General features: G+C 42.7%; 2 protein-coding genes across 2 annotated transcripts; one reads left to right on the plus strand and one right to left on the minus strand.

Annotated features, from left to right (window-relative positions):
* The first annotated feature begins 33424 nt into the window (after positions 1-33424).
* Positions 33425-55086, plus strand: SMAD5 (SMAD family member 5). The gene is made up of 7 exons (XM_066329060.1): positions 33425-33577; positions 43016-43636; positions 44830-45081; positions 45852-45971; positions 46579-46800; positions 49093-49349; positions 50243-55086. Exons 2-7 carry the CDS (start codon positions 43234-43236, stop codon positions 50384-50386), a joined length of 1398 nt encoding a protein of 465 aa, XP_066185157.1. The 5' UTR covers positions 33425-33577; positions 43016-43233; the 3' UTR covers positions 50387-55086.
* A 3494-nt stretch (positions 55087-58580) lies between these two features.
* Positions 58581-59436, minus strand: SMIM32 (small integral membrane protein 32). The gene is given in 3 exon segments (XM_066329061.1): positions 58581-59114; positions 59116-59137; positions 59311-59436. Coding segments are annotated over 3 exon segments (438 nt in total). The 5' UTR covers positions 59370-59436; the 3' UTR covers positions 58581-58757.
* Between the last annotated feature and the right edge of the window lie 1512 nt (positions 59437-60948).

Raw genomic sequence — 60948 nt, forward strand, 5'->3', positions numbered from 1 at the left:
ATCTCACTATTAAACAGTACAAAGTTTATTATTAAACAGGTGGAGTCATGCATATGGGTGATTAGAACTTTTTAAAAGTACCATTTAGAACTACCATTCCTATCACCACTGAAAATTGTTCCACAGCAAAATTATCTTTATATTTAAAAATCTAGATCTGATTCGTGGTACATTCAGACCATGTCTGAACTGTGGTGCCATCAGATGTGAGGAAAAACTCCTGACAACTGGTGGATGTTTTTACAGCAGAAATGAAACTTGAAACTGCCAGCCATCTCTTGCATGATGATGTGATGCAGAAGAGGCTTTTTAAGCCAAATTCTGTAAAATTAGTGATGTGATTGGGAGATGCAGCTTGGATGGAGGCACCAGGTGGTGCTGGGAATGCGAGTCTGGAAGGAAACCTCTGTGCTTTGAGCATTTCCAGAGAAAGATTTTGAAGTGGTATTCCTGATAGCACCACACTGCTGTGACAGAGGAGCAATCCCAGAGCCTTTCCAAGGAAGCCATCTGGAAACCGGGCCTAATCCCAGACTTCTGCTCATAAATGTTTGTGTGTGTTTACTCACTCCTGGACCTCTTCAGCAAATACCATTAGCAATTAAACCCCATCCCAGCCTTCCTGCTCTGAGGGTGCCTTTGCTAACCCAGGCTCTGGGGAGAGGGGAGGCAGTGGCTGCTGTGGGTGCTGCTGTTATTCCCTGTTATGTGACCTGCTGGGTGCTGTTTGTGAGGCTGCCTGGGGTTTGCTGCAGGTGTGTGCTGGCACAAACTGCAGCTCCATATCTTGTCCTTGTTCTTGTGGCTCTCCTGGGGATTTGGGGAGGCAATCTAACCTCTAATCTAATTGTTGTGGGAGCTTAATTACACTCAGATTCATGCTAGAGAGAAAAAAAACCTCTCCCACCAGAGCAGCTGGGATTCAGGACTGCTTCCATGGGAGGAGGCTCCTGCTGCCCCTGGGTGCCCTGCCAGCTGAGGGTCCTGTTGGGACAGGGGGGAGGAAATTGTGCAGCCTTAAACAGACACTCTGATAATGTCCCCTTGGTCCATTCAGCCTCCAGTCTACCCATGGAGGGGTTAATTGTATCTGGCTTCTTTTGGTTTTGGTTTTGGGCATTACTGGGTGTTCCATCTGTCCTCCAAGGTGCGGATGGGAAGATCCCACAAGAAAGGGAGATGAGGAATTTATGGGAGATGACGAATCCATTTCCTTAAACCCTTGTATGAAAATGTACTGATTCAATTCCATTCTGCTTGGAAAATCTGAGAATCAGAATTAAATCCCTACACAAATATTATGGTGAGGGATGAAATGTTCTCTCTGTCGTTGGATTTAAACTGCAAATACGAGGTCCTGCTCTAAATGAGGTAGAAAAGGAATGTGATTCCTAGTGATCAGTTTTTGGATCTTGGTCTGTCTCATGGACACGTGAAAGAGAACTTTCCCTTGTTCCCCAAGGTTTGATTTGGAATGCGTGCAGAAGGGTAGAAGTTGCTGACATGTTTAAGTCCCTGTGCTCTTGCAGTGGGTGCCTGGTGGCTCCTCAGCAGCTTTGCCAACCCGTGAGGCCAAAAGCACCTTGTCACTCCTGCACCTCCCTCCTCACACACACTGCTGGCAGCTGATGCTGGAACAAGGAGCACGTGTCTTTTCTTTGAAAATGAGAGCAGGGCTTCGCTCTCCTGGGATTTGACTATTGTATCCAGAGATACTCATCCGAGCTTGGGCTCAAAGTGAGGGCTGTGCTCCCGGCCCTGGGATGGCCAGATCCCGGCTCTCCTGGCCCTGGGATGGCCAGATCCCGGCTCTCCCGGCCCTGGGATGGCCGGATCTCTGCTCTGGGATGGCCAGATCCCGGCTCTCCCGGCCCTGGGATGGCCGGATCTCTGCTCTGGGATGGCCAGACCCCGGCTCTCCCTGCCCTGGCATGGCCGGATCCCGGCTCTCAGGCTCAGAGAAGGCCGGATCCCAGCTCTCCTGGCCCTAGCATGGCCGGATCCCGGCTCTCCTGGCCCTGGGATGGCCAGATCCCGGCTCTCCGGCTCAGAGAAGGCCGGATCCCGGCTCCCAGCCCTGAGCAAGAGGTCCCTCTGCTGGGATCCCCCTGCACAGCCAGCCCGGAGCAGCGCCCACACCTCTGCGGCCCTGGGCTCCCCAGGGCAGGGCCGGACACCGCGGGATCGCCCCTCTGTCCCCACGGCAAGCGAGGGAAAACTCTGCTCCGGGAAGGATTCCTGACATCCCTTCCTTCTCCCCGCGTCCCTGAGGCGCTCGCCGGCCGTGGCTGGGCGGCACATCGCCGGGGCTGTGCCCAGGGGCCCTGCCAGTGACACATCGCCGGGATGTGCCCAGGAGCCCTGCCAGGCTCCCCGGAGGTGCCGATGTCTCTCAGGCTGTGTCCGAGGTCTCTCAGGCTGTGTCCCAGGTCTCTCAGGCTGTGTCCGATGTCTCGCAGGCTGTGTCCGAGGTCTCTCAGGCTGTGTCCCAGGTCTCTCAGGCTGTGTCCGAGGTCTCTCAGGCTGTGTCCCAGGTCTCTCAGGCTGTGTCCGAGGTCTCTCAGGCTGTGTCCGAGGTCTCTCAGGCTGTGTCCGAGGGCGGTGGGGCCGGCAGCATCCCCCTCCTCCAGGGCACGGGCACTCGGCAGCGGGGAACGCCCTGCGCCTCTCCAACTGCAGTTTCCTTAGGGCAGAAACAAGCCGGGAGGAAAACAGGGACACCTGGCTCGTTTGCCAGGAAGAAAGCCACCAGGGAGCGGTTTGCTCGCGCTGGAAAGAAGCAGCTGTTGGTAGCACAGAAACAATCCCGTGCCAGAGGTCAGCAGGGAAGTTTATCCCTGCTGGCCGTGGCAGGGAGAAATCACCTCTCCCCGCCTTTGGACACGCTGTCGGTCGAGCCTTGAGCGCCGTGCCTTGCCCGGCTTTGTTTGTGGTGTCTGCGGTGTCCCCAGCCCGCGGCCGAGGGCTCGGGAGGGCAGGGAGCGCAGGAGCGGGGTGGGAATGCCGCGGGACAATGCAGGCACGGGCTGAGCAAGGGCTCCCGCCGGGCCAAGGTCACCCATTGTTCCGCGAGTATAAATAACTGCGCCGTAACAGCGCGAACCCCAGCCTGGAAACCAAAACTGCATTTCTTCTTCAGCTCCCTACCGAGGAAAGTGGAACAAGTCACCCGGAGAGAAAGGAGTGTCCCCAGGAATGGCCTGTCCACAAAGCAGATCTATAAAATATTGTTTAAAATTATGCCCAAATTTCCTGTTAGTACCGGTCAGTTATAAGGTTTTCTTTTCCCTCTGCAAACTGCAAGAGTTGGCAAATCTGCAAAACTGCAAATCTGCTCTGAGCAGAGATGTAAAATAGCGTGCTTTCCCCTGTTATAAATAAATATGATATTTGTATGCCAAAAATATAAATGACAATGTTACTTCAAAATCAGGTTCAGAAAAAACCCAAGTTTCTATTTGACAAATTTTCAGATACAAGAATTATATACTGATTTAATTTATTTTTTTTTCAATAGTATGGCTAAATCTCAGCAAAATCCTCACTGTATCCATCCCTTGAGTGAAGTCAATGGTTTTGCTGCTTTGGAGAAGAAACTGCTCTGCAGGCGAGCTGTCTTCACCAGTGCAGGTTCAAGGACATCAAAAATGAAAATGTTCTTGTTCTTTGGCTCCTGCTGCCCACTCACAGCCTGTTTGTTCAGTGAGGTCTGTGGTTTCAATCTCATCCCCAGTGATCTTGTGTAACAGATTTAATCCCTCTCTAAACCTTTATGTGACACAGTCTGCCTCTGGACTGTCCGTGTTGCCCAACCTGAGCGGTGGGCTTTGGGACAGGATAGCAGAGCAGGATACCTTTGATTAGTGGGATTCTCCTTTCAGAGAACAGACCTGAAATCAGTTGAATTGAAACAGAAGGAGATGTAAATCTAGTCATCCCCTACCCCAACCCTCATTTCTTCATTTGGGAATTTCACTTGAAATTGAATATCACCCTAAAATCCATCCATGCTTTGTAAATCATGTGTGCATTGAAGGAAAAAGGCACCACAGATACATTTGCATTTAGGTAAAGGGCAGACTGTAGGTGCAGGTCCTAAACTGGCTGAGATAAGGCAGATTTAGAGAAGCTGTATAAAATTAATGTCTGTTGTGACAGTGTAAAGTACTTTCATATGTCTCAGAGTCTTTATCCCCTCTCATTGTACACTTTTCTTTCTTCTGTTAAAGAATTTATTGTTTCTAGAGATTGACTGAAAGGCTGGACTTGCATGTCCATTCCTTTGGTGAACCAGAAGTTGTCAGGGTTATTTAACTGTTTGTGCCTATCTGGCTGGATTGTGGAGTGATCAGACAAAATGGTCTGTGCCATTTAGCATTGATGCTGCTGGGACCATGTGTGTGACCAAATAGAAAGCTCTGCACTTCAGCTTCAAAACTCTGTTTGCAAGAAAAGTGCTCTGAATTGTGCTCTGGAGTGCTTTGATTGTATTAATGACAGCATTACTGCACCTTATAGCTCCAGTGCATGTGTTAGTTTATATCTTGTCTTCCTCTGTCTTGCGAGCCCAGAACAAATATAATTACAGCACATCTTTCCTTTTTAAGTTTCCTGCTGGGATATTTTCTGCTTGAAATCAATGCCTGCCAGTGTGCCTGTGAAATTTCCTGAGGAAGTAGTTTAAATGGTGCTGTAAAAACCAGGACTGATTTAGTAAGCAGGAGCAATCCAACATTGTTTCCAGAAACCCATTGCACAGAGGGAAACGGAGGGCAGAGGGGCTGGGGAGTTCGTGCCCATCAGCTGCTGGCTGCACTACTCCACAAATACCTGCATGGGAAGAAAAATAAGTGGAGAAAAAGGAACATGGATATGGAGCAAAGCAGATGCAGGACATCAGGAAGGATTGTGTTCTTCAGAGCAACACAGGAAGGTCTAATGAAACAAGGGAAACAGCACAATTGCTTCAAACTGCTCTGCCTGCAGAAGGTGTCCTCATCTCTCATTAGCACAATCTAGAGTTCCATTGTGGGAAACAGCAGAATAATTCCCTTTTTATCTCCTCCAACTGTCTCCTGTCTCGTGTTAGGATGCACCCAGCCCAGTAGCAATTGTTTGCAATCCTGATCTTTGCTGCCACACACTTGGCACCAGCAGCAAGTGGGAGAGTGAGCACTGGCCAGCTGGGAGAGTCCAGCACTGTTCTCCCTAGGGAGCACAAAGTCAAGCAATGAAGATCTGTCTCTTCCTCTCCTGCCTCCTTCTTCCCTTGCTGTTATGTTCTCGGGAGTAGAGGATGTCCCTTTGGCAAAATCTGGGGGGGTCCTGCTCTCTGCACACTCACCAGCAGCATCTCTGATGGGGCCAGGCTGCCTCTGGGAGCGCTGCCAGCCTTGGGGAGGAGGGCGTGGACATCACCTCACTTTAAACTCTCACACTGGTGCCAGGCTGCTGCCCTGGGGGTGTTGGACTAGAGCTGGTGGTCTGCAGGGTCCCTTCCACAGGCAGCTGTGCTTGGCACTTTCGCAACATCCCCCTCCTAAGCACTCGAGCCTCTGTGCTAAGAGGTGTTTGAATATTCAGTGCAGGCATTGCCATCCTGCTGCCAGGCTGCCAAAGGAGCCGGTGTTGGGGTGGAAGATTAGAGCAAAGGGCATTTCTAGGGTTATAGATATGTTTTACACCAGTTCACCATCAGATGGAGCAGTTTTAGAAGCAAAGACCAGAATTGTTCCACTTTAACTCTGCCTGAGGGCAGGATAAGCAGTGCTATAGCATCCCAGTGAATCTTCGATTATTTGAGAGCCCTTATCTGTGGGATAAAACAGTGGGATCACAAGTCACTATCAGCAGTCACTCTCTTGGAAAGTGCAAGGCAGCTTTCAGTCTCTTCTTACAAAAAAATAGGAATTCAGCCTGGATCAGTGAGGGCTGTGTGAGTGTGGGGCTGGCAGTGGCTGCTCCTCGTGGGGAGCTGGAAGGTGGGGTGCAGGAAGGAAAATGGGAGAGGCTGTGCTGGGTCATGGGAACTGCACCAGCTTGGGGCCAGTGCAGAAACGGCAGGGTGGTGTTTCAGGTGAGGTGTTACAGCAGCTCCCCAGAGTGAGCAGGACAGTGAGAGTTTTCTGTGCCTCAAACACAAATCTGTTCCGTCTCACCTATGACACCTGATTTTGTTCCTGTGGACATTGATTCACTTGAGCCAGGCTGGGATGCTTTGCTCCAAGAGCAATAATCAGCTGTTTAGGGCAGATATTCAAGCTGTGTTCCAGAAAATCACTTAGTATTTCCTTTGACACTGCAAGATTAGTACGTAAATAAGTGCCTCTATATTTAGGCATTAGTCCATCAAAGGAAGGTTGGTGGAATGGGGTATCTGAACTGAGTGAAGTGCACAGTGAGGTGGGGATAAATTTTGGCTGAAGCAGTAGAGAAGAATAAAAAGCCTGCATCTTGAGAGACAGAAAAAATACCTTTGCCTCTGGGGAGAAGAGAAAAAGAGTATTTTTCATTCCAGCTGTGTAACTCCAGTTCTAGCAAGGCACAGGCTGTTGGCTGCACGTTGTCTCCATTAGCATCCAGAGTGCTTCACAGAAACACACCTGCTGACTCCTCTGAATAAGAGAAGTGAAATGAGGTACATTAAAGCCACCTTTCCTTGCCATGATTTTCCAGGAGCTCAATAATGCTGTTTTGGCAAGTTAATCTGGCAGTCCTTGGAGTGATGTCTTCAAAGGGTCATCAAAACCTCCTGTTTTTCTTTTAACAAAAGACTGAACCAAAGGTTTTTGTGAATAATGACCCGAGTTAAAAGACTTGGTAAACCTGCTGTTGCAGGTGGTACCTCATCATCCTTACTATGCTGGAACAAACATCCTGATGATGCCTCAGTGTGGGACAGCACCTAATTGTCTGGAGCTTCCCCAGGCATTCACTGCCCTCAGCAGCTCTCCTGCCCAAGGCATTTCCTATTTGATATCACTTCTTGCTGACAATTGTAGGTGTGAGGGGTTAAATCCTACCCAGCTCTGAGCACTCATCAGGAATGAGGACCTTTTTAAAGTGAGTTAGATTCCTCTCCCTCCTCCTTGCAAAGGCTGCTGCAGCTGGGATGCAGACAGGGAAACATGAACCAGCCCAGCCAACACAAGATGACAACCTCCCTCGCACTGCCCAGCCCTGCCCCCCTGTAAATCCACTCCGTTGTTTTTGGCCAGTAAATGAAAGCCAAGCTGAGGCCTTGATCCAAAACTTGGTCCCAGGCTGTGTGGGAGAGTTTGTATACGAACCTACAAAGGACAGACTGTTTTGTTTGAGAGGTTTTTTTGGTGGTGGGTGGTTGATTCCCCTCCTTCCCCCAATCAATTCATTTTAGGTTTCACAAACAATATTAAGCCAATAATGTCTGTGCCAACAAATTGTGATTCTAATCCTGCTTCCTGATACTTGCAATCCTGACTGTTTGTCTGGGTGAGCAATTTGTGTCAGTTGGCTTCTTCCCTGCCTCCCAAATAACTCTCCCACTGTTGGGAAGCCCTCTGCCCAGGCAGGCTGGGAACAGCTCTTGTGCTCCAGCTGCCAGTGACAGCGGTGCTCCAGCTCCTCTGTGGAATGAGCAATCACCCTGCAGAGATGCCCATCTCTGCCCTGTCTGCTGGGGAGAGGGGCTAAGCACATACTGACATAGATACTGGGATGAGAGTTTAGGTTAACATGAGGGGAAATAATGGGAGGCCACTGAATATGACAACTGGTTAATTTTCAAGCAGCCCGTAGCTATTTTAGTTACAGTCTCTTTTAAGGAGATCAACACTGAGGGCAAATTCCTTCCCAGATAAATCATGCTCATTCCACATGCACGAGAAAGTGGGGAATTTTGTTTTTCAAGTGGCTGCTTTGCATGTTTCCCTGGCTGGCAGCTCGTGTGCCAGTGCCAGGGCTGGGTTCACTGAGAGCGAGGGCTGTCGCTCCGGGGTGCGGAGGGGAGTTTTAGCCTCACGTGATGCTCATGGGATAAAACTCCCTAAGATAACACTCAGAAAAAAATCATAGGATTAATTGATTAAAAAGAATCACGGGATTCTTTTAAAAATCCTTTTAGAGCAAGTGTCACCCCTGTGCTCTTAGTAGTCTTTTCGACCTTGGAACAAGTTGGTTTTTTGTTTAGAAAGGAAGGGGAAGAACAGCTTTAGGGTACAAGCTGTTTTTCCTTTGCCCTGACAGGCTCGTTCACATCCTAAACCTTGGGCAGCTGCAGCCCCTGCGCTCTCTGCACACCCTTTGGATGCCCCAGCCCTTCAGATGCCCCAGGCAGGGCGGGCAGCCAACAGCAACACCAGTGCTGTGGCCACCTCCCTGCACAGGACCCAGCTGTTTCCCGGGTCACTTCTGGCCAGAGCTTTGCTGTTCACCTGACCCTGCTCACAAGGCACAGCAGTGGCCCCACAAGATGCCACAGGAGATCCAGGGAGGCTGGGAGTGCTGCAGTGGTGAGGACTGAGAATACAGATGCCTGCACCTCCTCGCTGGGACTCTGAGTATCACCTCTTTATGCCTACTAATGACAGATGAGGAAAAGCTTTAGTCTTTGCTGCCTCCTTAGATCTCCAAGATTTCACTGCAAATGCTTTGGTGTGGGAGAAGAATGGAGGACCTGAAATGTGGTGACCTGACCTTTTCTATTCCTACAGGCAGCTGTAGCTGAGTGTAGAGGTTTCTTTCTCTCCCATCTGTAAGCCGGGTGCACAGAAAACCATGAATTCCCAACTGTACACACAGAGGAAGTTCCATTCCTTCCACCAGGACCATTCATGGAGATAATTCCTCTGGAGATACTCATGAACACCATGAACATAAACACCACCAATATTTGTCTATTTTATCTAGTGAGATTTATCTCTTTTTTTCATGGTTGAGCCATGTCCTAGCTCTAACTCAGTTGTAAACATGGCTTAAATTTTCCACATCTGTTACTCTGAATGCGGAAGAATGAAGATGTTTTTGCAAACTCCCTTTAATGCTAAAAGAATTAAAATGTTTTAGTTGTCAGAAACAATGCTGGTGACTTCCATTTGGTCTGCACAGCTTTGTACTGTACAAGGAGGCCAATATTGCTTTTGGATGCTTCTGAAATTCTTTGCATCCTGTATTTGGTTTATAAAATTATGGCAGGCACTGTGAAGGTGACTTCAGTAAATCACTTAGTCTGTTACACTGGCCCAAGTCTAATCTGAGTCTCTAGCCAAAGCAATCGATTTGGTACATATTAAAATCAAGAGATTTTCTTACATTTGCATAAACAGCTCTGCATCTGAGGGTTAAACTGAATTTGTCTTTGGAGGAGTCAAAAACTTGTGGCTTGAGGAAGATTTCCCCCCTTCCCATGTGTCTCAGGGACCCTTGTGCTTTGTGTGAGTTTTTAATTTTACATGAATGACCCCAGCTGAAATGATCTGCTCCTTGCTGTGGATAACAGTATCTCCAAGAAGAAATGCTGCAAAATTGTTCCTATATTTTTCTGTAGCTCCTGACCTTAAGCCAGGCCTAGTTTCTGTAGCTGGCTCCTTTCTTACCAAGGAGCTGAATACACAGGCAAACTCAACCAGACCACGTGAACTTAGGGCTCCAGTGCTGAATTCTGCCTTGGCTCTGTCATTTGGTTCATTGATGCTTGCTGGAAATGCACTTTCCGTGAGCTCTTCTGACTCTCATGAAAGGGCGCTGATTTCCTGATGTGTGTTGTGCACATTAAACTCTGCAAGCAGATCCCACTTTGGGCAGCATCTGCTTTTCCCAGCCCTGCTGCAGCCCTGGTATTGTTTCACATGAATCTGAAGGCCATGTGTGTTTGTCCCTTCCACGGATAATGTCATTTCTGCTAAGAAGCATCATGTTCTTTCTGTTTTGATCCTTTTCCCATGTGCTTGGGATGTACTTGAGGTCATCCTCACTGCAGGCTGAAGATCACATTCAGGGCAGCGAGTATTTATCTGCTGGATTTACAAGAAAGGTGTTGACTGCAGCTGCAATGAGTAGTTAATAGTCTATGTCACTGGATTTGATGATAAACTATTTTCTTTGCTAGCTCTTATTGCTGTGGATTTCCTTTGTCCAGAGCAATAGGATGTTCCAAGATAAATATAGGACTTCTCTTTTACTTAACAAGACTGAAAATTTTATTTCCACGTGTTCATAGACTTTTTTTGGCCTTTTATTTTCTTTTGGGTTGTGTTTTTTGTTGGTTTGTTTTTGTTGTTTTCTCCTTGAGTTTCAGTCTGAAGGTTTCCCTTTGCTTATGTTTCCAATAGCCTCATGGATTTGAGACCTTGCAAGGAATTGCCAATAATGCTCTTTTCCCATAGATATTTACTCAAAAATAAGGATTTGGTACATATTCTTTTTCACTGTGCATAAATGGGGAGGCACAGACTAAACCTACTAAGAATATTGAAGTGGGCTGGTTATGGGGAACCACTTTTAGGGTAATTATGCTTCCTACACCCCACCCATGCACATGATGTCTGTCAGTAAATCTGCATGAAAAATATTCCCAGTGACAGGTCACACATGACCAGAGATGTAACTGGTGTCAGCTGAGCTCTCTCAAGAGAAGGCAGAAATGCTGTGGTCTAGCAGAAATACAGATACTCAATGAAAATCTTCTTTATCTGAGTTTCCAATTGGAATTGCTGTGGTGCTCTTCTCTAAACAAATTGCTGCATGGGCCAGGGTGACGTTTTCAATATGCGTTTCTGAAAATCTCCTTGGATCCCATTTGTTTCTATCAGTGCTTTTAAAAAATCCCTTAAACCCTTAAAAATCAAATTCTAGAAAACCAGCTCTTACTGTTGTCTGAACTTTTCTGTGCTCTTGAAAACCTTCCTGTGTATTATGGAACCAAATGCTCTGTTGAAGTGCAAGTCTGTGCTGGAGGCCAGTCACTGCCCCTCCATTGCTGGAGCCAAGCCCAGGGATGGCAAATTGGTGACTCAAAGCGTTGGGTTAGTCACAGCCTGCTGGGGAATCCAGTGAGATGTCCTGGAAGATTGCACTAGATAGGATGTTCTCCAAACATGGCAAGGAAAGAACAGCTAAAACAACAGAGAATTCAATGCATGCCTTAATTTAACCATGCCTTAGCAACCCTAGCTGTGTATTTTCATGACAGCTCCATCCATATTTTGAGAACAATCACTCCCAGCCATTAAACTATCAACTATGTACTCAGTGTAACAAAATAATTCATAAACTGATGGACTAAGTGCCAGGAAAAGATGTGATCAAGCAGTCTAAGGATACTCCAGAGAAATACTGTCTTGCTCCAATGTGCATTTGAGTTTATTTTCTGTTAAAAATAGATGGAGATGAACATAAACTGAACACAGTGAATGTCTGGAATAACTTACAATGAAGTGCTGAGGGGGGGTTTGAAATTGCAGCACCAAAGGGAAAATGTAATAAATATTTGTATCACTGTATACCTTAGTATCGCTTTGATACTAAGGCAAAACTTGTGGGCTCAACATTATTCTAGGCTTTACTCTCTTTATTTTAGTGACTTGGCCAAACGAGAGCTGACCCCAGGAGTTTCCCACCCCACTGCCCCCTCGGGAGCACTCTGCAGGGGTTTGATGCTCTCAGGTGCAGCACTCTCACAATGTTTCTTCCTTACAGGAGTGGAATGAAGCAGCAATGCCTGAGGCTCCTTATGGAAAGACCTACAAGTGAGAGGATGGTTTGTCATTGGCTTCTGTGCCCAGAAAGCCTGGGACCACCCAGTGAGGGCAAACAGGTCTCTGTGATCCTATGTCTTGGTGTTTTCATGGCTAACAAGGATGACTATGCCTTAATTTCTGAGGGATTTCCTAAACACTTCCTTGGTAGTCTTTACCCCAACTCAATCTCCTAAATTTTTCCAGGGCATTAACATCTCCTTGCTGATAATGAGGAGTTTGGCTATGCAGAACGAGCTCACTGTGTGCTCTGCACCCCCTAACAAAAGAGGCCTGGTGCAAATGGGGGGCACACTGGGGCACACATGGGGGGGCACACTGAGGCACACATGGGGGGGCACACTGAGGCACCCCCATGTCCCATCAGCCACCAACGCCTTTGCCAGGGTGGCCAGCCCAGCCCCACCTCCCTGGCCAAGCATTCCTGCCTGTAATCCAGGGCGAGACTAACCACCAGATGTCTGACCTCCTCACCCTCCTGGCAACACTAAATGTCCTTTCCTGTAAAGTTCTGCAGGGTTTTATTTTCCTTTCTTTTCCCAGCCTCCAACTGCTGGTTATTATCATTATTAGGCATAAATGGCCTCTTTCACACTCGGCAAGGCGAGTGCTCCTATGAATGAAGCCTAACTAGCGTGAAAGGGTTTGCATGGTGATACTGAGCAGGATTCAGAGAGCGCCTTGTAACTAAATTAATAAGAGAAAGGAACATTATGAACACATCCCCTTTCATAAGTGAGGGGACTTTCCCATAGGCCTGGATCAAGAATGTATCCCATACTTTTGGAAATGAAAAAAAAAAAGACCAAAGTGAAGCCATTTCCTTAGGATAAGGAAGCCATCTGAAGTGCAGCTAGGAAGAAGGTTTCAAAAACTGAAGTATTAAGATAATACTCCATCTCCCAGCCCAAATGAACAGTCGCTTTTCAGTGGTGAGTGCAGTTGCCTAAAAAGAAATCTGGCAAAAGTCATCCATCTACAGAACCTGGCAAGGAAAAAATAAAGCATCTCTTTGCCACGGAACAAATGAATATTGTCCTTGCACTGTACTTTTAATTTATCATCCATCACATCTATGCACTAAGGGCAAACTGAATGCAAATGTTGCTTTTATTTGCATGAAGGGCTGAAAATAGCTGGATGCAGGTTACAGTTACGGGTATGTAGATATCAAACCTCCCCTGCTGGCATCCTGTTACAATTAATGGGCTGTGTTCCTACCACCTCATGCTGCAATGCCCTCAAATATCACAAACTAAGCAGAGTCAAGCAGGATCATTACAAGGAAAGAAGAGCTCTGAAGAATCCTCCTGTGTTGGCAGCATGGGTCACTGAGCTGGCGTTGTCCTGATCCCAGCACAGCCCTGTGACAGTCTGCTGCGCAGAAAAAACAGAAAATGCACAACCTGAGACTGAAATTCATTACTCCTGCATATTATATATAGAGATTTTTGTCTGTTCCCTAAATTATTATTTGGTGCACAACTTCTGCAACATGGTATTTCCTTGGTCAGGCCAGGCTGATTCATTCCTACATCAAAATCCTGCAGAGTTCATCCCTGAAAGAGCTGATTAGTTCCTCTCTAGAGGGAACTCCTTCTAGGCTTACATACAACCATCCCTTCCCCCCTGAACAGAGGGGGAAGCTGAGCTGTGACCACCACAGGTGAAGAGGAAGGAGAATACATTTTTCCAAGAGGAATTAAGAATATAAGTACTGGAATATAAGTTTTGGAAAATGCATCCTGCGGAAATACCAAATACAGCATTCCCTGGGCAGAGGTAGGTTCAAACCAACCTCACAGATCTTTAAAGACGCACAAAATTCAGATCCAGAAAGCCCCCAGCTGAGCTGCTTCACTTTGCAGAGTGCAGGGACTTCACCAGGGCTGCCAAAAGTCCCAGTTCCTGGGTGTGCTTCATCCACCGTTTCAAAACCATTTTCCAGAGGTATCAGAACATGTCTAATCCTCAAAAAACCAAAAGTGGACATCAGGGTCATTTAGCGAGATTCCCCCCCTTTCCCTTTCCTTTGTTAGAGTAGAATGAGGCTGGATGGACTGTTGTTTACAGTCCCTTACAGTGGGCTCTTTTACTGCCAATGCCACAAATGATGTCATTTGTTTAGCGGGAGACTGACTATTAGAAATGCCAAATGCAATTAGGATCTTTCCTTTCGGTTGGGTTTCACAAACACTGATAGCGAGAAATGGCTCCTACCTTTTGAACTTTCAGACTAGCGGTGGGATCCTTGCCCTGAGAGGGCTCTTGGCAAAGGTTTCGACCTCGGGTGAGGAAAGCTTTCACACGGTATTTGCAATTCCCCTCTGAATTTGGAAAGTTCATAAGCTTTCAGCAGGGAGTGACGTCACTGGAAATAATTCCTCTCCTGGGTGAAAAAACCCCCCTCATTCACCCCTGGAGACTGTAGAGCCGAGGCTCTGCCTGCTTCAGGTCCTCCAAGGCTGGGAGAAATGGGGCTGAGCTGGGCCAGATGCTGCCAGCTGGTTTGGAGCCAGCGCACTGGGATCCTACTCCACCCGTGACACTTCGAGAGAAACAAAGGGTGTAAAGGGTGTGTTAGGGACAGGAAGAGGCGTGATGCTTGTGACCGTGCTCCAGCTATTCTCTACTGGCTTGTGACAGTATTCTCTACTGTCACAGGCCAATATTCTGGCTCCTGAGGGAGGAGGTGGGAGGAGGCCAGGGGAGAAAGGCCAGGAGCAGACGGCATTAATTTAGCACAGCCCAAGGCTGCGGCACAATATGCAGAAGCTTGCTCCTTGTTTAGAAGCAGCCTAAAAACCTGCAGCCCCGTCCTTGCAGGCTGCCCTTTTATCCATCCTGACAGGAGAGGAAACTGGGCATCTGAGGCAGTCCTGAAATTCAGCCAGCAAGCTCCAGCTGACATCAGTCCTGATGTTGTGAGCACACAGTGAAGGTCTCGGGGCCCATCCAGCCCTTCCTGACATCAATGGAAACCTTTCAGTGGACTCCAGTAGACTGTGGATCAGGACCCTGGTTCATAATTGTGGGCATACATGGTTCTTCTCCTTGCTTCTTCTGACCAGAGATGGTAGAATTGTGTAGGAGACATCTCTTCAATGGCTCTGGCTGTCCAAGCACCTTTCTTCCCCTTCACACACTGCTGTGTGTGACCAGAGTGACACGACACAGACACTTCTAGACTTACAGCATCCGCTTCATTGTGATTTAGTTTCAGCACACTCAGCATGAAGAATGCCACTCGCTATGGCAGCTGGCACTGCTGAGCTCTGTGGTGTCCAGGCCTGCCCTCTCCTCTCCCCTTCTGCAGCAAAAGTCTGCTTCTCAACCTGATGTTGACTTAACTAAAATTTACAACCAAGAAAACCTTAAAGATCCATTTTCTTTATTAGGTCCTATCTGTTCTTCTGGGGAGATAAAAGCAGGTCACCCAGCAGAGAGCCCAGCCTGTGACTGGGCAGCTTTGTATTGATGTGAAGAAGTTAAATGCAAAAAGCTTTGCTGTCTGTGATCCTACAGTGCCAGCTCCATGCTCTTCTCAGACTGTTTCCTTTATCCTCCAGAGTCCTCCCACCACCTCTTCCAGGGATTTTTGTGCAGGTTTTTTGAGGATAGGGATATTTGAGTGAAAATATGGTGATGAAGCACCTGTGTTTTGACTGTACACTATCTTTTGCTGCAGGTTTTAATGTTCTGTACATTCCTGTGTGATTACTTTTTCTGCATTCCCTCTCTTTTATTGAGCTTGCAAATGCAAATCAAGTTCTGGATTTTTATTAATTTTCTTCCAACTGATAAAATGTCTGTGAGGCAGGAGGGAGCCTGAAGTCTGGTCTGTGTCCTTTAGGCACACACTGCATGCGGCCAGCAATTTTATCCTGCTGTTCACAGTTACATCCATAACAAATGGATCAGAGAAGAAATGCTGATTTTATTTGGAAAAAATGGAAAAAAAGTTTTTTTCTCAAAATTTGCAGAAAACTGGAAAAAAAGGAAAGGGATTTGTTATCAACATTGTGGAACTGAAAAAATCCCCAAGTTACTCTTACCTTCATGCTGCTAAATTTACTGAATTGCTTTTGCAAACCCCAGCCACTATGTGGACTTCTTAAAGAGCAGCTCAGTTACATGATGAAGAACTTCCCCAAAATTTCTCCTTATTGCCATTACATTTTAGGGACCTAGTTATTGCTTGCTTCAGGTTTTGAGGCTAAAGCTTCCTTTCAACTCTTCCCATTATAGTAAATCAATGGCAATGCAGCTTGAGGACAGATCCAAAATGTTTCATTGCTTTTCTAAAGCTTTCTCGTATTATTTTGGTGCTACCAAATCTGTGCCACTGAATCCACATTAGCCATCTATTTTAATCAGTTCTGAATCTTTTCCTACTCTGTCAATAGGATTATATTGTGTTACCATTCTTAGGTTATATTCCTAGCCAAGGGTGCAAAAGAAATTTCCCAGTTCAGGTCATAAGAGGAATATTGTTAATGAACTTTATCTTTAGGACTTATAAATCAGCACAGAACTACAGAGATTTAGGAAGAGGGTTCTCAGTCTCCTGTTTCTCCGCAGGATGCCCAAGTTCAGTTCACTGCCATCTTTTCCAAAGAGTAATGGACTGATTTAAAAACTACTGTGTCATCCCCTCCTTCCCCCTCATTTTTTACTTTAGGAGCAGAAGATGAGATGGGAAGCTTGTCATTTCATGGAGTACCTGGGGTCCACTATCCCAGCCAGACTGTCGTGCATCAGCTGGGAAGCAGAGCTCTGGTTTCAGTGTGTGGATTTATATGAGACCACTGGTTTCTGAAGGTCCATCACAATGTCCCTGTGACTTTGGGCAAGGCACAGCCAGCACAGTCTGCACTCTCTGCATGCCATGACCTGCTTTTCACAGCTGGCATCCTGGGCCTGTGGATGCTGAGTGAAATGAAAGAACTCACACAGAGTGCTCAAACCTGGCCAGGTCTGGATTTGCTAAACACATCCATGGACAAGCCCCATGCTCTTGATGCTCCTGATTGTAACACCAGGGGCAGCACCAAAGTGAGCAGTCTCAGCAGGGCAGCTCTGCCCCTCCCCTGGATGTCACAGGAACTGATGGGGCTGCGTGTGCAGTGAACTCCTTTCCTTTGCCAGAGGTTAGCTTGAGATGCTGCCCGTGGGCTTTGAGATGCTTTGTTCCAGGCAGAAAGCTGGTGTAGGACCCACTTCCTGGACACAGGGAGGAAGGAAACCCTAAGGAAGGAAGATGAACAGCACTCTGAGTCATGACCTAAGTCTCAGCCTGCCTCTGGGCAGCATGTGTCATACTCACCATGAATGGGATTTAAGGCAAAGTGACAACAGATGTTCCTGACTCAAGTATTGTGAAGATATTACTCTTACATTTTCAATGTAGCATTCAATAATTTATATCTAGACTGTTTTTAAAGGTGAACATCTGGAGGAACATATAAGGTTGTGGCTTAATAAAGCAATGTTAACAGCAAGCACAGGTCAGTGCATAAGGGAAGATAATGAAGGCTGTAGTGTTGATCATGTGCCATCCTGGTTTGGTGCACCATCACAGCTGGTGGCTTTGGCCAACCCCTGAGAATTTCCAAAAGTAAACGTAAAAGGGAACTGGGTAAGCCAGAAGGAAACTATGAGACAGAGAAGACTTGGCAAACTCTTTGTGACTTGACTTCAACTTGTGCATATATACAAAATCCTTCTGTGGATGATGTTTTAAAGAGGTGAGATAGTCAGAAATACTCAGTGACTTCAGGCTTGAACTGCACTGTGAAAAGCTCTAAAAGGAGGAAAATGCCCTTTCCTCTTCTCCCTGATGATCCATTCTTGACACTGTCACAGTGCCTTCCAGGCAGGGCCACCCACTAAGGCTAAACGTCCTTTATACATTTGATATCCTAAAAGGATATTTGGGTATTTCACTCAACAGTAATGTCCATTAATAGAAGGCTTGGTGCAGTTATTTAGCTGGATGTGGTAGTGAGACGGAATTCTTGCAACAGAGTAAAAAGTCAAAGCTGACATTTTCTTGTGTTGGAAACAGAATTTTGTGACAAAAATTTGAAGATTTTCAGTAAAAGGGTACCCAATGGGGTTTTGACACTGGTTTGCCCATTGTTCTCTCCATCTAAATTCTGACACATTCAGCCTTCAAAGAAATTACAAAAGAGATAAAAATTGTCACAGTTTGAGAAGAAAACAATACCCAGGTGAAAACAATGAAAATATTTGAAAACAAGGGTAGCAAAAATTTGAACAAAGGTAAAAATTTTTTGCTAACATTTGGATCTCCAGCCTCAGATCCCTGCAAGAAGTTTGATAACTTAACAGAGATGTTCTTGTTTATTGCTTCTCTCCAATCTTTCACGGTCATTTGAAAGTTAAAACAGATTCTCCTCCTCTGGACTGTCTATTACAGTGAAAGCAGCTTGTTACAAAACATGGCTAAGAATGTTTAAATAAAAATACGTAGAATAAAGGAAGGAACTATTCATGATGCATCACTCCTCTGACAGGCTGTGAAGTTATTTCACCCTTCAACACAAGTGCTAAAACATAATGGAATCCCTACTGAGTGTTTTCATGCTCACCAGAATATAAAAAAAAAAAAAAAAAAGGCATAACAAAATGCCCAGTGTGCCCCAAACTATTGGCTTGGATGAGTAAGGAGGCCAAGGGAAAACAGTGGCACTGTGGGAAATATTTGTGGCAAGGGAAGGAAACAATAACTGAAAGTGATAAAAATGGATGATTCCCTGCAGAACCACACATGGACCAGGCAGCTCTTTGTGACCTGTGCAAGGAGGACAATCTGTAAACACAACATCAATGTAGATTATGGAGTTTTTCTCTCTGCTACCATAAAGAATTTTAATGGCCAGATTCAGACTGAGAAAAGGCCTCCAGTCAGGAAAGGAGGCCTTCTTTTCATTACCAAAAAAGCCATTCAGCTTATGAGCAAGACTATGTGTGAGATACTTGTAATGCACCTTTTCAATCTATTCTTTTTGGCTTTTAACTTAGCTGAGAACATGAAATGGGCACAGATGCAGCATTGCAGTGTGTAAAAGTGGGGCACTAAATGGTGCATTAACATAGAGCTGAATTCTGCTGTTGTTAATCAGGCCCTATTCAGAAAGAAACAGCAAAGCTTTTGCCTGCATAAAAACACATATGACTTGGCCTTTAATATACAATAATTCATTTAAATTTATTGAATCCACTGAACTTTATGAACTCAGAGTGGTTGCTCAGGTACACATTAATGGTGAACCAGCTGTAAATTATGATTTGCTCCAAAGAAGTTATTAACTCTTACTGCTTTCTTTTCCTCTGATTTGCAGCACAGATTGTGAGTGCTTCTGAAGCCTTGTGTGTCATTTGATGTTTAAATGCAAAGAACCTATGAAGAATTGTCCTGAATTATTATCATTTACAACAAGGAAGTGAAGTTTTATGGAGGTTCCAAACCCCTTCTGTACTCAGAAGATGGGATGGTTTAACTTTGTTCTCCCTTCACATTGAGGTAGCTTCAAAACCACCCAATGGGAAGTGATGGTTATAGTGTTGTAAAACTGGTGGAAATAACAGGATTACTTTCGGCTAACCACAGGGTTTTCCATGTCAGGAATATGAACAGCCTGAAATCGTTCTGCGCTCCAACTTTTTACCTTTTAGAAGAAAGGACCAAACAATATCTTCAGGGCTTATATGCAGATTATGCAAAGCCTGAGAAAGTAAGTGGAAAGGACAAAAGGCAGGCAGTGGGGAGCAGTCAGCCAGAGGGACCTCTTCAAACCAAACTCAGTATTTCTTCAACTTAGAAAAAGATGTTTATCAGTCAGATGAAGGGCAGGATGTGGGGAAGCCATCCTACTTAGCATTATGCTGTCTGTAAATTTTTGAGCCACCAGCAGCACCAATATTGTCATTTGAGAGAAAACCCCTAAGCGCTCATGCAAACTTCTCAAAGTCTCACTCCATTCTCATGCACATGAACTTCCTGCAGCAATACTGGCCTGGAGGAGGGAAAGCCCATCTCCTTCCACCTCTCTGGGCTGGACCATCTCACTTTTGTACACGATGGATATACTCAAGTGTGTGTGGCAGCTCAGGTGCTGGTTGTACCCACAGCCACCTGCCAGTTCTTGCAGAGGTGAGCTGCTCTAAACTGGCAGTGAATCACTCAAAACTTTTGGTTTTGAAGGTACCAAGATTCCTGTCTGATGTTCTCCCAATACCTGTTAAGCATTGCTGTTCTTCAGCCAGGAATCCATTTTTCTGTATGTGAAAATAATCCCAGTAATGTTCACAATGTAAAAATGGAGGTTTGCTACATGTGTTCAAGGTATTTTTTCACACTGAGCCTTTGCTGATATTATTCATAGAAGTAATTGTATGAAAACCAGAAATTCCAATTTTGCTGGGCTTGCTTTTGGTCTGGTTCCATAAATACTAACAGCATTCAAAAATACTGAAAGTCTTTTATTTCACATTAATTTAAGTAACTATGACAACATAACACAATTTATTTCCTTTAACATTGAATGGTGGTAAAATTGGCATTGTTGTAGCCAGTTCACAATTTGCATCAGAAATAACTTTGCCAGTTCTGTAAGCTGGTTTATGCTCAAATTTTTCAATTATTCTTTTACTTCTTTTTAAAATGATTACTTCCCTGGTGAACAAATCAAGTGTTAATGACATTTGAAAGTACTTTTTTGACCCACATAAGACTTAATAAAACCATAATTTTTCATTTTATTGCTTCAGTGGGGAAAAGCTGTTAGTTAGGAGTGCCCTGGTAAAACAAACTGCTTTCTGGCTCTGCCTACCAACTGGTTTATTCTGCTTATAAACAATTGGTCCCACATAATGACTGGGCCATACTGTATTTACTAGCTACTGTCAAGCATTCCCAGACCTCGAAGTTTCATGTCTGTGAAACACTTGCATATTATGATCTCACCTCATGATACAGAATCTCTCTATTCAAGTTTATACATGACGTGGAAAGTCTCCGAGATGTACTCTGAGGTGTAAAATTAATGTAATTCTCCTGGAATGAAAGAGATGTGCCAATTTATATCAAGTGGAGCTATGGCCTACAGTGTCTCAAAGACATTTGCTTTTGTCTAGAAAACAAGCAAACAAACGTTTTTCATTTCAATGGAAAACAACACCTATGTCTCTCCTTGCTCAAGTACAGAAGGAGATCAAAGATGGCACAAAGCCTCCTTGCAAGGCAGTGTTTCACTTCCAGACAATTAATATGATAGTATCAGGGAAATGAAAATCTATTCCTTGCCTAGGTGTTTCCCCTCATGGACTGGAAAACTACTTGGTTTATCATTTTCGGTCTTCAGGCAAAAAGGTAACTCTTATTTGCATGTTTGTCAGTTTGTGCTTGAGAGTACAAAATTTACTTAAAAACAAGCTCAGCCAGCTAAATGAAATGCCAATGGTCTTATTATCCTGAGAGAGCAAAGCACTTAAATCCATTATTAAAATGAAGTTAATTGAATTTAAACATGTGCTTAAAGTAAAGCACAGCCATAAATACTTCACTGAATAAATGGGAGATTATTCTTATGCTTAAATGTAAGCACTAATCAGTATTTTCCTAAAACTGAAGTTTATAGCCTTCTATCAGCAGTTCCAACTATCCCACTAATAATACCTGGCACTAAACCCAGAATTTTCCAAGAATTCTGTTCATGAAAATCAAGACATCACTTGTACAATAAATTAGAAGAGTAGGTTTGAAACAAGAACACATATATTAAAATCTGGGTGTGATGAGTTATGTATAAGAAAGGCAGGAAAGAGCTTATTTCAAGTTGAATTGTGTGGCTTTCTTGGAACCAGCTCTTTGGCAATCTAGAATGGAAAAACCTCCTTGCTCTACAAGATCCCAAAATGTCAGAATTTAGGGGTAGTGGGAACTTCAGAGCAACTATAACTGCTCTGTGTTTATACACCCAAGATCCTTTGTATCAGAGCAGTCTTTGGAATCAAAAGTGGGGGCTGAACTAAAAGCTTGAGCCCTGAAATTGCCACTGATATATCTGACTGATTTTGGAAATGTGGCATTTTGTAGCTAAACTTAATTTTCTTCATATTTGTAATAGCAATGCAAATGCTTTCCTCTTAGAAAGTGTAATAATCAAATATTCCTCATCTTTTTAAGTTGGACCGAATAATCTTTGGCCTACATCTCCTCCACTGGTCTTTATAAATCTGTTAAAGTATCTCAGGAAATATCTTGTATTTACTTTAGAGAAGGAGGAGAATGGACAAAAGGAGAAGTGAAGCTGCAATCCCATCTCATCATTGTCAAACTCAAGTTTTGGAAGCTGCATTTCCATTAGATATTCCTCACTGGCACTACTGTTTCAAAAGGACCTTTTTTTCCATCAAACTAAACTTTTCAAATGCCAAATTATTGTTCTGCCTGCTACCATTTTCTCTTCACAGAAAATGCAAAAAAGCTTTTTTTTTTTTTTCCCCTTGTTTAGCATGAAGGGAATATTCTCATTATTACACACCCTTGGTATCACTGGAAGAGACCAGATGCCTGTTTCAAAACGTAACTTTAATTGTTGTACATAGTGATACAAAAATGTGGATGAAAAGATGCAACAGGATTCGCTCACTCGGTATCTGCACGGGGCCATGAGCTCACACAGTCATGCTCTACTATGCTGAAACTTCACTAATTTGAGGCTTCTATTTAAATTTCCTTTAACATGGAATTCTTAATAATAGTTTCTTAATGCAGACTAGAATAATTGATGTATTTTTGAGTTGTAAACTCAAAACTCAGAGTGTAAACTCATTACTGACTTTCTGGAATCTTTGCTTCTGAGCCTAGTGAGAAAGCCAGAGTGGTACACAAAGGAAAACAATTTCACAGTTTTTGAATAGAAGACTTTTATTCCTTTTAACAGATGTCTTTATATGTGTAATTTATGTAGAAATAAAATATTTGTAGAATAGTGGAGAGGTAGAATTTAGAAAAATTCAGACCAGAATTTGTGATATTATAGACAGTAAAACATGACTGCAGTGAGGGATGAGCTCCAGAATGAAATACAGTTCTGACAGCACGTGAAGAGCAGGAGTATGACCCTTGCAGGCAAGATCAAAGGCCTGTCTACCTCAGTGTCCTGTCCAACAGCCACAACAAGGATGCCCAGAGGAAGAATGCAAGTACTGGGAAAACATGATGGCATGGAATCCTCATCCACCAATTTGCAACCACAGGACTTCCAGAGCCAAATGTCTTGTATTAATTGACTTTTAATGGGCTTTTCTTTTGTGAATTTGATTTTTGAATTCATGTAAACTTTTAGTATCCACAATGTTTGGTGGCAGAAATTTGAACTCGTTATTGTACTTTGAGTGCAGAACTACCTTTTTGTTCTCAAAAGCCTGCAGCTAAGCTTTCTTCTTCCAGAACTTGAAGACAAAGGCTTTTCTTTCACCTTTTCAATCTGGGTTTTGTGCAGATGTCTTTAATATCCCTTTTCAGCTGTTTCTTTTCCAGATGGAAGAGACTATTTAGGCATGCTCTGCATGGGAGCCATCTGATCTTCACATCACTCCTTTTGGCCTTGTCTATACCTCTACCAGATGTCGTGTTCCTTCCTTGAGACGGAGAACTGGCCCTCTGTCTGGGATCTGTGATGCAGGTGCACCAGCAATTCCCAGCATGGAATCCATCTTTGCTTTGTTTGCTATTGCTTTTGTAGCAATTCCTGATGTTCAGTGCACTCCTGGGTGATAAAAAATTCATCCAATACCTGCGCTAAACTATTACAAAACATAGCCAGTGGCTGATAATACGTTAGATCATGTAATCTTGGATGTTACTTCACCCCCATGTATGCTACTTTGCATTTATATCTAGACTGGATTTCATCCACCTTTTATTTCCCACTCAGGGAAATGAGAAATGGGAAACTCATCCTTCAGGTCTTCACACCAGGTCCTCATCTTCACTTTGGTTCATGACTTTGTTATCCACAGCTTATCTAAGTTCCTTTTTCAGTGACACACTGAGCAGCACCAATGGGAATTTTCCCTGTGAAATTCCACTTAATTTGCTGTGAAAAGGAACCAGAAACTGCCACTCTTTGCTGCCTTTCTTTTGAATGGTTATACATCTTAGGAGACCATTACCTCCTCTTCCCTGGCAGATAATCTTCCCTAAAACCAGTGGGAGATGTTACCAAGGGCCTTTTAGAAATCCAGGTTGAATACATCAAGAATATGATCTTCCTCACACTCTGGCTGAATGCTTCAAAGAAAACCAGCAGTAATCTGCGAAGTCTGAGTTTCCTTTGAGAAGCCAACACCTCACAGAGGGTCTTAACCTTCCTTTCCACGGCTGGCTCGAATCTTGTCAGAACACTGATGTTCTGGCAAGGGAACTCAAGCTTGCGCTGTGAGAGAGACACAAAGTTTCTCCCAAACTGGGGTCAGAGAGGGTTGAGCTGGTCATTCACGCACAGCTCTAGTCATCTTCATGGAGAGCAAGGGCTAATGATTAGCCATAATCATAATAATTTCATTATTTTAATAAGAAACATTTTGATTCTGCAAGCATCTAATTGCATAAATTTGATTTTCTGTTTTAAGTGGTTCTTCTAGGGGGTGCAGCTGTTAAACTGCTCCTGTTAACTGGACTTTGGAACCTCTGTGAGCTCTGTTGTCAACAAGACTAATCAGTTTTTACTGTGTTTCGCTCAGTAGATACACAGAGAACAATCTTTTGCCGACCTGTATTCTCATTTACAAATGTTACTCTCCGTTTCTGCCATCTTGGTTATACACAGAGTAGTAAAACGCTAACGTAGGCTTGGTATAAAGATCGTTCATCCTTTGTAATTTTTACATGAAAAAGCACCATTATCCTAATTAAACTTCCTAATTTTGAGATGCGTGTTGATGTGAGCATAGACACATCATGTGAATACCTTAAATATCTGTATACATATGTATTATACATGCATATACACGTTTATCTCCATTAAAAACTCCGATTGTGCCTATTCTTTATGTGCAGAGAGACTTAATGCAAAGAATCAATACACCGTGACTGTAGTTCCCATTTTGCAAACTTTATTAATTAATCACCGAAAGGGATCAGCGTGCTCCGGGCAAAGCCAGGATTTACACCGGCAAAAGCCGGGGACTGTAGGAAAGGCACAGCACAGAAGATGGCTGCGTTACATCGGAGCGAAGGATGTTACAGGGCGAAAGAAGGAAGCAGAAACAGAGGCGACACAGGAGTTGTGCAGACAGTTTGTAAGCGGGACGCGGATCGGCGGCTGTCACCGCCCCGGCCGCGCTCCGGGACCCTCCGCGGGGCTCCTCCCCCGGGACACGGGGACAAACACCGGGAGAAAATGGAGCTGCAGTAATTGCTGCAAGGTATGCCCTGTTCGTTCCTTACTGCTGCTTGTTGTTGTTGTTGTAGGGGTTTTGTGTGGGGTTTTCTATTCACGCGAGCCTGCCGGCCCCACTGCAGTAGTCAGGGTTTGAAGTAGGTTCTGCAGCGGGGAAGGAGATCCGCGGAGATGGCGTCACTTTATGAGAGTTTCCAGATCTTACCGAGCTTCTTCGTTTTTCTTGGTTTTTTTTTTTTTTTGTTTTGTTTGTTTTGTTTTTTCTTTTTTTTTACGAGAGGGGCTTGTACTATTCGTAATGCAAGCAAGCGATGTGGCCGAGATCTAAATATACCCCTGTGAAAACAGAACCCCTGAGATAGCGACACCGATAGCTGAGGCTATTGTTAACTTTTGGGATTCCAATTACATCCCGCAATGTTAAATATTTATTTAATTACTGGAGGGAGAGCAGGAATTCTCCTTGACTCACTAATGGAGTCGGGATAGTGCAGTAGGGGAGGGATTTTTCTCCTTCCAAATCTAAATAGCTGTAGACAAGCACAGGCTGGAATATGAACATTAAGGGGAGGGGGAAAAAAAGTTTCAGCTTTGTTTTAGGAGTTAAATTTCAGTCGGGTAAGCAAACTATATTGCATGTATTTTTCCATATCTTTAGCTCACTCCAAACATAACATTCCAAAGGATAAAATCTGTTACAAAATAAAACTGACTTTGCGACAGCTGAACTTTTACGCAGAGTCTAAAAATTATCTAAAAGCACCTCGAGAATCCTAAATGTCATTCCCAAGATGTGGCGAATTGTAATTACAGTTGTGAACTATTTTAGTGGCAGTGCCTTACACGGGGCCCAGCTAAGCAGCTGGAGCATTTATGAATTTATTTTTTGCCCTTTACAGTGTTACATATGAAGGTATTTAGACAACAACAATACTAATTTGTTTCGGATTAGAAAAAAATGTAACCAAATTGAAAATATGTTGTTTGCTTTTTGATTTTCCTGTCTGTACTTCCTTTTAAAACATATGTCATAGAGCAGTGCTTAAAGAGTGCAAGAAGACTCATCAACAATAAGACAGTGAGTGAGAAATAATATTACCATTATTGTATTACTGTTTTATGATTTTCTCATATTACTGTCTTTTCCAAAAACTTCTGGGTTTAGAAGATGATCCAGTTCCCTCTTCTCTTAACAAAAAACCCAACCAACCAACCAAAAACATAAAATAAAACAAAAAACAAAAAAAAAAACCCCACCCACCCAAACAAACAAACAAAATAAAGGAAAATTCAGTAGAAATTTTGGTAAGAGAAAGCAAATAGCTTGCAACACACTGTCCAAAACCTGTACTACACTATGCCCAAGAGCACTTTAATTTACAATAGACATTATTATGCTTGTATATGCAGATCTTGATATGGTAAAGGAAATTATTAAACCCAACCATTTGGTCATGAGGCTGGCAAAAAAAAAAAAAAATGTGTCCCTAAGTGTGCCACAAAATTTAAATGCAGGTTCTAAAGGCTCAGCACTCTGTAACTTGGTGACTCCGTTGGAATTACACCCAGAAGGAGAAAGTCAGGTCCTGTCAGTTTGTACATGAGAAAGCCTGAGTGCTCTGCACTGCCATCACTAATTGTTTTGTGTTGGGAAATCCTGAGGTGATAAAACGGCTGTTAGAAAGTTGGCTTGTGAGTAATTAAGTGTAGGCCTAGCTATTAAAACCTGATTTGTTACTCATAGGTTACACTCAGCTGTGTCCCTTTCTCTCCAGATACAGATAAACTCAGTGTTCTTTTCACTGGTCTAGGCCAAAAGTGGCTGTGTAATGAATGGAGAGATACCAGCTCTGGGTATGGTTCACACATACACAGAGGGAAGAATTACCTTTATCATAACAGATACAGTTTTACAGAGACTTCCATTTCAAACCATTCCTTTCTCCTTTCATTTATTTCCAGAGGAAAGCTGGAGGATGCATACCCTTCTTCATTTAAAGTTTAAAACACCTATTTTGCTCATAATCAAAACTCCACTTCTAAAAAAGAATTGATTTCTGTTTCAGAGTGTCTCTGTTTACTATACTCAAGCTTCTCCATAGAGTGGGTGTAACCAGGAGAAGAATTTGGCCCATGATGTGAGCTAAATTTTCAGTGCTTCCACTATTTAGAGCTCTGTTGTGCTAAAAATAGTTCTTCTGTGGTTTTGGCCATGGAGCCACAAATGCAAGTTTTCAGTGCAGAGTTATTGTGGATGCTGGTTCCTTCTGTTGCTGCGAGAAATGGATGACACAGCTCATGACTGTGTCAGCTGGCAGTGATGTTGAGTGTGAGGCTGTGTGTCAGATCTCCTCACTGTCCTTAAGTGTGTGTCCCACCCAAATGCCAGGGACCACCAAAAGGGACCATGCTTGGAAGGCAGTGCTTGGGCTGGGCACTGAAAAACCCTAGGGAAAGCTGGGACCATGCAGGAGCTAATATTGCAGAATTCCCCCAGAAGCCTCCATGTTTATCTAGTGGTATGGGATGTAAAACAAATGGAGGGAAGGGAGTAAACCTTTAGGAAAGGAAGGTGCAATTTTGTTCATGGCTAATTTGAAGCCCAGTTTTCATCAAGGAAAAAAGCTCATGGTGATCACAGGGTTATGGTACGTGCAAGGAGTTCACTGTGATGTCAGATTCATCCTGTGTCTGTACTGCATATTCTATCCCAATTCCATGGTCCAGTTTCTCCATTGTCCATTGGAAATTGGTCTGGTTGCTGCAGACAGCTTTGAGGAGGCAAGGGCCAACTTTTTTCTGAGCTTAGTAGTGGGTATCAGACTGCAGAAAGTGTTCTTGTAATGCGAGCTCATATTCTGGGAATAGTTGAAAATTGCTGATTAAGAAGAATGAGAGCACTGCATGTTTCTGAACTGCTGATGTGATGGTGAGGGCAAGCTGGGGATGGTCCAGAAAAATAAGACCAGAGGAATATTCAAAGGAATCAAGCTGTTTAACACTATCTTCTTTATAATTTCCTCTCTGAGAGCACTATATTGTGTTAAACAGCTGGGACATTTTTTTCCATTTCTCTGAGAAGGTTTTCACCCCATTCCAAGTAGAAGATTTGATTTAGGAGTACTCTGCCCTGACTGGACACTCAGGTGTCAATGGATGGTGGTTCCCACTCTGATGTGGACTTTGTGACAGTTCTCAAGCAAATGCTCTTATTCACTCCTTCATACACATCTTACTCTTCCTGCAGTGTCCTTTTTCCTTTCTTAGGATTTTTCCTTTTTAACATGTTTTTCAGATTTTTTTTTCTTAAATTATGTGTTCCATTTTGGATCCTAAGGTTAGGATCCATTTGGATCCTAAGACTCTCAGGTCTGTTGAACTGGATATACTATTCCCAGTATATTCACAATTTTATTCTGTGGAGTGAAGCTGAACTTACCAAACTTTTACATAATTGTGTCTTTGTTTCTAACATCTCCATAGATGTTCCATAGCATTATTCAGCTACATGTCTCATCCCATTTCTTCTTCCAGTCTAGGAAGAAAAGTTTGCAGCTTTAAACTTGCTGGGAAGAATAACTTTGGCTTGCCTTCCCTCTCTCCCCTGGTCTACAATTTCACGTTAATGTCTTCTATCTGTAGCTTCAGGAAACAAGACTAATTCCTCTCTCTCTCTGTGTGAGTTACCATGCAAGGTACCCAGAAGCGTGGCTGTAGCAATAACAGGGTACTTAATTGGAGAATTAGCTCTGAAGATTCAAAGGCTGTGAGCCAATGAGTGTAACTTTGCAGGAGCCTACACCTCTGAGGGCCTTCTAGATAAACACTTCAGTATCTTTCCTCCGGACACTAAAGGTTATTTCCATTTTCTTACATATGTGATGGGAGGTACACAGCATTTGTATTGTCTTCTTGGGAGGCAGCCTCTTAGCACCTCCTGTGCCTGTTCTCAGCCTGCTGTCAATTGTGGGCTTATTTGAGAGAACCAAATGGCCAGAGCGAAGGTCACCTCCCTCTCCACTTGCTGAACTCTGCTTAAAACACAACTCTGTTTTTCTGCCTCAAAAATATACATAAAGGTATGTGTAGTATGTTAGCCCCTCCTTAGCCTTTCCCACCCTGAAACTTTTCAAACAGGGATGGCATGTTCCTCTCTTCACTGCCAAAAAAAAAAAAAAATTCCTTTCTCAGCATTTCCCCCTTCCCCCATTTCTTCTCAGCTGACAGCTGTGAGAGTGGAACTTTCTTGAGCTGTCCTATCCATTTCCCCAATTCTGTTTTTAAGCTAGATTTGGTTTAAATATCCAACCCATCTTTCACACTATAGGATTTATTTAACATAAAGTGGCTTTGCAAATGCTTAATGTGGGTAGAGACATGGCAACTGTTTATATATATTTATTTTTCTTTTTTAAACTACATTCCACCTTCTTCCCCCAACAATGTAGAAAGTTGATAGAGAATGAAATTGAACAATACAGCCATTTAAGAAGTTACAGGAAGGCCAAAGTTTTGTAATAAAGCAACTGTTTTTCAAGACTATTTCCTTATATAGTTCAAACAAATATATAATTCAAACAATCTATTTAATTTTCATACTATTTCACTTCTAGCCAAATAAAAAGTCATTAAGAAATATAGGAATTGTATTCAAAATCTGGAGAGTAAAATGAAAACAATGGAATTTAGGATAGTTCTTGAACTTCACACTTCTCAGCCATGGAAGGCCTGATAGCTGTAGGTTGTTCTTCTGTTGGCTGGCTTGTACTTTGATCAGATTTTGAGGTTATCTCTCACTCTGACATAAACACCTACAGTAACTCAGCTTTATGGGCAGCTGTTTTTCCACCCTCTTTGCCATTAGCCCGTGCACAAAGGAATCAGACAGGTACTTGTACTTCAGCTGATTTTACAGGGCAGGCCCCAAAGTTGTCTCTGCAGAATCTATAAACATAATTTAAAACATTAAACATAATTTAATAATTAAAACATTAAACATAATTTAATAATTAAAACATTCAAGGGGGAGGTTAGCTAGTTGTTTTTCTTTGGATGAACGCAGCTGGAAAATCTGGGTATGACAGTGATAAGATGGATGGTTCCATGAGTTGTGGAATTCAGGAATTTGTGAAAGCAGGTGATTTCTGGAAAATGTGTTGAAGGGTGCTTTGAGTCTCCATGTTGTCCTTTTATTGAATTTGATGTGTTATTAGAGTGGACCCACTGGAATATGGCACTAGAGATCCAGATGATGGAGACCATGTATGAAAAGGCAGTGGTGAAAGTGGTGTTAATTTTCCTGTGGCCTTAAGGGCATGCATCTCAATCATCAGATAGCCAGTGTCATTTAGTTTGTATTTTATCGGTCTCATTGACTACAGAGAGATAATTTGACTTCAGACATTGGGGATTTGCCCATTCAACATTAGTCTAAGACAAAATGGCATGGGAAAAAAAAGGAAACTTACTTTTCAGACCAATTATCATATTCCTTGCTAGCACACTCCAAAATAGCCTCTGCATTGTACTTAAAAAAATTTAGTGCTTAAAAAATCACTATTTTCTGAGAAGGGTGTGCCGCAAGCAGACATGTCTCAATTGCCTGTCGTTTTAAATGGAGAAGTTTTAGGAAAACCTAATTTTGGAAATCTTGGCATTTTCCGTGTCCTCCCAAACTCTTGTATGAACACACCTTCAGCTTTCCTCATCACTGGAACTCCGAAACCTCCGCAGCAGGAAGTGCACGGGAGCTCTGGGATGTAGATTCACCCAGCAGTATACAACTGTTTTGTAACTCCTCCAGAGAGGAGAACATTTTGTTTTCTAGACACACGATGGTTGGCACATGAACAACACCTAAAATGCCTGCTGCCAATTTGTTGTTTGTTACTCGGTTTATTAATTAAGTTACACAAAAGATTTGGAAAAAGGCCAACAGTTATTGTTGGGTTTGTTTTTTTTTCTTTTTGTCCTGTATTTTGGACTGCCTGGCCAAAGCAGAACAATTGCTGGTGCAGAGATACAGAGGAGTCCCCAAAGGTTAGCTCCGTTCTGGCACTGAATTACACCAAAGCCTTGCTCCTTCACTGCTGCCATGAACTTTAGTAGAGATATCCTGTTGGGCTATTAATTGACTTCTTAAGAACTTCTGTTTACATTCAAAATAATCAAGAGCCATGTAGTTTTGAACCAGAAGAAAATTTCTTTGAAGCTCAAATATACTTGAAATTGAAATTTTAGCTCAGCTCATTTGATATTTTTCCCTATTTCTATTAATTTTACATTTTTTTTCTTGATTTTTTTTCTGTTTGGTAGATGTTTTGCCTTTTAAGTTACACAAATAAAATACAGAGTTTCATGTGGCTTCTTCTCAGCTTAATTATATATGTATTTTTATATGTATATAGAATCACTTTTCATTATATTTGCATACTTCTGTTTTTTTCCAAAAGGAAAAGATTAGCAAGATTCAGTTGCTATGCCAGATAAATTGGCATGCAAGATTTCTTAACTCTAGTTACATGTTCTACAACAGAGAACACAAATTTATGTAGAAATGATGGGTTTGCCCCATCAATCTGTTCCTACAGTTATTATTTTTTTTATTTTTTTTACCAGAGGAAGAAACTCTATTGTAGGAATTTCTGTAGTTATAAGACTAGCATTTAGCATAGTTCAGTAGTGTGTCTGAAGCTGGCCATGATCAGCCTCCTCTGAGGAAAGCAGCCTTTGGGTTATGAAGTAATTGTCCTGCAGGAAAAGTTTCCTCTTAAAATCACTTCGTGAGCTGAGGTGTGAAATACTTTCCTCTAATTGTGGATCTTCCTGTTTCCCATATAAAGTTAAATTTTTCAAAGCCATCGGAGTTCAGACCTCAACAATAGTTTGTGGTGAGTGATCCTGATCCTGAAGAGCAGAGTTGAGTGTGGGTCAGCCTTGCACACATTGATCTACAGCACCTCATCTCTTGTAAGGCAAACAAGAGCTGGCCAGTCCTTCCTTGCCATGTGAGGCTTCTGCAGGGACAGCTGATTTTTATAACTGATTTCAGTGGAAGAAAGCACATTCTTTAGCTTCAGTGGAAACTGAGGTGCTTGGAGTTCCAAAAATCAGTTGTGTATTGAGAGCAGTTTAAAAAAATTAAAACCTTCTTACATTAAGTCATTGCATGGTATCTAATTCTTCTTTAATACACCCTAATATCTAATAATTCACTCTGTTAAAAATGTCAAGAAACACTTGTGGCTGCCAGTATGTTTAACCAAGGTCAGACATTGCTGTGGCATGCTGGATGTGTTTTTGGCCCAGCATCTCTCTGAAATTCTCTTCTGTGCAGTCCAAAAGCAGCTTTGAGGCAAGAGTGCTCACCTCCGTGCCACACCATGAGGACAGTAGGAGTTTGTCCCTTAGAGCCTTTATACACAGTAGGAAAATCTTCATCTGTGCAGTCCTTTCTAGAGCCGTTCCTAACAACGCTGACACATTTTCCTGAAGCTTTACTATATTTTAGTAATTTACTCAGAGACGCAGTGCCCTGGAGGACCTCAAGTGCCCCAACACACTGTGGGTAACACCCAGTCCCACAAGAGGCTCAGGGGGAACCATCGCACTCCCTACAGCTCTCTGAGGGGAGCTTGTAGCCGGGGCTCTGCTCCTGGGCAGTAGGTACAAGACAACAGGACATAGTCTTCAGCTGCTCGAGGTTCAGGCTGGGCATCAGGAGGGATTTCTTCGCAGAGACGGTGCTCAGGCATTGGAAGGGGCTGCCCAGGGAGGTGGCGGAGTCGCTGTTCCTGGAGGTGTTTAGGGAAAGACCGAACGTGTCCCTCAGTGCCGTGGGTGACACGGCGGTGCTGGTTACAGGTTGGGCTCAGTGATCTCCGGGTCTTTTGCAGCCCGGGTGAGGCTGTGACTCTGTGCCAGCAGCCCCGTGCCCAGGGCCGGTGTCGGCGGCTGTCTGGCAGCAGCGCTCGGTACCGGGAGAGCGCCGGCCCTCGGCCCCGGCCGCGCCCGCCATGGCAGCGGCACCTTCGGGGCCTTTTCTATTCCTCCGGTGCGTGCTACCTTACTTCCTGGACACCGAACCGCGCGCACGCTTTATTTCCCGATTTATGCTTTGCATTTATTTCTCCGGCTGTCCCGCAGCGGGGCCGATTCCCCGCGGGGCCCTTTCCCCCCCGGGCCCGGCCCGCCCCTCTCCGCGCTTCCTCCCGCCGCCGCCGTGGCGCGCGCGCGGCCCCGCCCCTGGCGCACATCCGGGTCCCGGCGCTGGCCCCGCCGGCCCCGCCGCCGCTCCCGTCCCGCCGCCTCCCCGGAAAACTTTCGCCGTGCGGCACCAGCAGCGGCGGCCGCGGCCCAGCCGGCGCCTCACGGACACCCGCCGCGGGGAGGCCGCCCGCTCCGCGCCGGGTGGGTCCGGTCGGAGCGGCGGGATGGTTCGGGGGATTGCGGGCCGCGGGGTCGCGGCGCTGCGGGTCGGGTTCCGGGCGGCGGTGGGGGAAGAGCGGGGCCGAGGCCCGGAGCGGGCCCGCGGTGACGTGGGGGGTCCCGGCGGGGCGGGAGGGGCCGGGCAGCGGCCTGTGGGGGAAGGAGCAGCCCGGGAGGGAGCGGGGAGCGCGGGGCCGCCCGCGGGGCTGCTCGGACACGCGTGGTGCCCGTACAGGAGCCAACATCGCGGTGCTCCGCCGACACGCGAGGGGCTCGGCTCTGAGTTTTTGTTGTTTGGGTTTTTTCTCTTTTTGGTGTTTTTTTTTCTTTCTCTCTCTCTCTCTTTTTTTTTTTTTTTTTTTTTTTTTTTTTTTTTTTTTTTTTTTTTTGAGACGAGGAGTCTCTTAGCTGGAGTCAGGCCTGAGCGAGGGAAGAGCAACAAACACGTTTGCAGGCGCTGGCGAAGAGGCGGGAGGCGATGTGAGGGCTCACACACACACAGCTCTCACAAACACACTTGTCCACCTTGGCCTTTCCCTGACAGCTGCCGGACAACAGATGCACAGCTTCGCTGATTTAGAATGGCAGTTTTTGTCTTCTGCGGGTTGTAAATTTAATAGAGGAAATACGCTCTTGCGGTTAAAAGCACAAGACTGGAAATCAAGTGATCTGTGCTCTGTTCCAGTTGTGGGGTTTCTTATGTGACCTTAAGGTAATTGAGTGCTATTTTGCAGGAAAATGAGATAGGGAAGAACTGATTCAGCAGTGGTGTTGAATGTGTTATTGGATAGGTTCAAGAATAGTTCTTGAGCCTCTAGGTAGAATAGGTAGGGATTTGGAAATTCCGTGCAGTGAATCACTTGGTCTCGCTGCTTTAACAAAACCTCCGAGGAATAACTGTCATAATTTGCATCAGCAAAGTTTTGTCTGTCATGGGAAATTAGGCTGTCGGTGTATGATGGTTTTAGATGAAATCTCTTGCTGGTTTTCATTCTTTCTTTAATTTCAGATAATTAGCCTTCCATGGGTGGCTTTAAAATCCTGAAAACTGAAATGAGCACAGTTCATTGTGTGTGTCTGTTACAGAAGTTCTGCAGTGAATATCCTCCTGCTATTCTGAGGAGTCACAGTTTGACGAGTAAAGAAAAAGGTGCAAACACTTGCAGTCATGTGGCATTGCTCATCAAAACCTGTAATGCTTTATGAAGTTGGCAGCTAGTGGTAGTGGAAGTTAATAGAAGCAGCAAATAACTTAATTGAAGATGTTTCATAATTATTGTGTTGTAACTTTTGAGAGTGCCCTGTCTCTGTTGGATTTAATGTCTTAATCCCTACCGTTTGATAGTGGTTTACTCTTACCTCTGATATTAAAGTTTTGTTCACTTGGCCTTGAAATTGCTGCTGAGTGCCTAATGCCACTTATTTCTGCAGAATAAAACCCCAACAGACCATGTGCTTATTGGTATATCTACCTTTTTCAAACCTTTCTTTTCCTTTCAGATGTGGAGGACATACATTTGAGATAGGAATTTTCTCTTTTTCTGAGGAGGGCTTTCCTAGTGGTAGCCCAGATGGACAATTATGATGGGGCTGAGAAGTGGAAAAGAAGGAAGAAAGGCTTCCTCTGTCTTTTTTTCTTCCTCTTGATGACAAAAGATGTCATCAAGACATCTTTTGACAAAACACGGTGTGCTGCTGTGTACAGCTGTAGTGGGTGGGTTTTGTTAGGGTTTTTTTTTTTGAGGTTTGTAGTTTTAACCTCTGATGGAACTATAATTGTTGACCCTTTACTATTTTGTACTTGTTAGGAGGTCAGATTTTTAATCTTGCACCTGGAGTGGGTGATCTGTGCAGGGTTTTTATGATCTTAGAATATTATTTGAGCTAGGAAAAAATGTCACCAAAGGTGGAGTGCTCATGCTCCATTAAGGAGTTTTTTGGGCTTATTTGAATGTTCTTTGCAAATTACGTTGTGATGTTTAATGCTTTGGAGGACACTTTTAGCTGTAGAAAACTGTCCTCTCTATTTTCTTTATAGGTGTCTTAAGGAAAATGCTAGGAAGTCTTTTATTGCTCTTGGCTGAATTACATACCTGCAGAAATACTCCTGTGGTAATTCTGTACATGTCCTTGTGTCTTCCCATACTTCCAGTTAAGGCCTTGTTTGTTATACTCATGTTTGGGGTTTTTTTTTTTTAATTAAAGTACAAGTTTCTTCAAATACTTCTGTTAGATTTGGTGGAATGACTTTTATTTTAATCTGTTCATGTTTCTTTAAAGATCTTTACTGATTGTTTTTTTAAATAACAGGTAAGGAGCTGCTGTTCAGAATGAGAAGATTTGTTCTTGTGTGAGCTGAGTGCACTTGAGATATCTTCATGACTAACGATAAACAGCTCATTAAAAGCAAGTTGAGCAGTAATTTAACACTTTGGCCGTTATCATTAGTCACAGTGCAAGTTCCTGCTCTGTTTTCTGGGAGCCTTTTTAGCCCTGTTCCTGTGAGCACGTAGAGAAGCTTGGCTGGCACTGCAGTGCTTGACCAGCGTGGGTTGGCAAAGGTGCAGGGCCCTGCCTGCCAAGTCTGTCTCCCTACTGACCTACCACCAAGGCTGAGCCTGCCAGCACTGTCATCCCTGACAGAGGATCTTTGTCACAGTCCCTGCCACTGATACACCAGCTATGAAGTAGTGTCTCTGAATTCTGGGTCAGTGCATGTCACAAACTGACAAATTTAGAATACTTTGCCATTCATTCATTCTGTGCAAGGGAAAAAAAAAAAAACAAACTTGCTGAGTTACTATTGTCAGTGTTCCCTCCAATCCTGTAGCTTTTGTAAACTTGTCACAGGCTTAATGCAGTTTAGTTGGAGTGGAAATGTATACACACACACATACACATCTTTATTTTTCTTATTCTTTTAAAGCTTTTTGAGTATTCAGTTTTCCAGTTTATACTTTTTGTTGCCAGCTCAAAGTATTTAGCATCTTCGTCTTTAATAGTTTTGCACATGAACGTCTAAATTTTTAGAAGGCTTTGTCCAACTTGTTAATTTTTTAGCATACTTTAGGGTTTGTTAAAAGTACAAGATGCCCTTTATTGTCCCATTTTTGTCTCCAAGTGTAGCACTGAGGTCATTCCTAATCACCCATTTGCTTGTCCATGCCTACCAACCTACCAATGGAGGCATAGGCCTTTGTTTTCATGTTTAGTGAAATGTAGCAGTGCTTTTCTCTGGAATTTTAATTAAGAAATGGATTCTAAGTTGTAGTTATCAGCTTTGGTTAGAGTAGATCTTAAATAACCTTAAAAACAGGAGGCAGTTTCAGGGCTGTGTGCTGTTGATGGTGGCATTTTCCAGCATAATGCTTCTGCTGGGAAGTGCCAGTTAGCTGAAACAGAAGTGTGAGAAAATGTACAATTCCAGCAAAACACTTCAGGGAGACAGGTCTTGGTTCAAAGATGGAATTTATACTTTTGAGAATTTCTACAAAAGCTAATTGCTCAGTAATTAGAGCAGCTGCAGAGACCAGGGCCATGGTATTTTTTTTGTTGTTGTTATAAATGTGGATGCTTTAAGAAATAGATAGTACTTTTTAGGCATGGCAAGTTTTGGTGTTTTCTCCCTCTCTCTCCTTTCCCCTCTATGAGAGTTAAGCTCGAGTTTTGCCATGATGACGAGCAAATTCAAAACTGTTCTTTGATTATAATTTTTCTGAGCTTTTATTGACATCACATGGAAGTGAGGGTGCTTTGGAAGTGCAGTGGAGCTCTCTTTGCCTGGACCTCTTTTGTGGTATAAATCATTATCACTGATACTATTTTTGAAAAGTAGTTTTTGAGAAAACTTTAGAAGAAGCAGAAGCATCACTTTGCTATCTGAGCTGTATCTTCCATGTACAGTCTATTACTTGGTGCTTGTGCTTGGCCTCAGAGTTTGTTAGGTTTCTTATAAGAGAGTTCTGGTTAAATACTCAGCTGACAGAGCTAAATGCTTCAGCATTTTTTAAGCTGTGTTAGATGGTGTACAGATGTGGAAATCAAAAGCAAAAGTATTGTGGGAGAAAGCCCTGTCAGCAATTGTCAGTAGATTTTTCTGTTTGGAGGGGCAGTCACGCTTAGTAAAAGTTGTGAGGACACCAGACAGTTCTTTTCTGTTCTTGTTTACATATATTATCAGTTAGATTATATTGCCTTACAAGGCATGTTTGAAGCAAGATATCTAGTGCTAGGGTAAGCTGGATGTACACTTGTATTGCAAGCCCAGTTGGGATGAAAATACCACAAGTTCCTTTTTGATATAATTTATAAAATCTCTTTCGTGTTTTACCTAATCTTATGGGGAGAGGAGGGAAAAGAAGTTTTTTCATTGGTGGTGTTCTTTGTGGCTGAGATGTTGCATGAAGGGTAATGTAAGAAAAATCTTTCTGCTGGAGAGGCTTTGGCAATGGTTAGAGGGATGCAAGACCTTCAGGTTTATTGAACAAGTGTGTTAACCACAGTATCATCTTAAGATTTGTTCTGTGCTTGTTGTGTATTGAAGAACTGTGGAGCAAACATGACTCCTGTGTTTGTTCTCAAGAAAAGACTCCAGTTTGTGCCATTGCATGGGGCTGTGTGCTGGGCTGCAGTGTAAGCTGTAGACTTAGGAAAATGATAATAAAACCCGAGCACAATCCTGCACAGTTTCTGTCAGGAAATTTATAAGGAAAGAAGGATTTTAATAAAACCAGGTGAAACTGATGCATGAGGTTGTAGTTTTAAAGAAAGTATTGATCTGTGTGTATAGCATAGCACACTGTAATATACTGCACTTGAATTTCTGAGCTTTCTGTGTGAATATGTATGTTAGTGTGTGTATGGAGTTAAAATACTTGAGCAGTTCTGAGTTTGAAGGGCAATAAAGTTAAGCACAAGAGCTGACTGCAGAACAGCTTTAACTGCAGATCTGCAGCAGCTCTAATGAACTCCCAGTTGTGCTGCTGGTTATAAGTGGTGCTTTGTTTATTGTATGAAGCTGAGTCTCAAAACAGCTTCTAATCATCAGCAGTGAAGTTCCTTGTTTCAGATGGGATATGATGCTACAGGAGGCTCCCTGAATTTGCAAACAAGTAAATTAGGGGGAAGAGAATAGTCCTTGTACATTTGAACTCAGGCTTAGTACTGGCAGTAGGAAGGGGTGAGGGTCATTGGTTTTGCCCATTTTAAAGTGGTTTTACCCATTTTCTTCTTGTGCTTGTGAAAACATCATTCATTGCCCTGCTGCTTGGGATGATGGCTTGCTTGGTTAATGGTACTTCAAACCTAGATTTTGCAGGTTGGAAATTAATTTGGCATCAATGAGAGAACACGTTACATACAAAATGCATCTCATGAAAACAGGTACACTGTATATAATGTCAAATTTTCTGTTCTGCAGTGACTCTAGCTCAGGTCCTTGTAGCCAGAAGGGGATTCCTTGGTGTGACACCAAATGAACCTACTGAACTTGGCAGTGTAGTAGGCTAAGAAAATTTCACGAGAGCTGCTAAAAGGAAGTCAAGTTGCTCAGTGTTGGTGATGGCAGATGGAAGGTGGTGGAGTTCTCCCATCTGCATAAATGAGATGTAAGTTTTGTTGGCCAACTTTGTTTATGTGTGGCTGGCTGGATGAAATAGTAAGGAGGGAGTTCAAAGAATGGACCTGTTCACCCAACTACTTTCCTTCCATTTTCTATAGTCATTTACAAGAACTTTAAAAGTATAAATAATGCATGCCCCAAAGTCTAATTTTGAACAGCGATTACTTGCTTTTATACTCGCCCTTTAAAAGCCCCTTCATGCTACTCCATGTATTCATTATACTCACTCCTTAAAGAGTGTTTGTAACTGGTTTTTTTTAATGTAATAGTGTGGTTTTTGGTTGATGTTCTCTTGTAGCTCAGCTGAAAAGTTATTTAATAAAAGAAGGTAATGCATAATAGACCCTCTGCTTCTTAAGGAAATTTAAGTAAGCTTTTTTCCCCATGAAAGTTGTTACCAGCTGTGTCTAGAGGTGCAGCAATATGAGTAATTTGTGCACCACTGAATGAAAATGTGAGTCTTTAAAGCATTTGTTTCTGTATTCAAAGCTCGGTGATGCTCTGTGGTACAGCAATCGCAGCTCGTAACTTGTGCTTTTAAGCCTCAGAAGAAATTGATTGTAAGTACAGATGATCCGGGGAAGCTGTTCCTGGCAGATGTCAGGATTGCTTAGAAACCTTACACAAATTAGATGCTGAAATTACAGCAAATGCAAGTAAATGTTCTAAATGTGGCTTATGCCACACATTCAGAAATCTAAAAACCCTGCATGAATTGCAGTTTTTACATGGAAATGTTTGGTGTCTACATAAATACCTGAACCTTCTGCTTTGTGGCCTTAAATAGCTCATGAAGCCAGCTCATGATTCATGAGGCTTTTTAATTCTGCCTTGTTTTCTTAAGAAAAGGCAAAAGCTGTGTTTCAGTGTTTTACCTTCCAAAATGAACCTCTGGAAGGTGTGCAATGGGATAAATTCAGTGTCACTTCATACTTCTCAAAGCCTATTAGTATTCTGTTGCATTTTCTTTCTTGCCCTTGATTTTCTTGAGCGGGTTCAAATGTACTTCTACTGAAGTCTTGAAAGCCTCATAAGTGGCCCAGAATGGAGTTTAGAGTAAATGGTATGAAGATTTTAAACTTCAACAGTCATCATTTTTCAGTGATTAGAACTACAAGCATGTATGTGGAAACTTTTTTTGAAGAAGTTGAAGCAGTTTTGATAAAATCTGTTCTGATGCTTCTGAAATACTTGTTTTACCAGGCTTTGCTTTTGTTGATGGGCCCTCAGACAAATGTAAAGTTTTTAGAGTTGTGTTACTTACTGCAGGCAGTTTATTTCTAAAATGATAGTTTGTAGGACAGTCATTTATCATAATTCCCTTGACACTTGCCCTACAAATACTAATTACTGCAAAATATCATCTTTCTAGAACTGTTCCAACTTCCTTTCCTTTTAGTGAGCTTGTTTATTCCATGAGCATACTTGTGGGTAAGTGATGTTGAAATGATACAAAACCAATAAAAATATCTTTCCCAAGTTGATTCATTATGTTCAAAATACTGTAGAACAAAATAAAATTTTACATGACCATGGCATAGACTCCTAGATCTTTTATCCCATTATTCTGTAATGGGATAGATCAGGGGATGTTTAGGATCTCCTCTGAGCTCAACTTAACTAGAGGAATTTCCAGTGCATCTTCTGCTTTGATGATGCTTAAGGTTCTTTGAAAGCACAGCTGAAAGCAAAAATAGAACGTTTTAATTGTCTTCTAGTCTGAGATTCTAGGTGGGTTCATTTCCTTTTCTAGGGGTGTGAGCAGTTGCTGATCTCGCAGCTATTGAATGTATGCAAGGCTTGAAAGTAAGTTAGTTGCAACTATAAACAGCTTTTACTTTTTAAAACAGTAAACTTTTATCTTCAGTAAAAGAAAAAAAATCAGTCTGAGTTCCTGGCCAAGTTCATCTCCCTTTATATATTTCCTGTTTCTGTGAAGGGTGCAAAGGTTCTCATGTGTAACAGTCTGAGGGAACTAAATTACTCTGAAAGTGCAGACATGGTGATATTTCTGAAGAAAACAGGTGATAGGTAATTACTGATTTTTTTCCTTCAGTTTTTTCTCAGTACCTTCTTTTAGATCCTTGTTGAAGCTCTGGGAGACTTCTGTTCTCTTAGTTTCTATTTTTTCCATTTTGTTTTTTGAGAGAGCTCTAGGAAGAAAGACCTTCGAACAGATTTTCTCTTTGTTTTGCTTTTCCAATTTTTTTCCATATTACTGAAACAAAGCTGAATAATCAAAGAAGTACCAATGGAATTAAGCTACTGCGTGAAATAAATGAATTTTTTTCCTGTAAAGGAGCACCAAGTGTCCTTGGGTTTGTTCCCTGCTTTCCTCACCCTCTAACTCCATTATAAAAAATACAGGATGCTTATATGCAGGATATAAATGCCTTGCCTAGGGATGTTGCTGTAGTTTTGGCTGCTGGGGCTTAGTACGTGGTTCTGTTATATGAAAGTGTCTGTCCAAGTGCCTGAGTGAGCCTGTAAATGTGCCCAGACACTTAAAAAGCCTTATCAGATGACTTCTAGTTTATCAAAGATGGGAGGAAAAAAGATCTTGATTAAAGGTAGCAATCTAAAAGAAAGCGCACAGAGATATTTAACATTTTGCTCCCCCCCCACCCCCTTTCCCCTGATGTGCAGATTTGGTGTCTCAGGCTAGGTAGGTGTTCTAATTCACCGTGGTTTATCAAAAATGGAGAGACAATGTTGTTTGGCAGTCTCTGTAGCAAGAGAGGAAGCATCTTTTGTTATTGACATCCTTTCTCTTAGCTCTGCTCTTGCTTTTTGCCAGCTGCTCATTGTCTATACTTGCTTATTTAGTATTCACAAGGGATTTTACAAGTTCTTATCAGTTCGTTGCCACAGCACATCATTTCCTCTTGTCATCGGTACTCCTTAAATTGCTGGGGGGAGGATTTGCATTAGGGCTGGTGAGTGGTAAAACACCATTCATGAGCCAGTTGTTCTGCTCTCCTTCAGAGGCGCTTTGTAATAAAGGTCACATTTCTAGTGCTTACTCCACCATGTCTTTTCCCCCCTAATTTTTTTCTGGGGAGAAGAAAACATTTTTTTTTTTTGCCAAGGCTAAAAATATCTAGCTCTTCAAATGCTCTTCTTAAAAGATATAAGGAAGTGAAGCATAAAATTAGCTACAGCTAAAAAAAGGTTGACCACCTCTCTGGGTTCCTCGAGAAGGTTTGGTTTGCGTTTTTTATTGGGTTTTTCTTTTAATTGTAATTTGTTTTATTCATCTACAGTTTCTTCATAATTTCTTTCAATACTCTCAGAAACATGGGGTAATTAATTAAAGCTCAAGAAAAAGTAGATGCTTTAGGATTTTTTTTTTCTTTTTGGAAATAAAGATCCGTGTGAGAAGCTGAGTATTTCCTTGCAGTGTTGGAGACTGGTGATTCCTCCCTGCCTCTTCCTCATTTCTTCATAGCAAGTTTAGTCTTCTAATGCAGCACTGTGGCAAGGGTATATATTGTTGGTTTTAAAGGATATTCCTCAAGCCTATCTTCTGAGAGAAAGTAATCGAAGGAATATTAACAGCAACTGTGCTGTCCCTGTCCTCCCTTGATGGTCCCGTGTCCCACTAATCAGTAGTGCAAGCTTTGGGGACTGATTATTTTTTTGGGGTGTGATCATAGTATCCCTGGATTTTGGGTTTTGTTTAGAAACAAAATCAGGTGCAATGCTGGGGTTGAAAGAGGAAGTCTTTTCATATCTGCCTTTTTGTTGTACCACAACCTTTACTTGTTTGCTAATTCCTTGTTAAATTATCTTTTTACTAGTCCTAAATTGGAGAAATCGATCATCGTTTTTGATGTGAAGACTTCGTCACTGACATCTCTATGTTCCTTTGTCATCCTCCAGGAAATAATACGCCTCATCAGTTGCAATAACTGCTTTGGGTATACGCTGACATTTATTTGGAAAGAAACAAATAAATAAACAACAAAAAACAACCCAACAAACAAAACCCAACAAACTTTTTGAAGACTTTTGTCAAATGACGTCAATGGCCAGTTTGTTCTCCTTTACTAGCCCAGCTGTAAAGCGTCTGTTGGGCTGGAAACAAGGAGATGAAGAGGAAAAATGGGCAGAAAAAGCTGTTGATGCTTTGGTTAAAAAGCTGAAAAAGAAAAAGGGTGCTATGGAAGAACTGGAGAAAGCCTTGAGCAGTCCAGGGCAGCCCAGCAAGTGCGTTACCATCCCGCGCTCTCTGGACGGACGGCTGCAGGTTTCTCACAGGAAGGGCCTTCCCCACGTGATTTACTGTCGAGTGTGGCGCTGGCCCGACCTGCAGAGCCATCATGAGCTGAAGCCATTGGATATTTGTGAATTTCCTTTTGGATCCAAGCAAAAGGAAGTCTGCATCAATCCATACCACTACAAGAGGGTGGAGAGCCCAGGTATGTTTGAAAGTTCTGTCCTAAAAACTGAACAGAATCTGTAGTAACCACTGAACTACTCAATCCATCCTCTTCCTCCTCTGGTGCTGTACAACCAGTTAAAAGAGGCAGTTTGACTGAGGAATGTTCAAAGTGTACGGTACTGGTGGGGTTTTGGGGGGGGTGTGGTCCATTTTATACTGGCTGTTTTCTTTGAGACAAATCACAATTTTCCCACAGACCTCTTAAGCCTGCTGCCCTTAAAGTTTGTAGCAAAGTTCTCCTTTGTAAAACAGAAAGCAGTGATGTGTTCTTTCACATTCAGTTTCTTTGAGAAACTTGTTTCAAAATCTCAGCCCTTGCAAGGAGATTGGTGGCTGCCTTTCAGGGGCTTGCTGTTTAATTGATGTGTGACATGAACGGAGAAGATGAAAAATAAAATAAATAAAATTCTAGGGTGGTAGAGTTCCCCACATGATTTCCAGTTGGGGGACAGCAGAGATGAATAGAACCAAGAGAGATGATCAATTAGAGGAAGGTATGTGTCAGGTCAGGAGCTTGCTGTTAAAGTGTGCTGCTGTGGGAACAGTGAGGAGGGTTGGGATTGCAGTGGGAGAGATGAAGAATGTTGCTCTGGACAGTGTGGTGAGAAGTTGCTTCCCTTGCTCCCCAAAGTGGTTGTAACTACTGCATTGACTGTAATGCTCAAGTGCACTGCTGCAGCACTGCAATTCCAGGCTCCACCAGTCCTGAAGTTTAAATGTATGGCAGTGCAGATCTTGTTTCTCTTCAGTGGAAAGGACAATATGTAACTATCTAGTTTGACTGTAGCAATAGAGAGTGTATTTCCATTTTCTCTGATTTGCTGATATATGCAGAAGATAGTTTTGCACTTCTATATCAATATTTCAGTATGTGCCACATGTAGCCTGGTTTGGTTTATTATTTTTTAAGAAAAGGTCATCTTTGAGTTGTGTGAAATATGTGGGTGAGTTTTTGTGATTCTTTCAAGAGTAAAGTTTGAATCTTCCATCAAGCATGATGTAAAAAAATAAAGGAGAGAGGATGGGCTAAAAGCATGGCAGATTCATCCCCTGCTCCTCTTTCCACCCCAGCTAGAGCTGAAACTATCACGATGAGCAGAACAGCTCATTATTTGTATCTCTTACATCTCAGGTTTGATCTAAATGTATGTTCTGTTTGTTTTTTTGCAGTTCTACCTCCAGTGTTAGTGCCTAGACATAGTGAATTCAACCCCCAGCACAGTCTGCTAGTTCAGTTCAGGAACCTGAGCCACAACGAGCCCCACATGCCACACAACGCGACGTTTCCAGACTCCTTCCAGCAGCCCAACAGCACTCCGTTCTCCATCTCACCCAACAGCCCCTATCCTCCTTCTCCAGCCAGCAGCACTTACCCCAGCTCCCCAGCCAGCTCGGGGCCGTCCAGCCCCTTTCAGCTGCCAGGTGAGTACAGCCTGAATGGCAGTTTAATAAAAACCATTCAAGTGGCACAGTGTTTTTCCCAAAAATGGCTTTTTCTTCTGCGTTTTATGAGATTTTCTTCCTAGTTTTGTCACTTGTCGGGGTTAATTGTTACAGTTTTATTTTTCCAACTGTGTTTTGTCATGGATGTAATACTGATGAGGTTTTTTGCACAGCTTCACTATAGAATAATCCATACATTAGAGGAATATTTAGTAATGAAAAGAAAGCAAATGCAGGATGCTGAGCAGGAAGTTTACTGATGTTTTTCACTGAATAAAACCCCTTAAAATATGGTGTTTAACTGGAGAAAAGTAACATTTTTGTTGGGAACAGATTGGATTAAACTGATTCTGTTTAACTGAGTTGGAAAATACAGAACAAACAATTGATTGTGACAAAGGAAAGAAGTCTTACTGATTCTGTCTGGTTATTGGTGTAGTTTATAAAGCAGGAATTTAGGAGTAAAGATTTTATTTTTCCACTAGCTCAGTGGCTTAATCTTTGTTCTTTCTGGTTGCTCAGTTCCCCAGAAGTGTCCCAGTCAGTGGATATCTTTGTTGGCCAAGTAAAATTTCAGCCATTGAAGGAGTTTACTGTAAAGGCAGCTGGCTGTGTTCAGATTTCTTTGAAAATGAGGCCAGTTTATTTAACATCTTGTTGGGGAATATTTTTATGTGTTTACAACTGTAGAATGTATAAATAAATACTCTAAATTGTTGAAGTTTATTCTTATTTTTTCGTATTTGTAGCTGATACTCCACCTCCTGCATATATGCCCCCTGATGAACAAATGGGGCAGGATAATTCGCAGTCTATGGACACAAGCAATACAATGATCCCTCAAATCATGCCAAATATATCTACCAGAGGTAAGTTGTATAGTCTGGTGTAAAATTACATAGTTTGGCTTCTTGCAACTCATGACCAAACTGAATGAATACCTTCAAATGGGCCAGTAAATCTTGTTGGTAGGTAGAAGCAGTCCTTCTAGGCAGACTGGGGCTGAAAGATACATAACTGAGAATAAAACTTGCCTTGCTTATTTTTATTTTCATCTTTTCCTTTTAAAGCCTCAGGTGCATAATGTGGCTTACAGTGAGTTGAACTTTTTTTCATTTCTTTTCTGCTACCTTTACCTGTTGCTGGAATAACGTTTGCACAAAGGCTCTGAAAATTGAGTCCTCAGTTATAACAGATTTTTTGAAAATGGGCAAAAGAGTTATGTTTTACCTGCTATCACATAGTCTTGTGTGTGTGTAAGGTTGTTTTTGTTTAATATTTGGCTTAAAATTGGAAAATAATCGTGAAACCAACAGCCAGCTAAAATGCACGAAGGTCAAAATCATTAAGATTATAATCAGAACACTTTTTGCCCATCATAATTTTTCACTAAGATTTTAATTCACTGTTGGTGTTTTGGAAGGTCTGATTGACAGCTGTAGCTGACATAAACTGTGACTCCCATTTGCTTTGCAGATGTTCAGCCCGTTGCCTACGAAGAGCCCAAGCACTGGTGTTCCATTGTGTATTATGAGTTAAACAACCGTGTTGGGGAGGCTTTCCATGCATCTTCCACAAGTGTCCTGGTCGATGGGTTTACAGATCCCTCCAATAACAAGAACAGGTTCTGCTTAGGTTTGCTCTCCAACGTTAATCGCAACTCAACCATCGAGAACACTCGGCGGCACATTGGCAAAGGTAACACTGAGGTGTCTTACTCAGGAATGAGAAACCGAGCCCTTGCTTTTATTTCAGCTTCTCTCTACTGCAGTGATGGTTATTCTCAGATGAAAATGCTAGAGGTAATCTGAGATGTGATACATTATCTGTCTCTGCAGTACCAGAAAACAACTTAGGCATGGTTTGATTCTAATTAGTCAGGAATTGCATGTGTGTTTCTTTGTCACTAATTAAAAAGACTAAATATTACCCCTTCCTTACCAAACTAGATTGCCGCTGGGGCTTGCTTGTTAGGGTAAATGATGTGTAGTGGTCTGTGTTTCAGCACCAAGAAACATCACAGGATATGCCATGATATTCTATATTATATCTACTTCTTAAATCAAATTCTCCATACACCTTTACAGGATGTCAGAGTTTTTTTGTTTTGTTTTGTTGTTGTAAGGGTATTACCTGCTGTCTGCAGTATGTTCAAATATCTTGGTGAGTTGGCAGCAGGACTTTGAAGTGCTAATGCAAAACTGCAAGGCCTCATTTGTCTGAGTGAATCCATGGGGCGTGGATGTGTGTGGGAGGGATTCCTGGAGACAGCAGGTTTTGCAAGATCTTCTAGTTTTCCTGTACTGTTTTGGCTGATAGTACACAGAGATGCACAGTTTTCATCTTTGATGGAATGTGCCTGGATTATCTTAAATCGTAGAACACTTTCACTGAATATGGGGTTTTTTTGTGATTAACTCAGTCCTGAGAAGAGAACCCTGTTTCTCTTGCACATGTTTAGAAGCCTTTTTACCACCTGAGAGCATTTGGTAAAGTTGGACTTGAGTTTTGATCGATGAAAATTCACCCTGTCCCATAACATTCTTTTAATTAGAAACTACTGTAAATATGACAAAATTTTGCAGATAATTTGGAGACCAGAAGTTCTCTTTGTATCTGTTGGAAACTTGGCTCTGCAATGCAGTTGTCCAAAAAAAATGTATAAATAATATTACAAAGGGGAACAAGTGATTTGTGGAGCGTGGGTGGTTTGTCAGGCTCTTTTGTTTTGGCTCACCCCTTTTGATGGTATTGGCAGAGAAATCTTGTGCATCTGCCTAAGGTCAGAAGTGTAACCAGGACCCATCATCATGTTGTAGAATAGTAATGAGCATTAAAATGTCTGCATCTCTAATAGTAATTATTGAACTTAAACTTTGCTTTATGGTAACTATTCTGACAACAATTAAGGTTGTTTAGGGATAAAATGCTGTTTGTTTATGACTTTTGATTGCAAGATCTTGAGGTTTTGCCTCCTTAGAACCACCCAATCCTATATGGTAAGGTTTTTTGCCATAGCTGGTGAGTGGTGGTCTGTCTTTTTAAATAAATAGGGTTGTGTTGTGAAAATCCATTCTTGCCCACCCCAGATTGTCTTGACAGCTGCTTGTAGTTGTTGAAGCCAGCAGTTCCTCTGTAACCTCCATCCTACCTTAGTCCCAAGTGGATCTAGCAGTGTTGACAACAGTTGCTGCTGTCTGAAAGATTAACTTGCGTCTGTTGACTTGCTGCAGCCTCCTCTGGCACACCACGGGATAGTCCATGGTGGATTCTCAGGGTATTGCAGGGAAGACTTCAGTGGAGCTATATCCCAACCCTGTAAAAACTGGGATAGGGGAAGGAATGCAGGTGTCTCAGTGAAGCAGAAGTGACACCTGAGTTTGGGTGCTGAAGGGATGAGCACCTTCTTTATATTAATTTTTAGTCAGACTTCAAAACATGTGCATAGCTGAACACAGATGTGATAAATCTGAGGGCTTTGTTGATGTTAAGGTTTGTAAAGCCTGATAGTAATTAAGTGGAACAACTAGTTGGACTTACCTGTCCTTTGACTTGATAAAATTTACTGAAAATCGGAGCAGACTGTGGATGTACTTTCTCATTCACGTCCATCACTGATCATTCTCCCAGGACAAACCTCTTTCTGTTGTACTTGGCATAGGCAGAATAATCTGCCAGGTGTATAAAACTGGAGTTTTAAAATCCGTGTAAATTCTCTAGAAAAATAGCTTGAAATAGCAGTTGAAATGTGGCAGTAATTTTTTCATTCTATTCTGTAATTGATCAGAGAAGGACATCTAGTGGCTGGTGTATCATGAGCCTGCTGTGTTGAAATGAGGCAGTGCATTATAATGTGAGCAAAAGCTTTTCTGAAAATTTCCTCAGGCAGAAATTCACTCTTTTTTCCCCCTGTAAAATAGAATCTACGATAACTACCTCGAAATTGGAGACAACAAAGTAATTTGAAATGTTCTTATCTTTGTTTTTAAGGAGTTCATCTCTACTATGTTGGTGGAGAAGTCTATGCTGAATGTTTAAGTGATAGCAGCATATTTGTACAGAGCAGGAACTGCAACTACCACCATGGCTTTCATCCAACAACTGTATGCAAGATTCCCAGTGGATGCAGTCTGAAAATTTTTAACAATCAGGAGTTTGCTCAGCTTTTAGCTCAGTCTGTCAACCATGGATTTGAAGCAGTGTATGAGCTCACCAAAATGTGCACCATTCGCATGAGTTTTGTAAAGGTAAATTATTCTGAGGGTATTTAATTTATTGTGGGTTTGAGTATTTAGCTGTAATTCCATTAGCACTGTAGCAAAGCTGTTCTGGCCTGATGTGGTTCCTTTCAGTGATAAGTATATTTAAAGTGATTAATTGGGGAGAAGGAAATCAGTGCAAGAAAGGAAAAGCACAAAATGCTGTATTTAACGTTGGCCGTGTATTCAGTTACTTCAGTATTCAGGACAGGAATTTATTCATTATGGTTGCTGTAATTTTGTTAAAGGAGATTTTAAGTTCATGCTCTGAATTTCAAGGAGTGAAGTGAATAACAAGTCCACTAAAAGAATACTAGTAGAAAGGAGCATAATTATTGAAGAAAAATTTCAGCTTCTTCAAACTGATTATTAGTTTAAAACAGTTCCTGGTTATGGAAAAAACCCATATGATTTGAGTTTCTGAAGTCAAGCTGTGCTGTTACTCTCACAGGAGCATTTCCTGAGCAATGTTTAATCAAGATGTTGTCTGTCTCAGGTTTAGTGGAGTTTGGGCTTTCCAGGCGTTTTGTTTGTATCTCGTGCAAAAGAGATCTCGTTGGTTTTGTTGGTTATGACAAATACTGCTCAGTTTGGGAGTGTGGAGGGGAAGGAGCAGGAGGTTGAAAGGGAAGAAAGTTGTGGCCATGGCCAGGAGTCATCCCCGAGGCTGCAGCACACATGGCTTGATTCTGGCTGCCAGCTGCAGCTTCCCTCCTGCTCCTTCCCAGCCTTGGGTTTGTTTCTTTAGATCAGTGTTACTAGATTGTGAATTACTTTCAGATAAGTATCTTGAGATCATGGTTTCCCGATTCTTGTTTGTAGTTATTTTAAAAGACAAGCATGTCCTCAAACTGATCATTGCCATGTTGTTCATTTTCTAGGGCTGGGGAGCTGAGTATCACCGACAGGATGTCACGAGCACCCCGTGCTGGATAGAAATTCATCTTCATGGGCCCCTCCAGTGGCTGGATAAAGTACTTACACAAATGGGTTCTCCTCTTAATCCCATCTCATCTGTTTCATAGTGCTGAAATTCCATCTTCATCCTTATTTTTAGAGAACTTATTCTAATTCTAGAGAAACTTCCAGTGGATACTGTGAGCTATATGGAGAATGGATCTTATGATTTAACTTTTTTTTATTTTTAGATCCCTCTGTGACCAATTCCATTGTGTATAGCTAATCAGTTTTACATTTCAAATTGTTCTTGTGATGCTTAAGTGACAGTTGAGCCCTAAGGGAAAAAATAGTCTATTGAAAAATTCAGAACACTTTTCACCTTCTTCCCCTTAAAACTTAGACAAATGTCTTAACTGGAAAACCTTTTTGTCCTGTAGGGACAAGAATTAATGAAGACTGACTTCAGAAAATAAATACATACCATAATTTGGGATTTTTTTTAATGTTTATGAAACTGTTTGAACATGTGCAGCTCCAGCTTGTAAGCTGTATTTTTAGCATAGTGTTTTAATATCTTAAGGTTGACATCTGTCATAAGCAAAATTAGACTTTATTATGGCTAATTTGCCTCAGATTGAACAATGTGATTTTTTTTTTAAGTGTACACATGAAATATACTTTTTACAAATATTGGAGTGGTGTAAAAACACTTGTATTTTCTATTGGAAAATGCTGTCATAAACACATTGTATATTAATGCAGAATAGCAGTTCTTAGCCTTTTCCCACTTGGGTTTTGTAATATCTCTTTTAACCACCATTTAAAATGGTAATTGACTCAAGGTAAACATCCTGCACGTTTCTGGAGTAGTGATTCTTGTTTTGCTTTGATTTACACTCATGCCGTTTGGATTTGGTTGCCAAGGCTATTTCTTTTTAGGTACCTTTCTCTATTTTAACATAAACACTACTATTTGTAAATGGCAATGCTTACTACTTTTTGGAAGGAATAAGTGTTTTGTTTTCTTTTTGGTGTTCTAGCTGTTTATTTTACCTGTCTGGAATTGATCTGTGTTAGGCCTTTTTAGTCTCTCAGTAGACATCATGCAGTATTAGTGATTACACTGTATTTAATTCACTTTCAAGTATGAGTTTGAGTCTCTTTGAGGACTGTGAGTGGCTTAGCAAACAAGTAAGTGAATGCAGAAACTTTTACTTCCAGATCATGTAATTTAATTGAGACCTGTTGGTAATGACCAAAAGTAATCACTTCTTTGTAGCCTGCATGAAACAAGTGCTCTTGATCTTGTCCCTGATGGCAGGACTTCAGTACAAGAAGACTTGTAACTGTGGTTGGCTTCTTCATGAGATTGAAGGGCTGTGTTTATATGATGCTGGAATTTCTCTCTCACATCTAAAGAATCACTGAATGTTAAGGGTTGGAAGGGACCTTAAAGATCCCCGAGTCCCAACCCCCCTTCCATGGGTAGGGACACCTCCCACCAGACCATGTCGTTCCAGGCCTTCTCCAACCTGGCTTTGAACACTACCAGGGTTGGGGCATCCACAGACTCTCCAGGTAACCTGTGCCAGTGCCTTACCAGCCTCACAGTAAAGAATTTCTTCTGTATGTCTAAGCTAAATTTGCCCTCTCTCAGTTTGGACCTGTTACTCCTTGTCCTGTCACTACAGTTCCAGACAAAGAGTCCCTCTCCAGCTTCCCTGTAGCCCCTTCAGATACTGGAAGGTTCCCATGAGGTCTCCTCTCAGCCTTCCTTCTCCAGGCTGAACAGTCCCAACTTTTTCAGCCTCTCTTTGTAGGGGAGATGCTCCAGTCCTTTTTCCAGCACTGTGACCTCTGGAGTTGCTGCTGCAGTTGCATGTCCTGATGCTGGGAGTCCCAGAGCTGTGCTCAGCCCTGCAAGGGGGTCTCACAGGAGCAGAGAGGGGGGTCAGTGCCCTCCCTGGCCCTGCTGCCCATGTTCCTTGGGGTGCTGCCCAGGATTGCCTCTGCTTTCTGGGCTGGGAGTGCTCAGTGCCAGTTCGTGGGGAGCGTTTCACCAGCCGTCACCCCCGAGTCTTTCTCTGCAGGGCTGCTCTCAGTCACTCCTCTGCCCAGCTGTAGGTGTGTCTGGGACTGCTGGGACCCTGCTCTAGGACCTTGCACAAGGCTCTGTTGAACTGAATGATGTTTGCATTTGGCAGACTTTGGTAGAGAATTTAAACACTATACTAAACACTAAAATCAATTATATAACATATGCATATTTCCCTCCTTTATATCATAAAAAAGAGGCCGAAAGAAACATGTTAAGAGATTTAGAAGTGAATTTATATACAAAATTTTGCATGCAGAAAGACCCTATTATATTTTTAACCTCACTTTGCTTTTTCTCTCCTGAACACCTCTTCAGAAAAGGGTTCAGTGTTTGGGGGAGAGGCTGAAAACTAATATGCAAATACTTATTAAAAGATGTGTTGCAGTTAATTACTGCAATCCTGAAAAAAATATTTTTTAAACAAGTTCTTGTGTCTTCTGTTGAATGCCAGTTTCTCCTCAAATGTGGAAATGATGCATCTTATGGTACCTAAGTGACAAATGATCTTAAAGGATTAAAATTGTTTACGTGTCATTAAAATGTTTTCTATGAATTGCCTTAAAGGAATAAACTGTAACACTTCTGCAGAACCCTAATGTTCTCTTGTACAGGAATTTCTGTATCACCGTTTTAGTTTTTTTGTGTTTTGTTTTGTTTTTTTTAAACAGTTTCTCAAGTATATTTGAAAACAGATGAGTGCATCTTCAGGAGAAGGGGAGTAACATTATTTGCCACTCTAGCTTTGGTTTCTTCCCTTTCATTCCTTGGAGCTGCAACCCACAGACAGTTCTTGTGATTGAATGAGATGCCAAGTCAGTTGGCCACAGGATCCAGCTTCTATTTTCTTCTTGGGGCCTGACGTTTGTCAAGTTGCTGAATATGTATATTTGACACTACAGAATATTATATTTCTTGACTAGCTTATGTAATAAACAGTATGGCACATTGAATTAAGGAAAGATTGCAGTTGTAGGTACAAGATTTTTCTTTATCCAAAATGTTTTTCACCCGGCTTCATCTCTGTTCACTTGTATGCTTATATGTGGCCAACTGAATGACTCAAGAATGGGTGCTGCAGTGGGTGTTGTGAGCCAGAGCTGGTGCTTAGGGCTAGTATTGTGGTTAGATTGGCTACCCATGCACTGAACCATAATTTCTGCAATAATATCCAGTTAACCCACTTCTGATGCTGTCATTAAGTACTGAAGTGCTCTGGCGTTTTTCTGCTTGTGTAGATATTCTGGAACTGTAATAGCTGCAGTGCTGGGATATCCTTGTGACTGCTGGTTTTGGCAGGGCAGGCTTGCAGGAGCAAACCCAGTCAGATTTGTCTGCGTTCTACTTCTCTGTTCCTTCCTAGTAGGGCTTTTTGGGAGCTTTCTGCTTAGCAGATTCTGTCTGCTACTGGTTCATGGTGTTGGTAATCCTGTTTTGTTCATCTGTGCTGCTGACACAAAACTCAGATATGGGTGCCTGGATAGATTGGATGGGAAGTTGTTTGGTGCCAACAATGTGTAAAGTGTAGCAAGAGCAGGGAATGCTGCTCCTGGTACAGCACATTGTGCAGAAATGAGCCCTTGGTGTAGATGGAGGGATGGGGAAATTGACTCAGCCAATGGTTGTAGTGGCAGATGGAGCCTTTCCAGTGTAGCCCAGCTGAGACTGAATGTTACTCCTTAGTAAAAACTGGTTTGGCTTTTGTAGTGTGTTTTCTTCTTTCTGGGCATCTTTCTGCTTTGCACCAACCCCAGCACTGACTGACAGCTCTGGCAATACCAGCAGAGCCTGGAGCAGCCTTCCCCTGGAGGGTTTCCTGGGAGTGCTTTTACAGTCCCCGGGATAGGACTGCAGCTTGGCTGTTGCTGCTCAGATACCTGGGCCGTGCTGGCAGTCAGGCAGTGCCTTGTGTGCCACACTCATTAACTGCATCAGGCATGAAATAGTTATCCATGAAGGGCTGACACTCAGTCATAGAATCTACAGGACCAAAATAAAACCACCTAGCACAACTGACCGGTGAGAGACAAACCTGACAGAACAGCCCAACAGGCAAAAGAATGTTGAAACAGCCCAGGTGTTACAATTCAGGATAGAATTGTTTAAAATGTTGGAATTCTTTTAGTTTTGCTTGAAGCAATGATTTTTTCCCCCTCAGTATTATAGTGTGAAAGTTGTCGATTCTTGGGTGTAAGATAAACTTGGATTCTTGCAGTATGACTAACTCTAGAGGACATTAAAATGTTTCAGGCTTCCTCACTAGTCTGAAATAATAACTTTTTCGGGATATTGTTTTACTTGCTCAAAGTGTTGCTGGTGATGGTTTCTGGAAAAGCAAACAAAACCAAAAACGAAACCAAACCATTTTCTAAATGTTCTGCTTCAAATGTCACACACATGACTAAGTTTCTTCTGTAGTTGTGAAGTTTCTGTTGAGGAGGGTTTCCCATTCTGAATTTGAATCAATAGACCAAACCATCTGATTACAACATAATGTTGCTTTCTTGTGCTGCTCCATAAACCTGCTTCTGTGTTTGTTGCAAGCATAACCTTTATGCTTTTGTTTACATTGTAGGAAACACAGTTCTAGCAATGAGGTTTTTTTTCATTTAACTCTAAACATCTTTTTATTTTGTAATTTTAAGATTACTAGGTTTTGCTATGTTATGTTTTTAAAGATATTTTTTGCATACTGCTGCTCATATTTCAATAAACAAAACAAAACCGCCACAGATTCTTCTGATTTCTTTTATCTGAGCTCTGTCTCAAGTATTTGTTTACACAAGGGTTAATTTATCACTTGTAACTTCCTGCTCATGCCTTTCCCATGTACATGTTCCTTCTCTTAAAAGGTGAGCCTATCATTTTGAAAATACTTTTCTGTAGCTTTTTGGTAAGGTAAAAGCTGCTGTGCTCTCAGATACAGAAACTTAAGTTATTTCATTACTTAATTGTAAAGAGTTCTTTTTCCTTGGACCTGCTAGAAGAAATCTCCTTCAAGTGAGGTACAAATTGCATTGGCTGCAGTGGTTTTTTACAGATTTGGAGATTGTGCAATGCAGCCTTACCATGCAGCACTGGGTTAGTTACCAGGCTGACACCTCGGACAGACACGAAATATTTAGCTTTTAAGATTTATTCTTTGCCTTTTGTCTTGCTGTGCAATTTGACTGACTTGTGAGTCCTACAGGTGAGCTCTTTCCAGGCAGGAGCTGTCATGGCTGTGTCGGGTATAGAAAACCCTCAGCTCCTGACTTTTGTCAGGGGAAAGGGAAGTGCAAGAGGACAAATGCTCATGGGGAAGCTCATCTACAGGAGGAACTGTGAGAAGAAAGATGAATCCTGCTGAGTCCCCAAAACGTTAACAAGTCCAGTGTGCAGGCAGAGCAATGGGATGAGCCAGCTCCCAGTTATGGGATGCTCTCAGAGGAGGATGGAGCTGCTGGTTTCTCCTTGGTTCCTCAGTCCAGTGCTTTGGCAAATTCCCTGTGGGCACTGCCTGTCCCAATGTCTGGGGAAACTGCATTCAAAACCATCCATAACTAAGAGGGTGAAGACCACAGAATGAAATATCACAATAATAATAATCCATTGAAAGAGTGGCATCAGCTCCAAAGCATCTCGCTGCTTCCAGGTGGAAGTGAGGAGTTGTTTCCCTGGTCCAGAGGGAGAGTTAGAACCTGCTTTAACACACAGCTCCTGATTCAGCAGAGCACTTAGCCATGGATGTGAAGTATGCAGATGCTCCTCAAAGTGTTACAGGAGTTGCTCATCCTTTGAAAGCAAAGCAAATAATTAAGAATTTCTCTCAATGGGGACCACTCCGCTTCTCACAGCCCTGTGCCCCAGATCCCTGGTGTTTAACCCATCCTGTGTGTTGCAGTGTATTGAGCTCTAGCCTGCCTTGAGGAAAAGCCATCAGGAGAGGGGAGGCTGCTGCAGGGCTGTGTTCAGAGCCTTTTAAAAGGCACATTGAGAAAATGGGATTTGTTAAAAGATGCAGGGAACGATGTGTTTGTGTCAGAGGCAGGACTGTGATTGGCAGAGAGTGAGGGAAAGAGTTGGAGAATCCATGTGAGACCCCACACGTGTTGTCCACCTAATAAAACAGTTCCAGCAAGTGAAGCAATGCCACTCAGTCCCTCCCTGGTGTGCTTGTGGTTGGAAAGTAGATTTTTTTGGTCATCTTGAATTCTGAGCCTGGTGAAACAGAATGTTTTCTACACATATGTTTTGTACATTAGCTAAAACTCTGGTGGTGCCCCATCCCTGGAAGTGCTCAAAGCCAGATTGGAAGGGGCTTGGAGCAACCTGCCATTGCAAAATGACCCTGCCCGTGGCAGGGGAGTTGTTGGTACTGGGTGATCTTTAAGGTCCTTTCCAACCCAAACTGTTGTGGGATTCTATAATTCTGAATATCATTAATAGAAGTGACCCTGAATATTGGTGAGGGCAACACAGGGCACAGATAAAAGCATTCCCAGAAAATCAGTTAACACTCTCAGCATGGCAGGTTCTTCTGTAGTAGTACTCCAACCAGGCTGTGGAGAAAAATAGGATTATTCTGGAGCTAAACTTGAATGTTTAAATAAAGAGTGCAAAGCAACATGTGCTCTGTCAGGTTTTGAGGCTTTTGCCAGCAGAAATTCTTAAACCAAACTCATTATGGCTGGTAGCTGAAAACAAGCTGTCATTACTTAAGAATAAATAAGAAATGCCTAATTTGATAAAACTTGATTTATTCCAAAAGGGCTGAGAGAAATACACTTGCATTTATTGTTGCTTTCTGCATTAGAATAACTACTTGGAATTACACCAGTTAATTTGGTTCAGAGGAAATATTGGCCACATATCAAGGAATGAAATATTGAAATCTGTTATGTAGTAGTTTAGCTTATTTGAGCAAAATAAAACATGGTAATAAAGACATTACATGGATGTCATTACACAGTTAACAACTGTGGAATTTTTGGGTTAAAAAAGAGAAAGCTTGCAAACAGACTTCCATATATACACATTTTGTTTGTGTTCTCGAGTGCAAGCCTGTATGTGTGTGTAATTGCATTGTAAAATCTCATTTGGATGAAATAAATTATGCACACAAATATACACACAGCTCCTCCGGTGTACTCTGCAGGTCAGAAACAGGGTTAGGAGCAGCATCTGACACCACTTTGAACCCCATTTTGAATGATCCAATACCCAAAACTCTAGCAAAAATAAAATTTGTGTTTCTGGATAGCTGCAATTCTGTATGTTGAGCCATTTGATTTTTAAAAAAAAGCCCTTTGCCTACTGTTTGTGGGGATTATGGACACTCTTCCTGGGTTCATGCAGCTCTAACTGCAAGTTTACAAGAAACCAGCATCTACAAAATAGCTTGTCAGCAACCAGTGTTAAGCATAAGCTTTTTTTGTTTGGATTTTAGAACAAAAAGTAATTAGTAATTTAATAATTTGAAATGGTGGGGGTTGCCAGCGACCAGTGTTGAATCAAGCTGTCCCATATTGATAATTCATGCTTCTAACTGGGCTAGGTTTAGATGAAGAACAAAGAGTAGGGATGCTGTACAGTAAAGCAACTGTTCCTATAAAGCTGTGTTTTATGGCTTTCAGAACTTACCCATGGTGTGTAGCAAACTTGGAGCACTCTGCTCACCCCTTTCACTAGTTTGCATAATATTAAATATATTCATTTTCTTTCTCCACTTCTCCCCATCCTGATCATTTTGGTTTCATGCTGTGGCAAATAATTTCCTTTGCAGCTATGAAAGTTGAAAATAAATTCCGTAGGTAATAAGTGTTTCACACAAGTAGAAACTTAAGACTTGATCCATGACGCATTCAAACATCAAAAACACCCTTAACAGAATGACAATCAAAAGCCTAAATAAACATTTTTCATTTTCTCCTCCTGCCTGGCAGGCCTCCCACGGCATCACCATGCAGTTCCAGCAGCAGTTGGGAGAAATGGGTCTGGAAAGTAAACTCAGTGTGGAGCTACTGGGCAAATACACTGGGGTTTTTTATATTTGATGCTTGGTTTTATAAACATGGGGGAACAAGCTCCACCAGATGCCCAAATCAGAGATTGTTGTTAATACAATTATCCTTGTATGGACACTGAATGGGTGGATGATGACATTTGCATACACACAGAGCTTAATCTGGAATCACGGGGCAAGTTTTTGCAAAAAAACTGTAGAAATTTTCTAAAGCGTTCCCTTCAGTTCATAACAGAGCTTTTTATTTACAGCTACACAGATTGGCATGGAACATAATTTTCAGCAATCTCCTCCTGCCCATGACTCTAAAGGGGGTCCCATCTCACGCCCTGGCACATGGCACTAACTCCTCACTGCACAGGGTTTCTGGTGCCTGCTCCTGCTGGAATGAGAAGTGTCAGACAGCTTGTGTCCTCCACGGGTTCCTCGCCTCCCTGAGCGATCTGTCGTAAGGAAGAGTAGCAAAAAAAGAGTTTTTCAGCTGGCAGTTTATGAAGAACACAATGAATGTCACAGTCAAGAACAGAAAGAAAAACAGAATGATGTAAGTCACCAGGTCTGGCTTGTTTATTTCCCCTTCTTTTAGCACCCTGGCTGTGGACATGTAAAGAGCGGAGGAGCTCACGGGTCTCGGAGTGCTGCTCAGGTAGGGCGTGTTGGTCTGAATCATTAGGTGAGCTTCAGTGGCACTGGTTGAATTGAGCAATTCACTATACATGTTCTTGCCTTAATTTCCTCCGCAGCAGAAGTAAAAACAGGAGGGCAAACGCAGTCAGCCTTTGGCATAGGAAAGAAATACTGTTCCTGCTCGGAAAAGGCTGCAACCCAGCCGCATGTTGTCTAAAACAAATTAATTCACTTGCATGGCTCAGTGACTTTCTTTCAAATCTTCTTGGCTCATATTTTTACAGCATTTATCCACAGATATTAATCAAAAACGATACAGGTACCTCGTGTCCTGGCCCTGGTTCCCCCAGCACGCCTCGATTGGGGAAATGCGCTGGTTCATCTGCTGCTCAGCCGGGATGCGCTGGGAGCTCCGGGGATGCGCTGGGAGCTCCGGGGATGCGCTGGGAGCTCCGGGGATGCGCTGGGAGCTCCGGGGATGCGCTGCACCTGCATGGGCTGAGGGAAGAGGGAAGGAGGGAGAGCCTCTTCCAGCCCCGGCACCGGGCAGGGAGCAGCCAGGGCTCGGGCTGGCAGCGCTCAGTGTCCGTGGAGAGGAGGCACGGTGGGTTCCCGGCTGGTTTTCAGGAGTGAGATGCGCATAAATCCGGGGTTAAGCGGCGTCCGCATGGAGAGGCAGCCGCTGCCTTGAGACGCGGCCGGATTTGCCGTGGCGGTTCTCTGCCTCGGGAGGCTCCGTGCTGCCGAAATCCTGGCGAAGCGTTAGTTGACTTTCTTAATCCCAGTTAACGGCGCTCTCTGGAGCCAGCGTTAAGACGCTGAGCTTTCTGCTTGAGGTTTCCAGGCACTCCTTTCATCGCTTTGAGGAAAAGAAATTAAAAAAAAAAAAAAAATTAAAAAGAAAAAGTAAAAATAAAAAGAAAAAAGAGCAATGTCCCTTTGTTCAAGAAAGAAACACCAGGAAAGCTTCCCCGGGCAGGGCGAGGGGCAGTTCTTTGGGAGCTCAGTGCGCTGTGCGGGGTCTGTGGCCCCTAGAGCGGCTCCAGGGCAGCGCCACTCGCTCCGGGGGAAGCGCAGGGCTGCCTGCTGCTGCCGACCAGCTCCGCAGCCCGCCGTGCAGCTGGCAGTGACACGATGCTAAAAAGGAACAGATCTTCGGATAAATTCCCGTGAGTGCCTGAGGCTCTGGCTGGAGGTTTTGAGCTGGGGGAGGGTAGCAGAGAATGGGACAAAAAAGAAGAAAATTGCCTCAAAACCTTCCTTTCTTCCTCCTTTATTGTCTTTTATTGTTTAAATCTAGAGCAATCAATGTCCTTTTTTATTTTTTTTTCTTTACTTCTCTGTGATCCCCAGCACCCTCTCCAGCCTGACAATTAACATGTTAATTCTTTTTTTTTTTTTTTTTTTTTTTTTTTTTTTTTTTTTCAGCAGATTGCTTTATGCTGCTATTAGCTCCTGGCTGCTTGCCAGCTTGCTCTCACAATCTCCCAAGCATCAGATAAGCGCCGTTAATACTTTTATTTTAACGCATTGCAACTGGAAAAACGGGCAGGGGACAGAGCTGGAGGCGAGGGGAGCCAGGAAGAGTAACTGGGCAGAGGAAAACACCATCTCCAGCCCCAGGGTGCTGATCCCAGCTAATGCTAAAGCTGCTTATGATGAGCTATCGCAGCCAACAGTGCCGGTGGTTAAACATTTCACTTAGCATAATAAATGTTTCTGCTGAGAGAGAGAGAGAATGAAGAGAAGAGAAATCTTCTGGTCAGTTAGATTTGAATAAAACCAAATCAACACTCTCTGAGGCCCTGGTGAGCATGTTCCTCATCTCCTGCCAAGCTCCAGGTGCTCCAGTTAAACCCATTGTGCCTCCAGCAGCTCTGCTGGGGTGGTAGAAAGCTGACACAAGTCTGTCACCTTCCTGTTCACATCCTCCTGCTCCCATCCTCAGAAAAGCCATTACC

Source organism: Sylvia atricapilla, chromosome 14 (assembly GCF_009819655.1).
Source record: "Sylvia atricapilla isolate bSylAtr1 chromosome 14, bSylAtr1.pri, whole genome shotgun sequence".
NCBI classification, from domain to species: Eukaryota; Metazoa; Chordata; class Aves; order Passeriformes; family Sylviidae; genus Sylvia; species Sylvia atricapilla.

What these genes read in the sequence shown, in the direction of transcription:
- SMAD5 (XM_066329060.1), top strand. Translation starts at nt 43,234, where the DNA reads ATGACGTCAATGGCCAGTTTGTTCTCCTTTACTAGCCCAGCTGTAAAG. An exon ending in GCCAAATATATCTACCAGAG is followed by an intron (nt 45,972 to 46,578) that starts GTAAGTTGTATA and finishes TTTGCTTTGCAG; the next exon opens with ATGTTCAGCCCGTTGCCTAC. An exon ending in TTCGCATGAGTTTTGTAAAG is followed by an intron (nt 49,350 to 50,242) that starts GTAAATTATTCT and finishes TTCATTTTCTAG; the next exon opens with GGCTGGGGAGCTGAGTATCA.